Source organism: Chenopodium quinoa, unplaced genomic scaffold (genome assembly GCF_001683475.1).
Source record: "Chenopodium quinoa cultivar QQ74 unplaced genomic scaffold, ASM168347v1, whole genome shotgun sequence".
Taxonomy (NCBI): domain Eukaryota; kingdom Viridiplantae; phylum Streptophyta; class Magnoliopsida; order Caryophyllales; family Amaranthaceae; genus Chenopodium; species Chenopodium quinoa.
This window is the reverse complement of record NW_018743047.1, coordinates 1352105-1424193: the sequence shown is the minus strand read 5'-3', so window position 1 is coordinate 1424193 and position 72089 is coordinate 1352105. Positions and strand designations below refer to the sequence as shown.

Sequence of the window (72089 nt, the reverse complement as noted above, 5' to 3'; positions counted from 1 at the left end):
GATTTCTTAGCTGAAATGACTCGGCCGGAGATCAAATCTGGAAAGTGTTCGTGGATGGCAGTGCGACAGCCACTGGTTGTGGTGCAGGTGTTATATGCCAGTCACATGAGATTCCAGTTTCAAGCCTCTAATAACGAGGCCGAGTACGAAGCCCTCTTGGCCGGCCTCAGAATGTGTAAGGCGGCAAGAGCGACAAAAATTGACGTGTGCTCAGACTCCCTACTTGTAGTCGGCCAGGTGAATGGAGACTTTGAGGCGAGGGAGCCGGCCATGGTAAAATACTTGAAGATTGTAAAAGAGGAGGCTGAGATCCTAGACCATTTTACCCTGCAGCAGATCCCTCGTTCGTCCAATCATCAGGCGGACGCCCTCTCTAAGTTAGCATCCTCAGCATCATGTGATACTCCCAGGTCAGTGTTTTGGGAAGTAAAAGAGAAGAGGAGCATTAATGTTGAGCCAGTATATGCAATTGATAGAAGCTCCACTTGGATGGACGGGATTATATCTTACCTTAAGGACGGATTACTCCCGGCCGATCCTAAAGAGAGCTGGCTGATGAAAAAGAGAGCGGCTTGGTTTGAAGTTAAGCAAGGGGAGTTGTTCAAAAAGGCATTTGTAAAGCCATACCTGAAATGCATCACTCCTGAGAGAGGGTATGATGTCTTGGATGATATTCACCAAGGGCAGTGTGGTTCTCACATTGGAGGACGAGCATTGGCTGAAAAAGCTGCCCGCCTGGGTTACTACTGACCGAGCTTAAAGTCGGACGCAATGGAAATGGTGAAGAAGTGTGACAAGTGCCAGAAGTTCGCAACATTAATTCACCGACCCGCCAACAGCCTTTCGGCCATCAGTAGTCCGCTCCCCTTTGCCAAATGGGGGGTGGACATCTTAGGACCATACACACCAGCGTCCGGCCAGAGGCGGTATGTGTTTGTAGCAGTAGACTACTTCACAAAATGGGTAGAGGTCGAGGCCGTCTGAGGCATCAAATGGACAGATGTTACAGCTTTCATATGGAAGAGTATCATTACACGCTTTGGCGTTCCCCAGTCTATGGTGTTTGACAACGGACCTCAGTTCGAAACGCCTCAACTCAAAAAATGGTTGGAAGACCAAGGCACAGCTCATTGCTTTGCTTCGGTCGGCCGCCCACAAGCCAATGGCCAGGTAGAGGCGTACAACAAATTGATCTCCAATGGAATTAAGCGCAAGCTAGAAAAAGCAGGTGGCTTGTGGGCTGACGAATTGATTAATGTGCTGTGGTCCATACGAACCACGACCAAAAGTTCCACAGGAGAAACTCCCTTCTTCCTAGTCTATGATGCTGAAGCGGTCCTTCTAATTGAAATGTACGAGCCCACTCTTAGGGTGATGTTATATGATGAAGCGGCCAATTGGGAAGCCATGAAGACCGCCCTAGACTTCCTTCCCGAAGCTAGGGGCAATGCGGTGCTTAGACACGAAATCTATCGTCTTCGGATGACCAGGGCATATAATCGCCGAGTGTCAAAGCGGCCGATAAAATTGGGAGATTTGGTCCTAAGGAAGATGGAAGCGGTGGGGCGAGAAAATGAGGATGGCAAGCTGACCCCAAATTGGGAAGGGCCTTATCGAGTTAGGGAGGAGGTCAGAGATGGGACTTACCGTCTTGAAGCCATGAACGGCTGACCCATCCCGCGCACATGGAACACCGACAATCTGAAGAAATATTATGTTTAATTACTTAGCCAAAAAGCTGTGTATACAGCTAGGTCTGTTGACCGAGCAATGTAAGCCGTACGGCCACGACAATGTAATTTTGACAAATTAATGAAAGAGTCAAACATTGTTATAATTATTTTTCCATTTTATCAATGCTTATTTGTACAGTCATAACTTATTCGGATAGGCCGCGTAAAAGTTGCAAGTAGGTTACTTGCAACATAGCAACACGGTCGCAGAACAAAAATAAATTAAGTAAAGTAAGAATGGGCAGCTTGATCCCAAAATTCACATAAATGCGTCCGCCCTAAATGAATGCGAACGATAGGGGTAAGGTACCCTGTGAAACCCACATAGTGGGGCAAGGGCATACCAAGGCATTCCAGCCTAGCCGAACATGAAATTTTAAGTTGAGATCACACTTGGAATTTCCTGAGTGCGTCCGAGCGATAGTTTCAACGGACAAACTCAAACAAAGCCAATTGAGCGGCCAATATGTGTGTTGATTCGGCGTACCACCTAGTCCAAGGGCAATCATTATTATGATTTGATGAACTTGGTAAAAGTCATACCACCTAAGGTATAAATTCTACCAAGCCAATCAAATCACCCAAAGTATGGACTAGGCGAACGCCGAATAAAGGGGCATACCCCCCAATTGTACGAGGATATAAAAACAAGAAAAGTACGCGTATAAAAATGCAAAAAAAAAAAAAAAACTCGTTAAGTATGAACTATGCAAAGTGTGAAGAAGAATCATCAAACTTAAATTAATAAAAGGGCCGCTCAAAAGGCGGTAAAATATCTTACATAAAAACCGCTCAAAAAGGCGGTTGGAAAAGACAAGAAAACTATACATAAACATAGCTTAAAAGCAGAGAAAGCTGAAAGTCAGGGGGCGGCCGGGGCAGAAGCTGAGTTAAGGACTGGGATGGGATCCTGAAGAGCTGCAGGAGAGGCGTCCTCAGCTGGCACCTCTTTGCTCTCCGCTTCACCATCATTGATGTCCGCCACCTGATTTTCCTCATCCTCTGAGGTTGTTGGTGTGGCGTCCAGCTCAGGAGAAGGCTGGCCAGCCTTCTTAGCCTCTTCCCTAAGGCAGACGAAGTTGAGGCGCTTAGTGAAGCGCTCTTGAAAATAGGCGGCCTCCCCATCCTCCACCATGAGCTCGAACGCTTCGAAGAAGAAACTCTTCAGCCGATCCTCAGCGTTCTGCTCAATGCGGACGACCTCGTCTGCGCTAGCGGCCCGAGGTGTCTTCAGCTGGAGAGTCAAGTCCTCAACGGACTTCTTTAAGGTCTCCACCTCGGCCCTCAGAGTGTCCGACTCGTCCAAGGCCTCCTTCAAGTGTTTTTGGGCCAAGGCTACATCACTCTGAAGCTTTTTGGAGGCCTCGAACCCTGCCCTCCAGCATTCGCCGTCCAGCAAGGCTTGGTCCCTCTCTTGTCTCATGGCCTCCCTGGCCAAGGACTCTTGCTTTAGGGCCTCCCCCAGCTTCACCAAATCTTTCGTCTGCCGCGCAGTCTTGTCGGACAGCGCGTTGATTTAGGTCTCAAAATAGCGGCGCTGGACGGCCACCTCCCCAGTCACGGCATCCTGGGTCTTTTGAATCTGGGCCCAAGCATGCTTCAGCCGCTCGTTCTCCTTGTCCTTCCATTCCAGGAAGGCATTCAGCCGTAGGAAGAGCTGCGTACAAGGTAAATGTGTTAGCAAAATGCGCGAAAAATTGGCTAAGTCCATTTGAGGGAGAAATTTACCTCAGCGCTGCAATTGATCATAGGACCGAGGAAGCCCTCATGAATTCCCCGCAGCTTATCTCGCTACTCAGCAGGGACGACCCGGGCCATGGCCTCCCGCATCGCCTTCCTGTCCGCTCCAGTAAGGGACTGGCCGGGCAGCTTCATTTGAAGCTCCTCTGCAATGTCTGTAGGCGGACGCAAAGAGTTAAATGTAAGTAAAAAAAAAAAAGATCCAAAGTTATTGGAACTGACCATCAGAGAAGCTTGGAGGAGTTGGGAGGTCGAAAGTGAATGACGGGGGCGGCGCAGGCTCATTACTATCCTCCCCCGTCCGGCCAGGCTGATCGTCGACCGACTGATTGGCATCAAGCCAATCAGATTCATTGACTCTTTGGACGGGCGAAGTCACTTCTGGCCCGGTCGGTTTTGCCTGGGTCGACTTACCCCTATCGTTCGATTTCTCGGACCTAACATGATCCGTCATGGTGGCCGGATCTATGGACTTGGAGGCCCCGCTATCGCTCAGCCGGGGTTGTTCTCCTTTGGACTGTTTCGATATAGTCCGCGGCGTCGTCTTGGCCGCAGAAGTAGAAGTGGTCTTGGATGCGACCGTCTTCCGTTGCTTGGACGCCTTGTCGTCCTGATCCGTCTTGGACGCAGGAGACGACTACTTCCGCTTAGACTTGGGGGTTGGAGTGGCCAGCTGTAGAAACAAAAGTTAGAAAAAGAAAGCAAGATAATATAATAGGCCGAGCCTAGTCAGGAAGAAGATCTCTTCTGTAATGCATACACGGACGTAAAGAAGAAATCTAGATGGGTTTACTTACTCCTTTAGTTTGCTCGTACAGTCTCTGACGAGCCTTGTACCAAGCCAGGTCAATCTCGGACATGTTGACCTCCCCTTTTTGCTCCTTGTCCAGCATCTCGTACGCCTCAGCTGAAAGAAGAAGAAAAAGAGTTAGAAGATTTTTTAAGATCAAATATTATGTGTAAGTGTAAGAATATGTGTCCCTGCGTCCACCTTGGGGCAGGTTTCTGTATAGGACATAGGCGTACATGAAGGTGGGATCCCGCAGCCGGCTGGATAAAGGGACCCAGTTACTTGGAACGCGCTCAGTCTTGCCGTTCCTTTTCACCCGCTTGACTTTGAAATATTCAAGCTGGTGCTCCTGGCTGGGGTGGATGGGTGGCTTATCGGGCTTGAGATCCCCGCGTCCAAGTTGAATTGGCTCTGCGTTGAACCGATTCATCCGCAAGCTAAATTCGACGTCCTTAGTTTTGATGCGGTAGAATCGGTGCTTCCAGTCACGCCACTTTGAGACGCGGTCCATCACCACCATGTAATATTTAGTGGTGCTTAAGATGAGCCAGCCGTCCGTATCAGTGTCCAGCCTAGTCAGTGAGTGCATCTCACAGAAAACTGCAAAGTCTGGCTCGAAGCCCTTGCAGATGCACGTCACCAGGTACCCAAAGATGTTCAACCAGCTGTTTGGCATCAGCTGGAAGAGAGCAATATCATACTCATCCAAGATTGTGCGGACGAAAGGATGGAGGGGGAAGCGCAGTCCAACGTCTAAGGCCGCCCTGTAGACGCTGAAGGATCTTTGGCGCGACCTCTCTTCTTCCCAGGCGGCCAGAGCGCGGGACTTCCTTGGAGGTTGGATCTCAAATCCTTCCCCAAGGAGGAGGAATGCCTTGTACTCCTCAAAGTTGTGGTTTAGGTAGCCCAAGGCCGTGCTACCCACCATGCAGGCGTACGGATCCTTGAAGTTGTCAATGTTGGCAACCTCCTCCTCGGCCGCCTCTTCACCCTCTGCGGCCGCTGTTCCACCCTCGACCGCATTCTCAGCTTCGCCCTCCTCTTGTCGAGGAACGCTCCCAAACTCGGAGGACAACACTCTATCAAGGTGAGCTACCTCCGCCGAGCTGCGGCTCCTAGAACTATGGCCGCCCCGGGGGGAGATTGTGTCTTCAAGTGGCTGTTTGCCCTTATCTTTGGCAACGGCCGCCTGACTCCCGGTAGGAGGGGCTCTGCGAGGGGGCAGGTCGGACGGTTCGTTAAGAGAAATCCCCGTTCTTGGTCTGTCCGACCCGCCATATCGGAAATAGAGTTCTGAAGGAGTGGGGGCGGACGCATCAGCGTCCGCTCAAGAAGAGGAAGGAGGCCCCTCACAGAGTAGCAACTCGGCCCCATCCGTGACCGAGTTGGCATATTGGGGGAACCTCAACCCCGGAGTTTGCCCGGACGTTCCCCCATCAAAGGAGCGCCTTGAGTTCTTTGACGCTCCTCAAATGAGGAAGTTACCTTCACGGCCGAGCAGTGAGTGCCCGTGGAAGCGGTCGTAGGAGTGGTAGAAGGGGTCTCAGCATTAACTCTGTTTGGGTCATAAGGCGGCTTAGGGTTTACCAGACTTTCGTCTGGATTTCTGGCCGCGTTACGGTCGTGTGTTTGCATCGTCCGTGCCATGTTCGACTACAGGGACAGAGAAGAATGGGTGGATATGAGTTGGTACACACTAGAAATGGACCCACTCCATGAAGGAGACAACTCGTCTCCGTCCACTCTAGACTCCTCAGTCCCAGGCGAACGGCCGGCCTCATGAGGAGAAACGGACGAAGCCGAGTGTTGAGCCAGCTTTTAAATAAACAAAGAAATAAAAAGACAAGGAAAAGAAAAACAGGAGGCCTACCTCTGTACGTGTTGAAAACTTGAAGATTGATCGGAAAACTCAACCAATGTCACCAGAAAATTCAGACGTGCGGCGGAGCTCTTGAAGATTCAAAGGAAAAACACTTTCTCTCTCTAGAAGCTCTGACTTCTCTTTAGAAAATGTAAAGTTCCAAAGTGCCAAGATGAAGTCAAACCCCTTGTATATATAGGAAAAATTTGTGGGGGTAAGACAGTAAATTCAACTTTCCCGCCCAACTTAGCTAAAACAGTTACAATTTGAAAAAAGTGACCTAGAATTTGGAAGGACAAAGAGTAACTCCGTTAAACTAGACAGAAAGGACGACCTAATAAACGGCTCGCCCAAGGAAAAGCTGGCAGAACTAAGGCTCTTTCCGAAATGGCAAGACGGTCGCAAAAATCGACGGCCCAGTTTCGTCCGCGCCGCTTGAATAGACAGGTGTTCGCCCTAAAAATGTCAGGCGGACAGAAAGTTGACAAAACTCTAATACATCCGTACGCGCCAAGGCTATTAAAGGTCAGAGGAGCCGGCCTATAAGCGTACGAGCCATCCCCTCTGAGGGGCAAATGTTGAGGGTAAAAATACCCCGTATACGTGGACCAATCCCACAGTGACACGTGGCCTAATTATGGGGTGACACGTGTCACCACGGGAAGATGCCACGCAATCCAGAGTTCTTAAGATCTCAGGCCAATCCCATAGTGACATGTGGCCCAGTCATAGGGTGACACGTGTCACCACGGGAGGATGCCATGTGTCTAGGCAAAATGATCCTTCTGATGATCAGCACGCCAAAAAGCCCTAACAACGTCAGGCCCAAATCCCGAGAGATGATGCTGAAAGCCGCAAAACGGCGCCTCCAGAGGGGCACGTGGCATTCGCTGATTGCGCAGCCAATCACATCGCGCAAATCTAGGGTATAAACCCTAGAGAGGGGCACGAGTCCCACCCCTATAAATACCCCAATCATTTATGATGGGAGGGGGGATTTTTTCAGACAATTAAAGACACAGAGCATTAAATAAGCTCCAACTTCTCTCTACTTTCTCTCTCTAGCCTTTTCCGTTCTGATCACTGACTTGATCGTCGGAGGCGAATATTCCGGTGAACGGAATATTCGTGGTTTTGCAGGTGGGACCAGCGTATTGCCAGCAAAGCGTGACCAGTATCCCAGGAGATCCAAAAAAGACCCGAAACATTTGGCATCGTCTGTGGGGATACTCGTACGCTATGGCGATAGACGGTCAGACACCTAATCCAGGCGAGGATGGACATGTAGAGGATTTAATCCCTACGATCCGTACTAGCGATCCTCTAATAGCCACATTTGAAGAAGTTGATGATCCTCCTGTTACTGCAGCCTCTCTTAAGGCCGCGCTTAACAAACTCAGAAAATAGATTGAAAACGGAGCCTCTACCTCTAGGCAGCCGCCCAGGAGAGAGGAACAGAGGGATCCAAGAAAGACACACAGCAAAACAGTCCATGCAATGGACGCTGGAAATACTCCATTTCGAAGGTCGACTGGAAGGTCCCCAAGAGTACCGCGGACTAATTTCTCTGACTTGCTGGCGAAAACGCAGTCGGCTGGGGGTGAGATTTATGGGGTTGGCTGGTGGAGTTACGGGAGTGGCTAGGTGAGATTTATGGGGTGGGCTAGTTCTTTAGAGGTGGTTGGGTGGTGTATCGGGGGTGGCTGGTGGTGTTTTAGGGTGGGCATTGGTGGTGGGGTTGGTCGTGAAGTACATGGAGGTAGGTGTTTTTTTTGTTTTTTTTTAAAAAAACTTTTAGTGACGGCTTTAGGCGGTCACTAATATCCAATTTTGCAACCGCCGATTAAACCGATCGCAATTATTAATATTTGTGACCGTTCCTCTTATGGACGTTGAAAATATTAAAAACGGTCGCAAAAAATCTACGACCGTCAAACGGTCGTAATTTTTTTTTTTGCGACCAAGTAAATAACGACCACCATATTACGACCGTTGACGGTCGCAATTATTTTCAGCGACCGTTTTTGCTATTTTTAACGACTGTCAGAGATGGTCGCAATTTTGCCTAATTTTAGTAGTGTGCTACCAAAAGCTGGCCCCCATAAGGTCCTTTCAAAAAACATCCATCCAGTGAAATAAATGGCCTACAACCACTTAAAAAAAACTTTCCTTAAAGCTTCAAAGCAAATGTACAGCCTATCAAACACTTGATCATTCAACTTCAACTTCACATTGTTCCCCCTGTTACTTCTCAACATCTCTAGCTTGTGCATACCTAGGTAGCAGACCATATTGTTCCTTATACTCACCAAGTATAAGACCTTGCCCTCTCTTCCTAGCTTTAAAATCCATGTATTTAGTAATTTTGACACCCCAATCTAACCAAAATGACTCCATTATATCATGTAACCTCATGCAAGGGTTTACTTTAAACTGATTCTGGTAGGTGTTAGCAAGCCATGAAGACATTGTCTTCACCGTGTGAGTTCTACTACATGTATGTTCCCAAACATATGATTTAACAGGAAAAAATAATTCTTGTCTTTAGTCCATGAAGCCTAAATCCTCCATGGGCATCCTTTACTCTTGTGCTCACACTCAGCCCCACTCTACTCTTGTCATTCTTACTAAAAGCCATGTTCCTACCTTGAGACACACAGTAGTGCATTAGGGCCATTTTAAATGCAGCTGGGTTCACAAATTTTTGTCCAGTGTAAAAATCAGATGCACTTTGTTCATTGTGTTTGGATTTCACTCCACTGTACTTGTCATGGAACAAGATATCCACAATCAGCTTCATCATCTGATTCCACAGGGTTTTCAAGGTCGTTAAATCCCTCAAATCACTTTCAACATCAACAACACCTTTAGATGCAGCAACTTGCTTCAACATCTCTACCTCCTCTTCATAGGATTTTTCATTTCTTTTATTATGAGCAATTTCAGCCCTGACTTTCACAACTTCTTCATCCTCCTGATCAGTACCTTCTGTGTCATAGTCTATATATGGTTCACTATGCCTATAACTATGGTAACCATCACTCAATGGATCAAAATCACACTCCCCTTGAAGTAACACCATCAATCCACTCCTTTTCCCCATGTTATGAATCACAGGTCTACTGGTTTCTTGATGTTCAGTGTATATGTGTGTGAGTTTGTATTCCATGAGTAAAGCCAAGAAAGGATCACATATGTTGCTTTCAAATCCCAAATATCTGATGCCACTATTAAAATCCTTCATAGGATCCAAGAAATGGACCTTAACAATGTCATCAAACCCCAACCCAACAATTAACTCCTTCACATATATAGGCTCCATCAACATTTTCAGGTATATTATCAAACACATTAATTCTCCCACCCAAATATGAAGATTGACTACCAAGCTTCCAATACCCACCATGATGAACAACCAAACAAGCATTCAACTCCATAAACAATCTAAGATGCACACAATTATAAAACAACATTAAATGACAGTGCTCAACATAAATAATGAAAGAGATTAATTAATAACAAATTGCATTTTCATAGATATATAATAATTTTCAATCCTTACAAAATTGTTGTGATTAATATGACAATGTGTTACAACTTCCAATCACATTGTCATCTACAATCACAACCAATGCAGTTCAAAAGAGTACAAATCATTTCCTACAATGCACAAAAAACTTCCCTAATCTCCAGTGATTCATAAGGCCAGTGACCAAAAAACATCATGGCTAATATCCTCACTATTACAAAAAAACTACACCTACCCCTACCCCAACCAATACCCCAACCCCTTCTCAATAGTCTTCTTCCCCAAACAACAAGGGAAACCCATCATAGTAAGCCCACCACTTCCCATTCATCCCAAGCCAGAATTCAGAACCATCACCATCAACCAGTGACTCCTAGGCCCACTTCTTGGTGGTAGTGATGTCCTGGTTGACTGTAGAAGGATCAAGACTCACCTTGTACCACATCCTCCTCCAATCCTTACACACCAGCTTCACTTGCTTCCCAGCCCAGTTATTAAGTCTTGGAAACACATTCCTGCACATTATCTCCTCCATGGACAACATAAGGTGGGTTTCATTAAGGCCATGTCGTGCAATCCTTCTCCAACCCCTGCACACGCTAGTTATACACTCATTGTCCTTAGGGTCTCTCAGACGAGAGAACACTTCCACAACCAACACGTCAGATAAGGACAACAGTGGGTGAAGTTCATGAAGTTCGGCCATGGGTAATCCTAAGTAATAAAAACCAGGTGTGAGTGACTATACAAACAATTCAAACACCGCCTATTATTTACACAACTTAAACGGATTTTCTAGGGTTTCAATTCAACATCAAAGTCATAAATTCAATTTCATTTATATCATCTATTAACAAAACACAAACAAAACAACTTAATTATAAACCAAAATCAACATATTTGACTACTAAGAATACCCATATAATGATCATCACAATTTCAAAAAAAACAAAAGAACCACACTTAGAGACTAAGAAATGTACCTTGCAGAATACTTCAAATCCACCCCAAAATGACAATCAAAGTGCTGATTCGCCTTCTTCGAAGCTTTAAAAATGGAGTGCTTCTCTTTTGAAACAGGGGGAAAGGAGATGAAAGGGCGCCAACCTTTTTGTTGAGAAATGATTTTTTTTTTAATACTGAATTAACTATGGATAACTCATTTAGCATGCTTTCCCACGAATGTAACCTCAGTTAAACCTTACTAAGGTTAATTCTAAATCAATTTAAGTAACCTTCAGCAGCTTGTGATTGGTCCACGTGTCCCACTTACCCTTAATGTTAATTGTTTTACTGAAGCGTACAGAAGAAGCTTCCCTAATATTGATATTCTTCGCCACGTCATTGCTGTAGGTCCCTAAGGTTTCACGTTTGAAAGCCAAGTCATCAAACGTTTCCCTCATGTTTGGTGTTCAACTGCCAAATAAGCAAACGTTTCCCTCAAGTTTGGTACACTCAGCAATTGGACCATCCTTAGTCGTGGTTGAGGGACTAAATTCAACCATTTGAAACTATAGGGACTAAATCCAAACAAACCCAAACATAAAGGACTAATCTTATACTTTACTCACCGGTTTGGAATTGAAGAAAATCAACGGTTTCAAAGTTCGGATTATTCTAGAATAATTTAAAATTGGGATTATTCTAGCAAAATTTGTGAAAGTTGAGATTATTATTTTTAATTATTTCTAATTTTTACTATTTTTTGGGTTTTTCTAAGCTATACCCCTAAGGTATTCGAGTTTCTAAGGTGTACCCAAGCTTTTTCATGTTTCTAAGTTGTGCCTCTCAACTCACTACCATTACTGAATGGTACCCTCCTTGGGAATTCCACGTCACCTAAAGTTAACTATAAATTTAATAGAAAGATGATAAAAAGGTAAGGAAATGGTAGGAGAAAGAAATCTTTGCCACCGCAACCCTAATAATGAAAACTGGTGCCACGAAATCACACTCTCAAATAACTTTTATACAACTAATAAGGGTACATTTTAGTATTGATAAGGAGTTGAAGGGCACAGTTTAGAAACTTGAAAAAGCATGGGTACACCTTAGAAACTCGAATACCTTAGGGGTACAGCTTAGAAAAACCCTTTTTTTTTAAAAAGGGGGAATGTAGGAGAAAATTCTAGTTGATCTCGGTGATAAACAAGCATGGTTTATCTCGTGGCATATTTGTAATTAAATTGCATTGGTTTTTACAAAGATCCAATGAAACACGAGTTCTGGGCCCCAACTCTGTCAGCTTCCAGTAACGGTGATAAAGTCGTTTTCCCAACATTAACGTCAAAACCAAGGGCTTTAACCCATGGTATAACATTTCCATATATTGAACATTGTGACACTAGTATAGTAGTATGAATATACTATATTAGTCTAACATTTCCTCCTCAATGGAAAGAGACATGAGAGAGAAACAGAAAAGGAAAGCTCACAAAGTTCATGAAAATGGGTTGCTAGATCTGTCAAGCGGTGGTTGCGAAAACACCTTTCCCTTAATTAATGCATTTTGACATAGGGTTTTCGTTGTTTTTGGCGGCAAAATTAAGAAAACGAAGAAGATTAAGGTGTTTTGGGATCAGAGAGGGAGGAAGAAGATGAAGGTGCTAGCAGGGTCGGGAATGTGAAGGAAGGAGGAAAGGAAACCATGGATTAATCATGGAGATGGAGTGAGGAGGAAGATGATGGTGATTTTTAAATTTTTTTTTTTTCTGTAAAAGCTGAATTGAAGAATAGTCAAACTGAAGAAGAATAATGCTTACGTGTTAGTGCTCTTGGGTTTGGGAAGGTGTGAGGCTGACAACAACTAACCATGGTTAGTTATGTCCACTTAACGTCTATATAACAGTAGAAATTCATCCAAAAAATGTTGACATAAATACCCTTACTTTTACACGTAAAAAGACGAATTTACCCTTCGGAGATCAACATGGGCAAGCTCGGAATGTAGTGAAAACATTTCTGTTAAACCTTTAATTACATCCTAAATTCAAAATGCAGAAAACCAAACCAGTTTTTGAAATCAAAACCGAACCCAAAAAAGTGACCCACTAATTGCTGTTGAACAAAAAGGGAGCCAAAAAACTCCATCAGATTGTTGTTTGTTGAACAAAAATGGTGAAGGGTTTACAACAACAAAATCTATCTGCTGATGTAACCCAACTCGTCGATCAATTAGAGAGACATTGCTTAGCTTCTGATGGCTCCCTTGTCTCTAAATCTGCTTATTACGATCTTCAACTCGTAAATTTTCCCCTTTTTAATTCATCATTTCAATTAATTTTTGTTGAATTTGCTGTTTATGTTTGTGGGATTGTTGATTTAGTGTAATTATTGCAGGCTAGAGAGGAGATGTGTAGGGAAAGATTGCGGTATCTGGAAGCAATGGTATTTTTTTTTTAATTTGTTGATTTGTAAGAAATTAGGGTTATTTAATTAAGAATGTGGTTGAATCTGCTGTTTATTTTGATGGGAATTTGTTAATTTTATAGGCAATTTATTGTGAAGCAATCACTATGGTTGAAGAATATCAGCAGGCGCTATCTGTTGCTAATCCTGGTGGGATTCGTGATGTGCAGAGTCTATACCCGCAGCTTGGTCTGAAAAACTCTCCTCAGGTCGATTTTCGATTTTTCGGTTTTAATGTGTGATCTCATATATGATTGCATTTTCATTTTGTCATGCCAATTCTATGTTCTGTGCACTTTTTTGTATGAGGGGCTTATGTTAGTTATGTGCCATGAGGATGATAATTTTTAGAACTGAGAAGGTACATTGGTACTCTCTTTTAAATGTTACAGAGTATTCAGCGAGTGTGAGGGCAATTTGTGTCCTGTTCTTTTCGTAGTAAATTGATAATTATGTATAGTATTTGTTTTGTTAAGTACAGTACTTGGAAATTAGAATTATGTATAGATATTAAGATTTTTGTTTAAATAACAGGTTTATGAGACTCTGGAGCATCGACTTGTTGTTGCTGAGGCAGCTCAAAAGTTGAGACTTCCTCATATCTCCAAAGATGGTGAGATTCATGAAGAGGATATTGAGAAATGGAGTATCATGTCGAGAAGCTCTCTTGATAGTAATAGCACAAATTTGACGATGAGCTCAAGCACTACTTCAACTAATTATGCTACTAGTACCCCTAGTACAATTGCAAATGTTGCACCTTCTAATGCGACTGATACGAGTGATCCTGGTATTGGTGGAGTTCCAAATCGTTATTTGGGAATCACTTCAAATTATTTATGGCAGACTCAGCTAAACCAGGTTCCTTTATCCGTGGTATGTTGGACATTATTTCTTTGATCCACTTCTCAAATGCTTATATACGTGTGCTTTATTGTTGTCTTCTACTCTTGTTGCAATTGTAGGGTATGGCAGAGTATCAGATGTCACTCTTTCGTGAGATCGAGGCTCGTTTGACAGTCAAATGTGATCAAGTTGCTGATGCTATTGTAATGGATAATGTTGGTGAGTTTCTGATTTTCTACTTGAGTCTACTTGAGATTTACTTCGGAAATATTCATATTCCACATCTTCCTCTATTTTGTAAATTTTATATGATGGAAAATTTTCTGAAGTGACCCTTAGTTATTCTTGAACAAACTTTGGTGAACATCTGTTTAAGTAATTTAAAAAAACAAAAGGGGGTGGGGTTCAATACCTTCTCCCTCTCTCCTCCCATGGCAGCTACAAAGCTCCATTTAAACCTTTATGACTTCATTTCCTAAGTCCTACCATTCAAGTTTCCAGCATTACCAAAAATTCTTTCAACATTAAACCCACTTAAATTGCTTCCAAATTACTCCATATGTGCCCTAGCTGTTGAAGCATTTGGTCTCAATACCCTAAACTAGGAAAAAATCAAAAGAAAGGATGAGTAAGGGGCAGTGGTAAATGAGGGGGAGGAGGGTGTTGGGATTGCTATCATTATCTCCCTAGCCACCACGTGGTTATTGGCCTACAAATAGGTCTACTACCTTCGAGGCCACCCGTCACTCTCACTAACACTGCCATTGTTGTAGTATGGAATTTGGGAGGCCTTGTCCCCTCTACTTTTATTATCCCTTCTCTAATGTATTTAGAAATTTAGTATCCGATTTTGTGAAATATCAGGGGCTCACGGCTCGATTTCTTGATTTTTTTTATCAAGACCGTGAAAATTAATTTGAGCTAAATTTGGCATCTGTAGGGCGCTTGGAAGTTGGGAATGGGAGTTTGGGGATTAACGGTTGGGATAGAGATTGAAAAATGCCGGTTGTGAAGATATGAAAAGTATGCCAATACCTTGTTTAAGTAGTAGATGGGAATTTATTGGGAATAAGTATCAAATTTACAAAACCTTAACATTCCTCCTCCTTTCTTTTCATTAATTGCAAAATTGTCATTTTATATTTTTTACAATTCTTATCAATCTATACCTACCCTCCCTAGGTAATAAAATGGTGGAAATTGACCCCTTCTATTCCCAATTCCTATCCCTTATTTTTTTAAAAAAAAAATTTAATTATTTTTTTTATTTTTATTTTTATTTTTTATTTTTATTTTTTTTAATCTCATCAAACAAACAAGGGATTTAATTCAATTGGGATTAAAACTCCCAATCCCACCCTCAAGTCCTATGATGTACTAAACACCCCTTGTATTATATCCCTTGTTTTTGATTTTGGGATATTATTTGATTGTGTTAGTATTCTCTTCATGTCACATTGGTCAAAAATAGCGGACTTGGGTGTAAAAATGTTTATTACTAATATTAAATGGAAATGAGGTGCCTATGAGCGATTGTTTAAGTGCTTTGTATCAATTTTGCTGAAAAATGGGGATTTTGATAAAAAAAAAAAGTGTAGGATTAAATCCAATCGTTTCAAATGGAGAGCAACAACTAGAGTATTGTGTGATTGTAGCATACATTTAAAGTTAAGGGGAACCATTTTTTGGGCAGCTATCGCACTAGTGTTGTTGCATGGGTCAGAATCCATTCGAGAACGATCATATTAGGAAGATGAGAGTAGAAGAGATGTGTATGTTGAGTGTGTGTGTGTAGAGATTGATGTTGGGAATGCCGTAAAGAATTAGATGTAGAGATATTAGGCGGAAAATTGGAGTGTGGACATTGAGGATAAGATAAAGGAGAACCAATTATGATAGTTTGTGCATATCTTATGGAGATCAAAAGACTCACTAAGGAAAGTAGAGAGTTGGAAGGTGGTTTCAAAAGAGGTTGAGGAAGAGCAAAGATGACTTGGATGGAAAGAGTAAAGGACATGAATAATAGGGGTTTGCAAGCGCATATTACATTGACAAGTAATCTTGGTTCATATAACCGACCCTATATTTGGCATTAAGGCTTTGATTTTTTTTTTTTTTTTAACTCACTTTTTGTTTTTATTTTTGTTTTTCCTACTCCATTTTTGCATACTCCCTATACCATTATACCCCTCTTCTTACCCTCACAATATTTACACTTTCCACTCACTGTCTTACTTTATCTTTCACCCACCCATTTTTTTACATTCTCTTTTCGACGTTGTCTTATACCCACCCACGTGTTTAAACACTCTCTTACGTTTCTACTCCACTCATCCTTTTCAAAGTCTTTTTAAACTACATATCTACTGTTCGAATATGATAAAAAAAAAAAATAATAAAATAAATAAAAATCACTAAAGGTAATACATAAAATGTTATTTTAATTTATGAAATATGCCCAAGAGAGATTTAAGAGGAAAGAAAGCTGAAGGCATTAAGGCATTAAGTTGTCAACAAAATTATGTAATTCCTTAGAATTGGAAAATTGGGAAAAAGATTTTGGCATAGGATGGAAAAAGGAGCCTAAGTAGATAGATGGGAAAATACTCAAAATAGAGTGAGAAAATTTGTGGAGGGAAAAGAGAGATATTGGGGTGACTTTCTATGTATCACAAGTAAACAAAATTGGAGAAAACAATACCTGGAAGAATGCACTAGTTAAATGTTACACAAGTTCAAAGTGTCCGACTCCTATATTGATAAAATTTGGCTTTGACTTTTTTTCTTTGGACTCGAATTGGACTTTCTTCCTTGAATTGGGTTAAACTCTATTCAGATTGGATAGAATTGCCATCCCTAGTTGGCATCATCATTTTACATCTCCATGCTCTAAAACTGGATTTTACCTACTGGCATGTTTGCACCATCATTTGGTATGAAGTGTGCAAAATGAGACTTGTATTCTATTAGCAATGAATGCTTCTTATTTCACCAGACTTTTAAGTTTTAATTTACTGTTTTCCCCCGATCTCTTTTATATTCCCACTTTCCATTTAGATATGGTCTGTTTTTTATCTTCATACTTTTGCTTTTTTCCTTTTATGGATAAGAAAACTCTCACTTTATCTCCTTACCCCACCACATGGTCCACTTTATAATATTTTATAATTATAATTATATCTCTATACTCCCTCTATCCCATTATTTCGTGCCTGTATTCCTTTTTGGGTGTCCCAAAATGTTTTGTCTGTTTCTAAATATATTGCATAATCATTACTTACTTTTTATCTTTCCCATATAAAATACACATATACCCAAAAAATCATTACTTTTTCTTTTTTTTTCCATACAATATTCTCTACTTTTTATTATTCCCATACAATATTCTCTATTTTTTATCTTTCCAATAAAATATTCTCCTACTTTCACCATTCTCCTTATTACCGTGCTTTTTGAGAAATAGGCATGAAATCATGGGACGGAGGGAGTACAACTTTCTCTACCAAAAAAGTAAAAAATGTTACCCACTTTCCACTTACCCCCTGTTTTTCTTGCTACTATAATTAGAAAGATATAAAAAGAACAAGGGATTATATTCTTCTTTATACATGTAGATTTGATAAAAGCATAACATGTAGAGGCAATTAGAGGTGTCAAAACCTGACCCAATCGATCTGATATGAAACCAACCCAAAAATTATCCGGTTTAGATTTCGACTCGCATGGACACAATAATTTAACTTGACTCAAGTTTAATATAAGTCTCGACACGACTCAACTATGTTACTCGGACTCTTCAATCTATAGTATAGTACTTGTGTCAAATAGATACTTCTCACTCTAAAATGAGTGTGGAACTACTATGGACCGTTGGACTTTTATTTTGGACCAAAGTCACAGAAATGTATCATTGATTCATTGAACAGGCTAGACTAACTCTTAGACATGGGTACTTGAGTTCGAGTAACATTGCGACTCAACCTCACCGAACCCGATCCAGACATCTGAATTGACACCTTTAGAGGCAACCATTTACTTAAATTGAAATATCTAACATATGAACCCTTACTGCATTTGGTCCATTTAATAAAATGGATTAGGGCAGTGCTGCTATTTTATGCTGAATAATACCGGCTTTATTTGATTATGTGAACTTATCTTAGGTCAACCTGTGTAACCAGTTGATGGTGCGTTTTGTCTAATATGAAGATCTTGTAGCCTATCAATCTTTAATGGAATATTTAAAGTTGCATTGCTAGTTTGCTAAACTGTGTATTTATTTTGTTACTATTATTATTATAATCAATTTTGGTTCATGTAGCCGACCCCACTTATGGGATTAAGGCTTTGATTGATTGATATTAGTATTTTAATTTTCCAAATCACTGGGTACCGTATATGTCTCCTCGGATGTTTTTTATTTACGGAACAAAAATTTTCTGAGAATTTCACATGCTTTAGACAGTTTAGAAAATTTGGTACTAGTAGTCATTGAAGGCAATCTTGTGAAATTGTCCTTCTCAATCTTTTAAATCTTGACACTTAAAAAATTACAACTAGATTAGAAATGATTACCATAATTATTGATGCTCAATGATCTTACAATGTTAACATCACCAAAGCGGACTAGTATGTGCAGCGAGTAAACTACAGCAGAAATTTATGAAGATCAATGTAAGCATGAAAAAAGCATACATTTTATAGTATACTCCTTGTATGTCATTTTTGCAGATGGTTCATCAGGACATCAGAATCTGAGTTCACGACTTCCAGAAAGGTTTCTCTCTCTCTCTCTCTCTCTCTCTCTCTCTCTCTCTCTCACACACACACACACACACACACACACCTAAGTCCAAAGAGGTTAAACCGTTAAAGTGCACCATTTATACTACCCCCCCTGTTCCCTATCTGAATTTTTACTGCACCCAGAGTCTTATACTATTTACTTTTTATCAGGGTAAAGATTATTATTGAAGAGATAGAAAAAGACGAAGAAGCTTTGAAAGAGGATCTCTACTCTGCTGATAGAAAATTTGCAGAATACTACAATGTGTGTAAGCAGTTATATGTATATTGGTATTAATTATATAACCAAATATCATTATACTTGTTTTTACAAAAAAAAATCTTTTCAAATTCCCTGACATAAAATTAGATACGTAATTAAATATATTCTACTCCTCTCAGGTTTTAGAGCAAATACTTGGTGTGCTTATTAAGCTTGTCAAAGATTTGAAGTTGCTAAATCAACATAAATATGTGAGTTTCCATGTTGATATGGCTGATGGGTACTTTTGATGTGACTAAGCCCTATATTTTATATAGGCAGTGAGGCAGTTAATGATTCTGAATTTTATGTAGGATGAACTGCAGAAAACTTGGCAAATCAAGAGACATGAGGCAATGGGTGCTAAACTGAGGTAAGCCAACTGTCAAGAGTGTCAAGCATTGTTGCATACTTCTTTCTTAATTACGAAACTTAGTATAGCTTTGACTGACTCAAATGATGAAAGTGAATAAAATCACATATATATGACCGAAATGTATCTCGTGGCATGCATTAGTTTTTCTGTAACTCGAATGACTTTATGTTATAGAGTTGAATTTGAAGAAGCCAAGCTCTTTCTGACAATTAAGGCTCTTGATTCTTGGAGTGGAATATATACATTTGTGTAAGGATTAATTCTATAAAATACAGTGCATAAATCAGCAGTGTATTGCAGAAGCAACCATTGCATATTTTGTTTTAATTGTATAAGGAAGTTCAAAGTTTTTAATTTTTTTTTTCATTGAATCATTTATCAATCTTGTTGTGGATTGATTTTTCTTTAACTCCTTCATGCGTTTTACAAGTAGATTTGTTATAGATTACATACTCCCTCCGTGTTTTAATAAGTGTTACAGTTTGACCGGCACATAGTTTTAGGCAATTTAATTGACTTAAATAAAATAAGAAGTGGGGTAGTTGGAGTATTAAAGAATTGTAAAAGAAAGATAGTGGGGTTAGTATTTTATTGAAAAGTAATGAATGAGAGAGGAAGTATATCATAAAAAAAGTAGTAGTGGGTTTAGGTGGAGACCATGAAAGTGATATAATATTTAAAAGTAGTTTTTTACCAAAAAAAAAGGAAGTGTAACACTTATTAAAACACGGAAGGGAGTACACAGATTTCAATTCCAAAATACGAGTGCTGGCCCTACAATGCAAATAGGGCTTGTGACTCATAAAAAGGGTGTCATTTTCAATTATGAGCTCTATTTTTTTGTCATAAAAAAACCCTTAGACTTTGTTGCTATGTAAACATGTGGTAGGAAAGAATGGTACAAGGTTAATGAGATAAGTTCTCATGTGCTTCATAGTTCATATGCCTTCTTCTTCTTCTTTTTTTTTTTTTTTTTTTTTTTTTTACAATTTTTTTAATACTATTATTGTAAAGGTAAAGGAGAAAACATTAGGAAACCCTCCTCACAAGGGGGATTTCTAATGTATCTGAAGAAAGAATGGAAACTATACTAGAGCTATTACAACGAGTAATATCCATATTATTGCTAACTAATGACTCACATTTGCTAGGGTATTGGAGCACATTCTTCTTGTTGCAACCTATACTCAAGAAACAATACCAGCTCTCCACAAAATCAGGTGATATGTCAGTAACAATTTTTTATATGAAATTTGCCTTTTGGACTTGAATAATAAAATTGATCTTCTTTACTCAGGAATTACCTTGTTGAGGCAACAGAAGAGGCTTCAGCTGCATACAACAAAGCAGTATGTTTGCTGATACCTATCTTGTGATGTTATGCTGTTTTCAGTTTTACATTCCCTGTTGATTTATCTATTTTTCTGTGCTCTTAGCTGCGTTATTTGTATAAAATTAGAGCACAAGGATTTTCTAGACTAATGTTTCTAATGACGAGTATATTGTATCAGGTGACACGGCTTCGTGAGTACCAAGGAGTTGATCCACACTTTGATACCATAGCTAGGCAGTACCATGATATTGTTAAGGTTGCTGTATTTTTTAATCTTTGTGGAGTTTCTTGTGCTATCTCTTTGATAATTTGATTTCTAAGACCAAACCTTGTTGCAGAAACTGGAAAATATGCAATGGACGATTCACCAGGTTGAAATGGATTTGAAGTATTTGCCCGATCACTCGAGTACATAGTACAGATTTTTAAATGAATTTAGTGTAAACATATCTCATATGTGCTGTGTATGTCAGTATGTACTATGCTGTAGTGAAGATCTGGTATTTCATCTTTCTTTTGTAGATTGTAAACCAGTACGATTGTACAGAAATCCAGCAGATGAATTCATTGATTTTTATTTTGTGTCAAATTTATGCTGAATAGTATTATTACTAATGATTGGTGGATGAAACAAGCAAGAATATTGAGAAAGCTGCATATCGATTGCAGGAAATCTGTGACCACTATATAAAGATCACCTGCACTGTACAATCCTTAGATGAACTGTCCTAACAAGTCATGTAAACTGGTGGAGTGAGCAATAAAACAGTACCCAGATTGAGCAAAAGAGAATTTATAATATAGTTTAAGCTGCATCTCATCATAAACTACTAAGAACAATATGTAAGATGATTGTTCATCTTTATATAGTAGTCAACTAGTTAGGTTTTGTGTGATGCACCCAAAGTGTATTAATCTTGTATGCTATAATGTCATGGTTCAAGGATTAAATGAAAATTTGATTTTAATAATCTCAACTTTGGGTTGTTCGTTTTTAATGATCCCAACTTTGGGTTATTCTCTTTTAATAATCTCAACCTTCGATTGCTATGTAATAATCCACCTAATTATAGGTTTTATGTGATGCACTAAGTATATTAATCATGAGATCTTGATATTAAATTTAAAGCAAGACATCATTTTTATAGGTTGATGATACCTAGATGAGATTATGAGAACGATGTGCAGGAGAGGATCAAAGCCAGAAAATGATACTACGGAAATAGGTTGGACATTGTTGGACTAAATGTTACAAGGCAGCAGAGAGAGAGAGATGAGAGAGAGATGAGAGAGAGAGAGAGAGAGATGTGGACACTAAAAGCCTCCCTGAAAACGTCTACAATTCCGGTAACTAAACCTCTGTACTGACTATTCCTGTGTGAAGGTAAAGAATGAGGTCAGAGTGTAGAGGATAATGAGTATTCCTGTGTTGCGGGAGAGGGGGAGTGTTGGTTTACCAAACAAAAGCCAGATAACAGGATTATTTATGCATAATATAATCACCGAACAGTAACGAATTTACAATCTCTTCACGTACAAAATAGAGTACAACGATAATCACTGCCAGTTTAACAAAATTATTACAGAAAATTGTCCAGAAGCTTAGCTGCTTCTCAGCAAGCTCAAATTGCCACGAAAAGAAGGATAGAGCTGCCCGCCTAACCCAGAGAGAGTTCTGAAAAAAAGCAGCACAAAAAATGTAAGAAGAAGCATATAAACAAGAAGCCATTTCAAAAATTTGTAAAAGAACTTAGATATTCCTGCTTCTTGTTCTCCTTCAACCCTCACATCAAAAAAGGTTATTTGTCTGAAGTTGTTAAAAAAATAAAAAATAAATGCATTGGGAAGAATGAGTGTAGATCCTTTTGACAATTGTGGGCTTATACTCATTGCCAATTTTACATTACCAAGGCCCCTTTCTAGAGTAACAGTCAGGTTAACTGTTCAATTCCACTCTCCTCTTCTCTGTGTTTCTTTCACGAAATTTCTGTTATCACTTGGAACCTCCATTATTCTCTCCTCGTCTTTACTTTATCTTTCTCCTTCTTCCTTCCATGAAAGTATGAAACTACAATCCTTCATGACTTTTGTAATCAGATATAGTTTGTGCTTTAGTTTTTTATTTTCAATATTTTATGGACACTAGATTTTTTGTTTGATTCTCCAAATATTCCAGTTCTTGCTTGGATTATTTTCTTTGATGTCGGATTATTACTATTATCGTAGAAAATATTTATTTTTAAAATTATAAAGTAATAATCAAATTAAAAAAAAAAAAAACAAAAAGATTATTACATTGTCCAAACACAAGGGATAAAAAAGACTCAATGTCTACATATTGAGTTATTGACTCCGCTATTAGTTATCCAGATTTGCCTTGAGAGTTGCACAATAAAGCTTATACTATGCTAAGCCAAACCTAGTTTTAAGGATTTTACTTCCTATACTAGTCCCCTAGTAATAATTCCCCCCATAACCCTCCCCCTCTCTATATTCACTAATCCCGATCCAAACAAGGCCAAAGAGAACCTAGAGTAGCAACAAAGTAGAAAGTAAATACTATTTTAAACAAGGTAGCCCCTCATGCTTCAATAAATTCGGGATTGCTCTCCAAGCAAGGAATGCTTGTGTGTTTAGGATACTGTTTTCTTTGCTATTTTATGGGAATTAGATTTTGAACCAGTTTCAACTTTAATGTATATCAGCATAAGGCACAATTGGAAACAATTTCTAGCCTCTGCATCAGAATGGGCCAAAATAGTTCAACTATTTTCAATTTCAGACATGTTAAAAACTACTCCATTCATCACAAAGTAGTAGGCTCATTATCTTTATTCATCATCCCATACTAATTAGTTTGCCCATTTCTGAAAATGCCAATGGCCCACAATTTTTTACTACATATTATTACCTTTATCTTCTCATTACTAAAAGTTGAAAAGTGGAGAGTCTCACACCCACTATTATTCAATAACAGAATAGAGTTTAATCAGTTGGAGAGTCTCACACCCACTCTTGGAGGAATAATCCATAGATCTTAGTGAGCAAGAATAGGGTTTAATCTGTTGGCTATTAGATGATTCTAATTGAAAAAAAAAAAAAAATCCTCTTCCAATTTAATCCTCAAGTTTCAATAATCCAAGATTAATCCAAGGACAGATTCTATTTCCCAATTGAAACTAAAAATGCTTCACTAACACAAATAAAAATTATCCAAAGAACAAACAAACTGCAAACTTAAGTACATGGATCCTAGAGTCCTAAACCCAATCAGTTCAATTTACTCAGCTGATTAGCTGATAATCTGATATTGGGTATTAAGAGTTTAAGACTCACAAAAAAATTTGCACAACATGGCATAAACACACACCCCTTTACGAATCTATAGCAGCAAAGCAAAATGCAAGCTACTTTGGGATTTTAAAGCAAGTCATTGTGTTTCCTTAGCTTTGTTATAGTTATAAAAAATGTCAACATCAATGCCCATGACAGCATATAGAGTATACTACACAGCAATCTTGACATGGTGTGCAAAAGAAAAAGAATGGTGAAACAATTTCACAACAAAATGCCTCTAACTTTGGGAGGGGAAAGGGGGGAAGCAAAGCTCAAATGATGAAAGCTAAATGTCAAAAACTTTAGAGACAAGGGAGGATTGCCAAAGTTGCAGAATTGGGGAAAAAAAAAAGAAAAGAAGATCCTTTGAAGAGATATAATCAATCTCCCAATTCAAGATTAAAAAAGAACCCCAAGATTAAGCCTTCACAAATATCCTCGTGGCTAATAAATACTTGATAGGTATGACCAACAACTAAAAGAATCAGCACATCCTTAAGCTTCCATAAATTAAGTGATTGGTTAGGCAATACTCAAAGAGAATCTTCTAATAGACCCTAGCACTCGCAATCTATGTTCATAAATCACCAACTAAAGAAATTATTCTCAGTTAGGGAGCACTTTGAAATTTATCATGGTAAATACAATCATCAAACCTCAAATCATGCTACCTGAACAAATATAGGCATAATCCTATCAAACATTAAGTATTTAACCTCAAATGACACTACTCCAACAAGTATAGGAGGAACCCTATTGTAAAAACAAGTATTAAACCTTAAATCACACCATCTAAACAAGTCTTGGCAAAATTTAAGATAAAATTTGAACCTCAATCCTATCAAAATATAAATATAGGAGGAGCACTACAGTAAAAACAAGTATGAAACCTCAAATCACACTATCTAGAGAAGTAAAGGCAAAATTCATGATAAAATTGAACCTCAAACAATTCTCCCCAAACAATTATACGAGAAATCCTACTGTAAAAAACAAGTATTGAACCTCAAATTGCGTCATAGAAACCACTCAAAAATACAATTGTAAGACTAAAAACTAAAAACTTAAGGGGTTGTTTGGCATCAGTTTTGGTTTCCAGTTTTCTGTTTTTTTTAAAACCAAAAACCAAAAACCAAAAACCAAAAACAAGAAACAAGAAAAAGGTGTTTCCACTTTTCTGTTGTCAGTTTTCAAAATTATCATAATTTTAATAAGTTTATATAATTTTTGATTCATTATGGGACTCATATCATATACTTTTAGAAAACAAAAAACCAAAAAACAGAAAACCACAACAATGCCAAACGAAAGCAATTAACCTCAAATCGCGCTATTGGAACAAGTGTAGGCAGAATCCTATATACTATCAATGTATCATCGTAACAAACAATCAATTACTTGCTCATTCATATACCAAAGATTAGATTCTAGTAGTCAACCTCAAATCATGTTATCAGAACAAGTATATGCAGAATGGCAATGCAGTATTGTACCACACAATCAATTACTTGTTACTTGCTTATTCATAAATAAACCAAAGATTAAACTTTAAATCAACCCAAAAACAAAACAAATCAATTCAAAAAATCCTAAATCCAAAATTCACAAAAGAATCAAAAGATTAGATTCTAGTAGTCAACCTCAAATTGCATTATCAGAACAAGTATATGCAGAATTGCAATGCAGTATTGCACCAAGCAATCAATTACTTGCTGACAAACAAACAAATCAAAAATTAAACTTTCAATCAACCCACAACACCAATCAAATCAATTCAAGAAACCCTAAATCCAAAATTCACAAAAGAGGCAAAAGATTAGATTCTAGTAGTCAACCTCAAATCGCGCTATCTGAACAAGTATATGCAGAATGACAATGCAGTATAGTACCAAACAATCAATCACTTGCTTATTCATAAACCGACCAAAGATTAAACTTTCAATCAACCCACAACACCAAACAAATCAATTAAAAACCCTAAATCCAAAATTCACAAAAGAGAGAGAAAGAGAACAATACCTATTTCTGGTAACCACCACCATGAGTATTCATATCTTCTTCAATAATTTTAGTCAAATAAGGAATAGGAAAATCAGAAGGCTGGAAACTCTTTTCCGCCATTGTTTTCTGAACATCAGCCTTCGTGAGGATGGTGCGACGAATGGCGGGGCGATTGCGACGCTGGTCTCGAGGAAAGTACTTGATGTCGAAGACGGTTTCAGGGTTGGCGGAAGGAACGATGGCTTGTTGAGGGATGGTGGCGGGGCAGAAGAGACGATACTCCGACGCTTTTGGAACGGCGGATTTATACTCGGGTGATGCGCAAGGTCCTGTGATCTGCCATGGTGCCTTTATGTAGCGTCGAAGGGATGATAGCCATGATTTTGCGGCGTTTGTTGACGACATTTTTGTGGTGGCGGTGGTGGTAGATGCACTTGGTTGTGTGTTTGACGTTAAAATGCCAAGGCGAGTGTTCAGCATTTATTTTCCAAATAAAGGGGTCAAAAAGCACATCCGACCTGATTCGAAGCTGATCTACTATCTCTGTTTCACATTTTTTGTATGGTTTGGAATTAGAGCTAGAATTAGAGCTAGAGATCTGGCTAGGCTAAGGCTAAGCTGTTTAGGGGCTCAAAAGCCTCTATGTATTTTTTATTTTTGCTGATTAAATAAAAATTGCCTTTTCTAAAAAAAAAATGATATATCAGCTAACAAAAGATACATATAAGCCAACAGAAGGAACCTATCGGCCAACAAATGAAGCGTATCAACCAACAAATGAGTGTATCAGCAAACAAAAGCAACAGGTAAGCCAACAAAATAAACCAACGATTAAAATATACATATCAGCTTACAAAATAAATATATTAGCCAACTAAAAAAATATATAAACCAAATTATGTCTGATATCAGCCAACAAATATATATATATATACACATATAACTAAAGAAACATATAAGCCAAATAGGAACTAAGAACCAATCAAGACCGCTAGATCAGAAACAAGAGGCGTGTGATCTAATGGCCGAAATTGATTCAGACAAATTAAATGTAGCACGCAAATTAAGGCGCAATTTCTCTCTCCTCTCTCTCTCTCTCTACTCCGTCATTTTCGCTCTCCTCTCTCTCTACTCTTCTTCGCCATTTTCAACTGCTCCAAGCTTCGAAAACCACCATAACCATCCATAAATCTGCTCAATTTAGCTACATAATCACAATAATAACTTCTACTGTCTACATATTTCATTTTCGGAACAAAAAATTTTGAAAATAGGCAAAAATTGACGAATATTAGGTATTATATTAAACCTTCGAAGTTCATACTCTTTTTTGCTATTTTTGTTGCAATTTTTACTTATATTTGTCTTTTTTTTTTTGCTTGATTATGTTAAATTTGAAGTACTAGAAGTTGAATCAGAGTACTTCGAAGTTCAATTTGGGTATTTTTAAGTTTGATTTCTTCTAAACCAGGTATTTTCACAATTTAGTTTGTTTTTGTTCAAATTATGTTTAATTTAATTATTATTTTGGTTTAAATTTGTTGTAATTTAGGTTTCAATTTGTTGTAATTTAGGTTTCAATTGGTACTAATTTAAAATAGTTTTGATTAATTTAGGAGTAATTGTTGATAATAGTTAATTAATGAGTAATTATTTAGTGCATTATTGTTGCTTTGGTACTTCTGCTTTGCTATTTGCTATTGAAAATGTTGCTACGTAGTAATCAAATGACTTTAGTTGATTTATGAGTAATTTTTTAGTGCATTATTGTTGCTTTGGTACTTCTGCTCTACTATTTTCTATTGAAAATGTTGCTACGGAGTAATCAAGTGACTTTGGTTAATTTATGAGAAATTTCATAGTGCATTATTGTTACTATTTGCTAAAAGTAAATAGAAATTTGTTAAAAGTAGATATAAATTAATTAAAAGTAACTTAAAAGTAGTTGTTTTGAGTTTCTATAGTTTTGAGCGCATAATTTTTTAAAAGTAGGCAGAAATTTGCTAAAAGTAGACAAAAATTGCCTAAAAGTAAAATGATGTGCCTAAAAGTAGATAACATTTTTACAAGTAACTAGAAATATACTAAAAGTAACTTTAAATTGATTAAATGTTACTGAATTACTATGAGATCTATAGCTATTGTGGTTTGTGTATAAATCAATAAATTGATGTGACTTTTGTATTATAGCTTGTGTATAACATATCAAAAAAGAGAAAATCCTTGCTAATTACATTACCCTATACATTATCCTTGGTCATCTAATTTTTGTTTTGAATTGCAGACAGATTAAAATGGCCAAAACTACAAAGAAAAAACCTCCAACACAACCAGATCTAGCAAAGGAAATTCCTGCAGCAAAGAAGGTTATTGCAAGTAAAAAAATTACTGTTGGCAAGAAATCTCCTGCAGCTAAGAAATCTCCTGCAACCAAAATAACTCCTGCAGTCAAGAAAGTGTAGGAGTTTATAGGTACTACGCAGCGGAAATAACATGAATCATATTCAATCAAGTACCAATCCAGAATCGCATGCATAACACACAAGACACATAATCATACCTTTGACGCGTGAATTCCACGTAGCTATTTGACAGGCAAATCAGGGAGAGAATAGAGCCCCAAGCGTTGCTCCTCTATGGACAACCTACCACCGCACGAACCGCCACCACCACTTAGTCCACGAGATTCGAACGAGCCGTCCACCAATACTAGATTGGTCGAGTGATTGAGGGAAACCGCGATCACCACCTTTATGGACAACCTACCACCGCACGAACCGCCACCACCACCAGGAACCACCACCGGCGTGAGGAGGAGGAAAGAGCCATGAGAGAGAGGGCTTTGAGAGGGGTTGGGTTTCGTGTTTGCTAATTAGGGTTTGATCACATTGATCAGTTAATTGCTTCTTTTTCTTGCAAACCTAGGCATCTAGTCTATTTATAATCCCATTATAATTAGACTAAGGCATGAAGCCCAAACCACTTCTAATCCCCATATGGCCGGCCACCTAGAGTGATGAGGCCCATTATGGGCCTCGTCCTCTAATGCTCGATCTAGCCCCTTTGGGTGACCTTATAGGATCCGTCCTATTGGGCTTTGGGCTATTTTACTAGTCCAAAGATCGTTAGTACCTCTAGCTATGGCAAAACGACGACACAAATGTACGAACTTAATTATCTCCATAATTTGATACATTTATATATCTAGTAATTGCACACGACGAAGACATAACTCCTTCAATCTCCCACTTGTCTGAGACAAGGGTGCAATATTCAAATTCCTTAAGTCAATATATGTGTCGATTTGATAATATGATTGCATCACATGTCGAGATCATATTAATCTACAAATCATTTATTGAAATTTGAGTTAGAATTACAAAACCAAATGATTACTGTGTAATGCATTTGAACGCGGCCACGTATTTTCTGAATTCTCCCTCTTCAAGCGGCCATGACACATTTCCTAATTTAATAGGTAGACTCTATCCAATCTTGTGGTAACATGACTCCTACTCAACTTCTGAAATAACCGGGAAACACCCTTTATAATCTCCAGTTACGGCTAGACGTTTGAGTGTACCACAGTCACAACATCCATTGAATTAAATCAATGTTCCACTCATGTCAAAGGAATCCACTAATATATACGGAAGCTCTATACTTTAACTTCAAAGTAGGTCAATAGTTCAATCATGCATCATTCATGCATATCCAAGTGATTGACCGAGCATCACCATGCCCCTATAGCCCATGAAACTACGCTATCCAATCAATCTTACATGCTAGTTCATTTATTGAAATCATTTATGTCCACTTTAATGATCTCGAACTAGGAACTTTAAATAATATATGAATTTTGTTCACCTGTGGGGTTTCAATTCACCAGGTCATCAACCTGATGAGCCCATCAATTCATTATTTTGGACATTTTATTTAATTTCCAAAACCATAATTAAATAAGAGAAATAATAATTACTATTTTAAACATAATTCTGCAAATTAATGCATTTCTCATGTAATATGTTTTCTCAAAACATATACAACTTAAATTACATAACTTGCTTCAATCGTAAGACTTTAATATGACTCTCATACCTTAGTCCATGGAAGGGGTTTAGTGATTTCTCACTCATAATAAAACTTTGCAGAACATAACCTTCCGCTGGTCAATGATCTCATAATTGAGGTGATATCTCATATCCTTTTGTTTGGATTTGTGATGTGACTCTGGCTCCTTTGTTCTTGGGCAAAGGTGGCCTGTTAGTCATATGACATTTTAATCCAAACTTCCTCTGTAACTATCTTACTATAGTTTATTACATATATTCTGACATTGAGTATGCAACAGTGCTCTGCTTTGAACTCTTCAAGCTCACTATCCTTCTCCATCCAGACACAAATATGCATTTAGATCACCATCTAGAATCATCTTGCCTGTTTGGAAAACTTGTATTTGTGTAACCTTTTGACAACTTGCTTAAATTACCATTTAACACAATAGCTAGAAGAATTCCTCTTAGTTCTTCTCAAGTACTCAAGGATCTGTTCTTGGTAATTCTCTGTATGCTTATTCTGAATTTGCTTGAAACCTGCTACACATGCACAAGTCATATGCAACATCTTGCTTTGTACATTTCATGGCACATGTAATGAACCCTTTTGCAAAAGCATGAGGTACATTATCCATACAACTCAACTCTATTAGCTTTTGAAGCACTGAGTTTTATTGAGTGTAATACCATGAGACATGGGAAGACATCCTCTCTTAGAGTCTTGCTTCATGAACTTGTCAAGATCCTTATCAACATAAGTCTCTCTATTCATTCCAATCATCCTTCAAGATTCACTTCATGGATCTTAATTCTCAATATGTACTCAACATCTCCTAAGTCTCTCATATAGAAACAATCTTTCTAATCACTGCTTGACTTATTCAAGCATTGATATATCATTTCATATGAACTGTATGTCAACTACATACTAGACTAAGAAGACCAATTTCTCCCACTAATCTTCTTGTCCCTACAAGATTCCCTTTTCGTTCTACTAAAGAAATCAAACTGTTTGATTGCCTAATCAAAACGAATGTTCCAACTCCTTAATGCTTACTTCAATCCATAAATGAATTTCTGAAGTTTGCAAAACTTTATAGGATTTCTGGATTTCAAAACCCTTAGGTTGTATCATATATATACATGTTCACCACCAAGAACGTTTCATGAAGGTGATTTTGATATCCATAACTAGAATAATCCGAATAGGCTCACCCAACTAATAGGTTTGACCCTATTTGTAAGACTATTATGGACTAACACATTTTTATAAACATGGAGTCCATACTGGATTTTATGGCTTTAAGCCATTTCCTGAGTTGGCACTTATCCAAAGCTTGCTTGTAGGGCATGGATTCTAACCGTTCTAACAAGAAAATTTTAGAATCCACCTTTTCTCAGAATTTCAACAAACTGTTTGTTTTGATCCCAAGAAACCTACAATAGGTATGAGCGACAATAGAATTATTCTCTTCAACTCTTTGAAGCTTTTCATTTAAGTGGGACGATAGAAGCGTCGCTAGTGGAATTTGCTTGCTTCGACACATGGTTTATCAAATTAGCTGATTTTATATGCCTTCGTCTCTGATGTAGTGTTATTCACATCCATTTGTTGCTCGTCTCGAATCTCATCGAGATCTAACTTTACTCCCACTTGGCTTTGTAGGAAGACATTTCTTTCTATAAAGACACTATCGCAAGCAACAAACACTTTGTTTCTACGCGATTGTAGGAATAATACCTCTTACTTTCATGAGAAAACTAATGAAGAACTATTTTTCTGATTTAGGGTGTGTTATGTCATCTTTATAAACATTTTACATTGATTTCATAACCCTTAATCCTTTTTAGAAAAGATAACTTTTGGAACATTTCCAAATCATAACTCTTATGACATCTTTTCTACTGCTTTGGTTAAGTTTCCTGTTTAGTGTATTCACAATTGTTGTTGTAATGTATATCCTCAAAATGATATTTGTAAATCATTAAATCTTAGATCGAACAATGGCAAGCAAAGTTTGATTCATTCTTCATAAACATACACTTTGATTGTAATGTTTCTGGATTGTGAATTAATTCAACAATTCCCTTTAGATGATCATTCCTTTTGAGTTAAATATTTATCACAACAATCATATTGTGGTGATAATTTTTTTGTCTCAAACTGATTTTACATTTCATTTTGGAATTTTGAACATTTCAATGTTTCCAAGGTTTACTTCATTAAGTAATTAACGATATATTTACTTAAATCGTTAATAAAAGCAATGAAATAGTTAAATCTCTGTGCTAATTTTGAACTTATTGGTTCATATACATCATATGTGTAAGTTCCAAAAGGTCATTTTAGCTTCATTTACCCTTTCTACTAAAAGGCAACTTGGTCATCCTAACTTATCAAGCATGACTTCTAATTCTCAAGTGATTCATAATCAAATAAGAATAAGAGTCCATCCATAACTTTGGATGTGAAAATGGTTAATGTGACCTAACCTTACTTTGTTATAAGTAAGTGTATTTTGAATCATCTAAATCTTACTTTTGTGATCTACTTATATCAATGCCATAAACAAAACTAACTCGCATGTCTAGCAAAATGAAAACAATTTATTACCTTGGTCATGGATCAACACTTGTCCAAGCCAAATAAACCAAATTCAGTATTCAAAACAAGAAAACCGAAATATTGTCTCATCAAAACTGGAAATTGTTCTAAACTCATGATAAACTAATCAAAATTTAAAACTATGAATCTATCTCTGGTCACTCAAATACTCTTAGTGCACCTTCAAGCTCCATTTCCTTGCTAGCTTCACTTGTTTGCAGTTCCTGTGCAACATCACTATGTTAAGCACTGCAACTTGGTATCTCATACCTAAGTGAAAGTTAAAATGTTTATAACATTATACCTGAGGTTGATGCTCCATTCTTCTTGAGGAAGTCAAGGTATTTCTGGCAATTGCGCTTCTAATGCCCTTTCTTCTTGTAGTAAAAGCATTCACTTTCACTTGCAGCCTTGGGTTTTGGATTCTCCTTAGGCTTTTCAGGAGCCTTGGCAACTTGCTTGCCCTTGCTCTTAGCACTAGCCTTTTACCCCTTCTTCTTGAACCCCTTTCCCTTTTGAATCATAAGAACTTCCTTCTTAGGTTCCTTAGGGATTTGTTTTTCAGCACTAACAAACATTGCATGCAATTGATTCATAGTCTTTGCAGTGGCAGTCATGTTAAAATTCATAATAAACTGGTTGAAACTTTCTGGTAGTGAATGGAGAATGATGTCTGTTGCCAAATCATCACTATATGGGTGCCCCCAGTTTCTCCATACTTTGAATTAGGCCGATCATTTTGAAAACATGATCATGAACTGTGGCGCCCTTCTCCATCATACACTCCAGAATCTCACGATGGAGCTCATACCTTTCAACTCTAGCTTGTTTCTTAAACAATGCTTTGAGTTCTTGCATAATTGAGTAGGCATCCTGGTCCTCAAAATGCTTTTGAAGACTAGGCTCCATGGTAGCAATCATTAAGCAAGTGATAGGTATATCTCTGTCATGAGCTTCCTTGTGCTTCTTGATCTCTGCCGCAGTTGGATTTTCTGGCAGAGGTCCTGGCAATGGGGTGTCAATGACATCCTCTCTGCCTTCAGATTTCAGAACAAGCCTTAGAATTCTTTCCCAGTTGGAAAAGTTATCCCCTGTCAACCTATCCTTCTCAAGGAATGGTCGAAGGTTGTAAACGTTGTTGTCATTGTGATTAAGGCTACCCATCTATGTCAAAATAAGGCAAAGTTTAATAATTATGTTTAATTTAAATTAAAGTACCATAAACGCATTCATTTGGTATCTTTAAAACACTTTATTCAATAATTATTTGATCCCAATTGAATTTTAAGTGATTCCAAGATCCTTTATTTGTGCAATAATTGACCGGACTGAGGCCCTACCATCAACCATTACATTTTCAAGGTGAGTAAACTCTTTACTGATTACAACTCTTGTAACTCTTGGTTGAATAATTAATCATCACATGTTTAATTATTACCCTTAGCTTTAAGGTTCTAAACCCTTTAGGTAACCTTGTTGAGTATAACCAATTAAAAGTGTAAAACGTGATTTACTGATGAGTGACATTTATGTCACTCTTAGGGAGTAGTTTTAGAGTCATTTTCGTGTTTATTTTATCTTATTTTCCCTTATTTTCCTTTTATTCTCTTGTTTTCTCTTTAATAAAGTTTCTAGTTTATTTTTGTAATTTTGGAGCATTTTATTTTATTTTCTTTATTTTATTAATTTTAGTTTATTTTCGCATTTTATTTTACTTTATTTGCTTGTATAGTTTTTTGTTTTATTTTTATTAGTTTAGTTTTATGTCTCTTATTTTCTATTTCATTTTATTTATTTCCTTTTTTTTTTGGTAATTAAGAGGTTTTATTGCCAAAAAAGATCGATTTACAACCAAGTTCCAAAGAGGAACAGAACTAGACTAGGAGGAACCTAGTAAACAAACAAAAGCTACACAAGCTTATCTATCCACTCCCTATTCTCCTTTGCTATCTTTCTTGTGTTCATATTCCTAAGTCTAGTTATAATATCAAATTTAATGCTCTTTACAACAGTATGTATACAAAAAATCTTCTGCTCCCACAAAGCAGTGTTTCTTGACTTCCAGATCTGATATATACAAAGCCAGTATACACATATGCAAGACCCTTCTGCAGAAATCTTTCTTAACTCTTCTTATGACACGTCTAGCACTAGCCAGATTAACTAGTTTGATCCCAGTATCCAGCCAATTACTGATTTCCTTCCAAATCATCTGACTGTACTTACATTTGAAAAACAAATGTTCATGATCCTCCTACACATCACCACAGAGTAAACAACTAGCATCTGTAAGAGTACCAAACCTCAGCAATCTGTCCCTGGTCATCAATCTGTTATGCCAAGCAATCCAGCCAATGAACTTATGCTTTGGAGCAGCCCATTTTTCCCAGACCAACTTATCCCAATTGCAGCCAGTCAGATAAGGTCTCAGGACCTTATACATCCTGCTAATGTTGTACATACCCTGCCCTATTTTATTTATTTCTATTTTATTTATTTTATTTTATTTGTCTTGGTTTTGTTTTATTTCGTCCTTTTTTTATTTTCATTTTATTTTATTCTTTTTTTCTTTGTCCCAATCCTTTCTCGGTTTTGTGTGTAGGTGTTCGGGTTTCGTGCTAAGTGAGTTCGGGTTTCAATTTGAGTCAAATGCCCAAGCCCCATTTCACTAACAACCACCAGCTCCACCAACAAGTTCCACCACACAGCCACACAGCAGCCGTAACAACCACCACGCAGCCACCTCCTGTCATCCACCACTCACCTCCATTTCCCCTGCTCCAATTCGCACCAACAACCACCTGACCACCAATTGCAGAGACCAGCCACGCAACTCCCTTGCTGCCTCCTTCCACTCACACGCACATCACCACCATCACCCACCAATATCACACACCATTTCCCCTGCTCCCTCGTGCACAATCAGCCCACCAATCACACGCACATCACCACCAGCACCCACCAATTCCACCCCAACTGCCACTGCGAACAGCCATGCACCTAACCCACAATCAACCACCAAACTCCAATACAATTACCAACCTTTCAGCCGCACCTGCACCATCGTCAACAACTAGCAACAATTAAGCAACCAATCGAACCAAATTCGCACGAGCAAAATGCAATTCCAATTGGGTTCGAGCAAAGCGTTGAGAGTTCGGTCGAAGTACGAGTCAGAGACTTTCAAGTTTTGTAAATTGAAGAGGTGTGGTCGAACACACCCATGGTTCGACCGAACCAACCCCGTAGTTCGGCCGCACCAACCCATGGTTCGACCGAACCACTTCACGAGCCTCGCACATGATATTTAATGAGATCAAACAATTGAAGCTTGGTGATGGCCATTGATCTTCGATTTGTGATGACGATGTGCGGTGATGATGGTGTGTACGTAGTGGTGATGAAGTTCAAGAAGCCAAGAAATGTCGAAGAAGAAGATGGGGGTCTGTTGGTTTTGTGACAATTAGGATTTGTGGGTTTATTTTATTCTATTTTCTTTTCTTCTTATTTTTATTTCTTTGTTTTCTTTTCCCTTTTTCTTATTTCTTTCTTTTATTTTTATGTCTAGTTTTCTTATTTTATTTTTCCTTTTTATTTTATTTTCTTTTATTTTTCTATTTTTCCTAGCTTAGTATATATACCCATTTTTGGGGTAATTAGGAACATTATTGAATTACCATATATTCTACTCTCTAATTAGTTTTAGGAGAGCTTCTCTCTCTAGGTTTAGGTTAGAATTAGGTTAGTTTAGAGAGAGAAAGTAAGGGTTTCACCATTGATGAACTTGGATATTGAAGAAGAAATTGATCATCTTTCTATAGACTTTCATCTTCAATTAATGAGTAATCTCTTACTCTTTCTCTTTACCTTTGTTTTTTATTTTGCTTATTTGCTTTGATTTTCCTTCTTTGCTTATTGATCATGTTGATGCTTGTTGATTTGATGATTGATATTGTCTTCAATATGATTTGTGAGTAGTCACTTAGCCAAGGGTGTGGGGATGGTGTAGTTGCTAATTGTTCATGCTTATAATGTTGGGGTTATGTTAATGGTGATTAAAGTATTTGCATGCTTGATATTCTTTGATCTTCTTGCAAGTGCACATTATTAGTTGATTAAAGGTGAATCTTTGCTAACAAGGAACGAAAGTTGACTTAGTTGAGATTCATTACTATTGATAGTTCTTTGATTGCACCTTCTAATATATGGTTCTAGCTAGTGTGGAAACATAGAGGCTATGTTAGGAGAAATCGATTAACCCCGGAAGGCGGTTAGATTGGGCCTTACTTCGATATTCATGCATGTTTAGTTTACCATTGATTTGCTACTTTGTTATTGCATGATCAAGCGGTATCTATATCTACCCATTTCCCTTGGTGCTTAGTTATATTAATTTTAATCCATTTCGTTCTTAGTTTGATCTCTTAGTTATTCACACTTCTTATTCCGGACTAGCTTAATTGTCGATGACATTTGGTGGTGTTTATCCGTTCTCTGTGGTTTGTCCCCTATGCTTGCCTTATACTCGTATTAGGTTTGTTTAGGTTGTATAAATTGTATTTGATCTAGGGATAGACAATTGACGACGTGTTTATTCCCTTGTCATTTACCCCAACTCCCCAAAGATATAATATGACACCCAGCTGAGGCATGACCCATCATAAAACATCAAAGGTTTCATCAGGTTTTTTATTGGAAAAGCTACCTCAATATTACCGGGACCTAGATTTATTATGTTGTGATTATTTAGTGAACTCTAGCGCATCATCAATCAACATAAATAAAATCTAACATGCATAATCTACTAATGCAATAATATAAAACATGACATAGTATGACCCCTTAGTCCTAAGAAAACTAGAAATGAGAAAGCTCCCACTTGAATCATCATGGATCTCCATCCACCTTGCTCCTTTGGGCCTTCACTTCATGGGCTTCTTTGGACTAACACTATTTAAATAGCTATTCTATTTACTTTAAATAAAAGTTACAAAAATACTTAACGGTACGCAGACCGTATTTAGATTACAAAAATACATCACGATGCGCAGATCGTATTTAAGAATCTATGGGCCACACTAGTCTATATACAGCAACATAATATCAAATATTATAAAAGTGCCATATTATAAATCACTCAACATGCTTGTCTAAACTACAACATCGAATGTTCATAATAAAGTCAACACATTTCCTAAAATATCTTATATTTTGATCATAATTAGATAATATCATATATTATTCATGACTGTTTATAAAATATCATATATTTAATTTAGTCCTGAGATAGAATCAAATCATATTTTAATCTAGAAAGATAAATCATATTTAATCTTCCATGATTATCCTAACAAAGTTAGGAGATTCTATCCTAATTACTAGCCAATCAAATAATTTTAAAATCAATTATATCCTAATCTAATTATGGGATAATCACATTATTTAAATCAATTTTTATCCTTTTGGAATATGCTTAGAATATCCTAATCAATTTTATCCAAAATTAACCACTTTAATTAGGATAAATACCAATTTAACAACTTTAAATATGGATAATATCAAATATAACAACTTTTGAATATTTGATTTATCCTAAAATAAAAGATTTTATCCAAATAAAACCAATTTTATCTTTTAAAATAAAAGATCATATTTTCAAAATATTTTAACTTATCCAAAATAAAATTGATTTTATCCCAAAATAATTCATAATTATCTTGAAATAATTTTCAAAATAGATTTTTTTTGAAATACCGCCAGCCACCATCGCCGGCCACCGTGGTTGGCTAGCCGAAGCTAGCCACAATGGCTGGCTGCCACAACAGCAAGGCAGCAGCTCTGGCAGCCGTGGCAGTAGCCGTGCAACGCTTGCACGCTGCTGCCCACAGCCACCCCCGACCGCCTGCCCTCCCTCCCTCTCGGACTGCCACCTGGTCTACAGCCGCCGTGGCTGCGCCACCCAGCTGCGGTTGCCGACCAAAATAATAATTTTTTTTGTGTTTTTTTAATTTAATTAAAATAACATTTATTAAAATTAAATTAAATCAGTCCAAAAATTTAAAATTAAATCAATATTCAATCTTAAAATTAGGGTTCTTCATAAAATTAATCCCAATTTAATTCTAACTTTTAAAATTAAATTGATGATCATACGCAAAACACTTTTATGCATAAATCAATCCAATTAAAATTATGAATCATAAAATAAATCGAATAAATCAAAATCAAGCACAAAAATCATATTTTAGAGGATTTTCGAAAAATTTGAAAATTTAGGGTTAAGGGGTTCGAAAATTTCGAACAATTTAGGGCTAAAATTCGGTCATCTTCATGGCTATTTTGAGCATAATTAAATCACATTTAATCGACTCCAAAAGTTTAATCACATTAAATATAATAATTGAACCATAATTAAATTAATTTCTCCCTCTTAATTGATTATAAAATTAACATGGACATCAAATAATCGTATTATTATGATCAAGTGCGTTCATGCAAGAGGCTAATTGATACCACTGTAGGAGTTTATAGGTACTACGCAGCGGAAATAACATGAATCATATTCAATCAAGTACCAATCCAGAATCGCATGCATAACACACAAGACACATAATCATACCTTTGACGCGTGAATTCCACGTAGATATTTGACAGGCAAATCAGGGAGAGAATAGAGCCCCAAGCGTTGCTCCTCTACTTAGTCCACGAGATTCGAACAAGCCGTCCACCAATACTAGATTGGTCGAGTGATTGAGGAAAACCGCGATCACCACCTTTATGGACAACCGACCACCGCACGAACCACCACCACCACCAGGAACCACCACCGGCGTGAGGAGGAGGAAAGAGCCGTGAGAGAGAGGGCTTTGAGAGGGGTTGAGTTTCGTGTTTTCTAATTAGGGTTTTATCACACTGATCAGTTAATTGCTTCTTTTTCTTGCAAACCTAGGCACCTAGTCTATTTATAATCCTATTATAATTAGACTAGGGCACGAAGCCCAAAACCTCTTCTAATCCCCATATGGCCGGCCACCTATGAGGCCTATTATGGGCCTCGTCCTCTAATGCTCGATCTAGCCCCTTTGTGTGACCTTATAGGATCCGTCCTATTGGGCTTTGGGCTATTTTACTAGTCCAAAGATCGTTAGTACCTCTAGCTATGGAAAAACGACGACCCAAATGTACGAACTTAATTATCTCCATAGTTTGATCCATTTATATATCTAGTAATTGCACACGACGAAGACATAACTCCTTCAGAAAGTTCCTACAAATTCAAAGCAATCTCCAATTAAAGGTATATAATATTGAAATACAATAATTATTTGATAAAGTAAATAGAAACACTTATAAAGTAAATCATTTTATCTGTATAAGTCTATGTTACAAATTTAAAGATGCATACTATTACATAATTGAATATAAAAGTAAATGGTTAGTTTAGTAAAGTAAATAGAAAAGCTTATAAAGTAAATATATATGTTTTAAAAGTTCTTTTACATGTTTATACTTATAAATTAATTATGCAAACTAAATGTATTAGGTGCTAAGCTCCAAAGGATTTTAAAAAAGCAAATATTGATAAAGAGAAGGATTAAGGAACAATTGATGTGTCTATTTTATATGCACTTGTGGTTTGCTCTATTTGACAATTGTTAGGGAAGATTTGTGATTAGATGGATTTGATTGGTTGATTTTGAAGCATGTTTATTTGATTTACCCTGGATCGTTTGTGCTTGATTTTTACTTTTGGGGTGAAGCATATTTATTTGATTCATTGATGAGATCTTTGCTTAGGGACAAGCAAAGGTTTGGCTTGGGGGAGTTTGATGTGTCTATTTTATATAGTATTTTACCCCCGTCCCTTGTTCATAATTAGTAGTGTTTTTGGCTCTTTAGAGCAGCTTTTATTACTAATTGGTGTTTTCTAGTGTTTTCGTAGATTTGGTTGACTTTTGCAGGGATTTACACTTTTGGAGTATTTTCCCGAGATATTTTGGAGCAATCACGAACATTGGAGAAGCACGACCAGATTTTATAGCCCAGGGCCGGTTAGAGCCATCGAACCGGTGATTAACGGCTTGGTATGTGTGATACCGGGGCATTTGGACCGAGTATTCAAGACCCGAAGAGGAAACTCAGATTAGCCCGGAGAATTGGAGCCCAATCGTAGTCCAAATAGTGGCCCAAGAGAGCCGCCCGGCCAAAAAGGCTGGCGCCCGGAGGCGCGCCCGGCCGGGCGGGAGAAGCTATGGTTGGCGCCCGGTGATGCGCCCGACCGGGCGCGAGATTAGTATTATGAGCAAAAAGGCGCGCCCGATCGGGCGCATGTATTTATTAGTTGACGATTAGCGTCGTTTTAGTTTGTTTTAGTTTAGGATTTGTACGGTGTATAAATACTCCTCCGTAATACGATTTTAGGATTTATCTCTTTCCTTCTCTTTTTCTATTACTCTTTCTTTACTCTCCTAATTGTTCTCTTAGATTTCTTTCTCTTAAACCTTTGTTCTTAATTCTATTCTTAATTCCAGCTTTATTTTGGTAACGATTTCTCTTCTCTTAATCTTAGTTGTTTATTTTATTTCTTTCATCATGACTTATTTTATTGCTTTGATTAGTTTAGTTTTTAATATGTGTAAGTAGTTTTAATTCTAGGGTTTAAGGGGATCCATAAATAATATGAAAGGGTAATTTATTGTTGTTAATTATCAATGCTAGATTAATTTCCTATTGATTGATTTAATGCTCTGTGACTAGATTAGGCCTGATCTTTTATGCATGAGTTTGACAATATTGATTCGAGATTCGACAGATGAGAATTAATGTTTAGGTCTAGTTTCAATAGGCAGGTTAATTTATAAATGGTTAAGTCGAGATTCGAGAGATGAGATTTAATACCGGTAGATTAATTATGTGATTGTAATACGTAGCGAAAGCCCTTTACAATCTGGTTAATTGATGCATTGATGATTGACTATTATTGATTATTGGCATTGCATGATAATTTCTTATTGAATTGTTTTAACGCTTTACAATTGCGGCTTGTAAAAGTATAGCAATATTGAATTAATGAATCGAGCAGATGTTAATTTGATATTAAAGGCTATTTTCAATAGGAACTTAGATCTAGTAAATTGCGAGAGCCTGTTAGATCTATGTTGGTTAATAAATTGCGAGAGCCTGTTAATCATGTTATTTATGCAATGTCAATGATTGATTATTATGTTTTACCCTGGAGTATTATTTATTGGTGAACCTATGCCCTAGATCCTTTTATATATTGTTTTCTCCCTATTCTCAATCTTAGTAGTTTAGTTTCTTATTCAAATATAAATATTGGTTACATCATAATCTAGATTATTTTAGTTAATTAGGAATAGAAAGATCCGTTTCTCTGTGGATTCGACCCTACTTCCCTATCTACATTAGTTAGAGGATTTAGGTATTACTTTTGATTTGGGGATACGACTTTACCCTGTCAAAATTTGGCGCCATTGCCGTTGAAACGGTTTTATTTTTATTTCTGATTAATTTTGTAGTCTAGGTTATTTTCTTTGTGTCTCAGAGAGCATTAGTTCTCTGAGGCAAATCTCATATTTTCTTCTAGTTTTTGTTTATGCCCAGGTGTTCTAGATCAGGTTACATCCCATTCGATCCTGAGTTCGAACGTTCCTTCCATAGACAGAAAAATCTCTACAAGCAAATCCTGGCGGATTCTGGTGATAATAATAATCACCGCGATCCTCCAACTGGTTCTAGCGATTCAGAGGTATCATCAGACGCAGAATCAGAGATGACGGCTCCAAAGAAGCTTAGTGATTACTCACAACCCAAGCTTACAGATTTTCCACATCTCACCCCTACTCCGGCTCTTGATGGGGTTCAATTCGAAATTAAGCCTCAATTTATAACGATGATAGAGAGGAAGCAATTCAGTAGAGCCAAGGGTGAAGACCCGAATCTTCACATTGCCGACTATTGTCAATATTGCAACACCATCAGGCAAGCTAGGGTCACTCAAGACCAAATCAGGGAGATTCTCTTTCCCTTCTCTTTAACTGGAAAAGCTAAATTGTGGTTTAATTGCTTAAATAGAACTACACTTGGTATAACTGACTGGGAAACTCTTGTTTTGAATTTCTATAACAAGTATTATCCTGCAGAGAGAACAACCGTACTACAGAGTGCGATTCAGAACTTTGCCCAAGAAGCCGATGAATCTTTATATGAGGCTTGGGAGAGGTTCAAGGACTTACAAAGAGAATGCCCTCACCATAATTTAGCGCAATGATGGTTAATCCAAGCCTTTTATAATGGCAATGGAAATTCCTCTAGAATAATTTTAGATTCTGCAGCTAGTGGAAGATTTATGAATCTTAATGTTGATGATGCAGGTCAGGTTATTGAAGATATGGCGATACACAATTCCCAATATGGGAATCCTAGAGGATTTGCTAACAAGGGGAAACATAGTGTTGACTCTGTATCCTTTTTGCAAACTCAACTGACCTCTATTTGCCAAAAATTAGATAATCTGAGCTCTGCTAATGTAGCTAATGTTTCTGCGATTAATAATAATAATTCTAATGAGGATTTCTGTGAAAATTGTGGTATTGTAGGTCATTGGGAGCACGATTACAGGAGTTCCGTAGAGCAAGTTAATGCCTTTCAAGCCTATAGGCAGAATAACCCATACTCCAACACCTACAATCCTGGGTATCGGAATCATCCATACCTTTCCTACCGGAGCACTAATGTTCAAAATCCACCACCACAAGAACCACAGGCACCACAGCAACAACAACAGAAATATTATCATCCCAATGCTAGCCAGAAGAACCAACCACAACAACCCTTCTCATCTTCTGACCCTTCTCTGGTGGAAATTAGAGCAATGTTGGTAAATATGCAAAAGCACATGGAGAGTAGAGATGCGACAATTGATCAAATTCTAGCGCATAATAAAATTGTAGATAATCAAATTGCGCAACTTTCCGCTACTCTACAAGCCCGCCAACAGGGAGCCCTGCCGGCACAGCCGACCAGGCCTACGGATCAAGCATTTGCAATTACTCTAAGGAGTGGTTCAAACTATGAAGGGCCCTCTATGCCCGGAGTTGATGAACCTGTTTTATTAAATAATGCTAATCATGATTCCGTTAAACCAAACGATGTAGTTGATAGCCCCGCAGGGCTAAAGGATAGTACTAACACATCTAATTTTACATTGCAGGGTACAACTCCAGAGAAGATGGCCATTCCAGATAAGAGCAATAATGCTCCAAAGCCAATTATCAAACTTCCATTCCCCAATTGTCAATTGAAGACAAACTTGGATAAGCAGTTTGGTAAGTTCATGGAGGTGGTAAAAGATTTGAAGGTAACAGTTCCCTTTACTGAATTAATCACACAAATCCCCTCGTATGCAAAATTTATGAAAGAAATATTGACGAGGAAAAGGTCTATTAGTGAGGTAGAGACAGTAGCTTTCACTGCAGAGTGTAGTTCCGTACTTCAAAATAAGTCTCCACCTAAATTAAAAGATCCAGGTAGCTTTTCTATCCCTTGTCATATTGGCAATCTCCTGATTGATAATGCATTATGTGATTTGGGTGCAAGTGTTAGCGTCATGCCATTATCTGTGTGTTCTAAGTTTATAACTCTACAAATGGCCGACCGTTCTTTCAAATACCCTTTAGGTGTTTTAGAGGATGTCCCCGTTAGAGTAGGTAAATTTTACATACCTGTAGATTTTGTCGTTCTTGATATGGCCGAGGATATGCAAACCCCAATTATTTTGGGTAGACCATTCCTTAACACTGCAGGAGCAATCATAGATGTAAGAAGTGGTAAGTTAACACTATCAGTAGGGGATGATAAAGTTGTTTTTAATCTGAATAATGCCCCTAAAAGCTCCATGACTGAGGAGAAATGCTTCAGTGTAAATGTGGTTGAAAATTATTCTAACAAGCCCCAAGCTCTTGAAAAAGATCCCTTGGAGGCGGTATCTTGTGTTGCATCCTTTTCAGATGAGATAGACAAATGGAAGAAGGAAGTCGATGCAATAGAAAGAGCACTCTACAATGTTAGTCTTGGTTTTGAGGTTGAAAAGGTGGAACCGATCAAGCAAGTTGTGCGATTTGAGCCTACGGTAAGTGTTCCGCCAGATCGAGTTGCAAGTGTTGCATGCAAGGAAAATTTGAAGCAATCCTCGATCAAAGAAGGATCTTTAGTGCGTAGCATTGAAGATCCACCATTCCAAGTCAAGGAGGATCCACCAGATAAGGTGATTTGGCGTCCCACAGGGTATGTCAGGAAGCCACATCGTAGCCTAAACACCGCTAGACCGGGTGAGAAACCACTTGACCAAGCATTAGGCCAAGGGTCCTAGTTATTGTATGTGGTAAGAAGGTCGTGCGGGACCAAGATAAACCAGCGCTTTGCGGAAGGCAACCCGTATTTTTAATGCTTTTTAGACTAGTTTTTCTTTCCTTTTTCTTATGAGAGGAGAGATGAGGGAATTTAACAAGTTTTATGAGTGTTTGTACAGGTTTGAAGGAAAAGAGTTAGCCAAATTTTGGAGAAAAGAAGAAAAATAATATTTCGCCGATTTAGTCTCGGGCCCGACCGGGCGAAGCTCGCCCGATCGGGCGCGAGAGCAAGGGTCCAAAAATTAAGTATTTTCGCCCGATCGGGCGAAGCTCGCCCGACCGGGCGCAAAACTCGTCGTATACGGACTTAATTGTCCGCCCGATCGGGCGACTCTCGCCCGACTGGGCGCGAGAAGAGGCAAAAATTTGAACATTAGATCGCCCGACCGGGCGATGGGAGCCTGACCGGGCGATGGGAGCCCGACCGGGCGATGGGAGCCCGACCGGGCGATGGGCGCCCGACCGGGCGCGTGAGTTGGACAAATTCGGACCGATAGATCGCCCGATCAGGCGAAAGGCGCCCGACCGGGCGCGAGAGCTTAGCAAAATTTAAATATCAGATCGCCCGACCGGGCGACCCACCGCCCGACCGGGCGCGAGCGGCGTCCGCCCCTTTCTTCTTCTTTCTTTTCTTCTTTCTTCCTCCATTTCTTCTTTCCTCCATTACTTTCTCTCTCTAAAACTCGAATTCTCTCTACCTTCTCTCTAAGATTTCTCCTCCAATTCTCACCCAAATTCCAAACTCATTACACATTTGTGATCCTCTCTTCATCCTCTATATTCCCATATAAAAAAATTTCAGATTTAATTCAATAAATTTTCAAACGCATTTCCTAACATGGCTTCAAAGAGGGCTAGGTCCATTTTCAGTAGGAGCTCCAGCTCGAGGGAGGAATACGACCCAGACTTGCAACTTCCATACTGGCCGACGATCCAGATTGCGTGTCGAGAGCAAAAGGAGCGGCTAGAGCACTTAATCGGTCGTGAGCTCTTCTGGTGCAGGTGGTGCAGGTGGCAGTGGAGGTGCAGGTTTTGGCTCGATGGATGAGGATGATCAGGACTAGCTATGCTGGGCTAGTTTCCCGAGCCAATGAGGACATTGTCTGATTCTGGCTTGGGGGAGATTTTGGTTTTGGTATCTTTCTTTTTCTCTTTTCTTTTATTTTTGGTGTGTTTTCTTAGGTTAGATTTCTTGCTTTCTAGGTTAGTTTTATTGCTTTCTTATAAATGAAAAAATACAAAAAAAATTAAAAAATAAAAAAGTCCAAAAATACGTACCAATGAATTGTAAATTATGCTTCCCTGTGCATTGTGGATTAGTTGATCATGATTTGATGTTTGATTGCCCTGAAACCTTGACATGCGTCAATTTTGTCCAACTACTTGTGAATATAGTGCTTGACTAGTTGATTTGGTAAGGAATGTGTGATAGTTCCTGGTATGTCAAGGAATTTGAGTATTGGTTTGCAACTATTAGTAATGTTTATATGATTCATTATTATGCACATTGAGGAGGACGAAGGCATTTTTTCTTTTAGGTAGCCTCCAGATATTGTAGATACATTTGTTCCCTTCTTGCTACCCATGTTGTTGCCTTGAATTTTTGTTGTTTATCAGCCGCATTACAAGCCTATTTTGCCCCATTGGTTACTAGTCCCAAGCTTGCCTTGGGGGAGCTATTAGTGAGTGAGGTGAGGGAGTTTGTAGTGTGCTTATTATTTGCACAGCTTGGGTCAGCTTTTGAGAAGTTGTTTTGTTTTGATCATGTTTATTTTTAATGAGTTTGAGAGTTATATTTTCTTGAAAAAATAAAGTATGATGTTATGAAGAAAAAAAGAGAAGTTCAAGAAAAAAAAATGTGAAAAAAATAAGTGAACTTCGAAAGAAAAAAAATGTTCAAATGTTCTAATTGGAGGTTGATCAAAAGAAAAATAACAGAGCTTCAATGAAAAAATATTCAAGTTTGGAAAATAAAGTTTGTTTATTCACTCTACTTCTTCATTATTATATTTTTATGAGTGAAATTGTAAGAGTTGGTTATGTAGGAGATGTATGATCATTATTTATTTTGATCATGGGTTTTATTAGGGTATGGCTCCTTTAATCATAGCTTTTCTCTCACTTATTCCCAAATTTATCCTACCCTTTACCCTAACCTTACATTACAAGCTTTAAAGACCTTCCGACCTTTGTGCATAGAATTGTATGAATGTGAAAGTGTTGTTTATCAATGCAAGTTATGATTTGACATATTTCGAGTCGACTAGTAGGTTGAGCATTCATTGTTTTATACACACGAGGGTGTGAGTTGGGAGGGCATTGTTCACATAAAGGGGTTGGATGGAGAGCGATCGAGTACATCTTTTACTCGCCACAAAAATGAGAGTTGAGTGTGTGAGCACTAGACTTGAATTCTATATGCTCTTGTGGTTTGCTCTGTTTGACAATTGTTAGGGAAGATTTGTGATTAGATGGATTTGATTGGTTGATTTTGAAGCATGTTTATTTGATTTACCCTGGATCGTTTGTGCTTGATTTTTACTTTTGGGGTGAAGCATATTTATTTGATTCATTGATGAGATCTTTGCTTAGGGACAAGCAAAGGTTTGGCTTGGGGGAGTTTGATGTGTCTATTTTATATAGTATTTTACCCCCGTCCCTTGTTCATAATTAGTAGTGTTTTTGTCTCTTTAGAGCCACTTTTATTACTAATTGGTGTTTTCTAGTGTTTTCGTAGATTTGGTTGACTTTTGCAGGGATTTACACTTTTGGAGTATTTTCCCGAGATATTTTGGAGCAATCACGAACATTGGAGAAGCACGAACATATTTTATAGCCCAGGGCCGGTTAGAGCCATCGAATCGGTGATTAAGGGCTTGGTATGTGTGATACCGGGGCATTTGGACCGAGTATTCAAGACCCGAAGAGGAAACCCAGATTGGCCCGAAGAATTGGAGCTCAATCGTAGTCCAAATAATGGCCCAAGAGAGCCGCCCGGCTAAAAAGGCTGGCGCCCGGAGGCGCGCCTGGCCGGGCGAGAGAAGCTATGGTTGGCGCCCGGTGACGCGCCCGGCCGGGCGCAAGATTAGTATCATGAGAAAAAAGGCGCGCCCGATCGAGCGATGCCTCGCCCGATCGGGCGCGTGTATTTATTATTTGACGATTAGCGTCGTTTTAGTTTGTTTTAGTTTAGGATTTGTACAAAGTATAAATACTCCTCCGTAATACGATTTTAGGATCTATCTCTTTCCTTCTCTTTTTCTTTTACTCTTTCTTTACTCTCCTAATTGTTCTCTTAGATTTCTTTCTCTTAAACCTTTGTTCTTAATTCTACTCTTAATTCCAGCTTTATTTTGGTAACGATTTCTCTTCTCTTAATCTTAGTTGTTTATTTTATTCCTTTCATCATGACTTACTTTATTGCTTTGATTAGTTTAGTTTTTAATATGTGTAAGTAGTTTTAATTATAGGGTTTAATGGGATCCATAAATAATATGAAGGGGTAATTTATTGTTGTTAATTATCAATGCTAGATTAATTTCCTATTGATTGATTTAATGCTCTGTGACTAGATTAGGCCTGATCTTTTATGAATGAGTTTGACAATATTGATTCGAGATTCGACAGATGAGAATTAATGTTTAGGTCTAGTTTCAATAGGCAGGTTAATTTATAAATGGTTAAGTCGAGATTCGAGAGATGAGATTTAATACCGGTAGATTAATTATGTGATTGTAATACGTAGCGAAAGCCCTTTACAATCTGGTTAATTGATGCATTGATGATTGACTATTATTGATTATTGGCATTGCATGATAATTTCTTATTGAATTGTTTTAACGCTTTACAATTGCGGCTTGTAAAAGTATAGCAATATTGAATTAATGAATCGAGCAGATGTTAATTTGATATTAAAGGCTATTTTCAATAGGAACTTAGATCTAGTAAATTGCGAGAGCCTGTTAGATCTATGTTGGTTAATAAATTGCGAGAGCCTGTTAATCATGTTATTTATGCAATGTCAATGATTGATTATTATGTTTTACCCTGGAGTATTATTTATTGGTGAACCTATGCCCTAGATCCTTTTATATATTGTTTTCTCCCTATTCTCAATCTTAGTAGTTTAGTTTCTTATTCAAATATAAATATTGGTTACATCATAATCTAGATTATTTTAGTTAATTAGGAATAGAAAGATCCGTTTCTCTGTGGATTCGACCCTACTTCCCTATCTACATTAGTTAGAGGATTTAGGTATTACTTTTGATTTGGGGATACGACTTTACCCTGTCAAAATTTGGCGCCATTGCCGTTGAAACGGTTTTATTTTTATTTCTGATTAATTTTGTAGTCTAGGTTATTTTCTTTGTGTCTCAGAGAGCATTAGTTCTCTGAGGCAAATCTCATATTTTCTTCTAGTTTTTGTTTATGCCCAGGTGTTCTAGATCAGGTTACATCCCATTCGATCCTGAGTTCGAACGTTCCTTCCATAGACAGAAAAATCTCTACAAGCAAATCCTGGCGGATTCTGGTGATAATAATAATCACCGCGATCCTCCAACTGGTTCTAGCGATTCAGAGGTATCATCAGACGCAGAATCAGAGATGACGGCTCCAAAGAAGCTTAGTGATTACTCACAACCCAAGCTTACAGATTTTCCACATCTCACCCCTACTCCGGCTCTTGATGGGGTTCAATTCGAAATTAAGCCTCAATTTATAACGATGATAGAGAGGAAGCAATTCAGTAGAGCCAAGGGTGAAGACCCGAATCTTCACATTGCCGACTATTGTCAATATTGCAACACCATCAGGCAAGCTAGGGTCACTCAAGACCAAATCAGGGAGATTCTCTTTCCCTTCTCTTTAACTGGAAAAGCTAAATTGTGGTTTAATTGCTTAAATAGAACTACACTTGGTATAACTGACTGGGAAACTCTTGTTTTGAATTTCTATAACAAGTATTATCCTGCAGAGAGAACAACCGTACTACAGAGTGCGATTCAGAACTTTGCCCAAGAAGCCGATGAATCTTTATATGAGGCTTGGGAGAGGTTCAAGGACTTACAAAGAGAATGCCCTCACCATAATTTAGCGCAATGATGGTTAATCCAAGCCTTTTATAATGGCAATGGAAATTCCTCTAGAATAATTTTAGATTCTGCAGCTAGTGGAAGATTTATGAATCTTAATGTTGATGATGCAGGTCAGGTTATTGAAGATATGGCGATACACAATTCCCAATATGGGAATCCTAGAGGATTTGCTAACAAGGGGAAACATAGTGTTGACTCTGTATCCTTTATGCAAACTCAACTGACCTCTATTTGCCAAAAATTAGATAATCTGAGCTCTGCTAATGTAGCTAATGTTTCTGCGATTAATAATAATAATTCTAATGAGGATTTCTGTGAAAATTGTGGTATTGTAGGTCATTGGGAGCACGATTACAGGAGTTCCGTAGAGCAAGTTAATGCCTTTCAAGCCTATAGGCAGAATAACCCATACTCCAACACCTACAATCCTGGGTATCGGAATCATCCATACCTTTCCTACCGGAGCACTAATGTTCAAAATCCACCACCACAAGAACCACAGGCACCACAGCAACAACAGCAGAAATATTATCATCCCAATGCTAGCCAGAAGAACCAACCACAACAACCCTTCTCATCTTCTGACCCTTCTCTGGTGGAAATTAGAGCAATGTTGGTAAATATGCAAAAGCACATGGAGAGTAGAGATGCGACAATTGATCAAATTCTAGCGCATAATAAAATTGTAGATAATCAAATTGCGCAACTTTCCGCTACTCTACAAGCCCGCCAACAGGGAGCCCTGCCGGCACAGCCGACCAGGCCTACGGATCAAGCATTTGCAATTACTCTAAGGAGTGGTTCAAACTATGAAGGGCCCTCTATGCCCGGAGTTGATGAACCTGTTTTATTAAATAATGCTAATCATGATTCCGTTAAACCAAACGATGTAGTTGATAGCCCCGCAGGGCTAAAGGATAGTACTAACACATCTAATTTTACATTGCAGGGTACAACTCCAGAGAAGATGGCCATTCCAGATAAGAGCAATAATGCTCCAAAGCCAATTATCAAACTTCCATTCCCCAATTGTCAATTGAAGACAAACTTGGATAAGCAGTTTGGTAAGTTCATGGAGGTGGTAAAAGATTTGAAGGTAACAGTTCCCTTTACTGAATTAATCACACAAATCCCCTCGTATGCAAAATTTATGAAAGAAATATTGACGAGGAAAAGGTCTATTAGTGAGGTAGAGACAGTAGCTTTCACTGCAGAGTGTAGTGCCGTACTTCAAAATAAGTCTCCACCTAAATTAAAAGATCCAGGTAGCTTTTCTATCCCTTGTCATATTGGCAATCTCCTGATTGATAATGCATTATGTGATTTGGGTGCAAGTGTTAGCGTCATGCCATTATCTGTGTGTTCTAAGTTTATAACTCTACAAATGGCCGACCGTTCTTTCAAATACCCTTTAGGTGTTTTAGAGGATGTCCCCGTTAGAGTAGGTAAATTTTACATACCTGTAGATTTTGTCGTTCTTGATATGGCCGAGGATATGCAAACCCCAATTATTTTGGGTAGACCATTCCTTAACACTGCAGGAGCAATCATAGATGTAAGAAGTGGTAAGTTAACACTATCAGTAGGGGATGATAAAGTTGTTTTTAATCTGAATAATGCCCCTAAAAGCTCCATGACTGAGGAGAAATGCTTCAGTGTAAATGTGGTTGAAAATTATTCTAACAAGCCCCAAGCTCTTGAAAAAGATCCCTTGGAGGCGGTATCTTGTGTTGCATCCTTTTCAGATGAGATAGACAAATGGAAGAAGGAAGTCGATGCAATAGAAAGAGCACTCTACAATGTTAGTCTTGGTTTTGAGGTTGAAAAGGTGGAACCGATCAAGCAAGTTGTGCGATTTGAGCCTACGGTAAGTGTTCCGCCAGATCGAGTTGCAAGTGTTGCATGCAAGGAAAATTTGAAGCAATCCTCGATCAAAGAAGGATCTTTAGTGCGTAGCATTGAAGATCCACCATTCCAAGTCAAGGAGGATCCACCAGATAAGGTGATTTGGCGTCCCACAGGGTATGTCAGGAAGCCACATCGTAGCCTAAACACCGCTAGACCGGGTGAGAAACCACTTGACCAAGCATTAGGCCAAGGGTCCTAGTTATTGTATGTGGTAAGAAGGTCGTGCGGGACCAAGATAAACCAGCGCTTTGCGGAAGGCAACCCGTATTTTTAATGCTTTTTAGACTAGTTTTTCTTTCCTTTTTCTTATGAGAGGAGAGATGAGGGAATTTAACAAGTTTTATGAGTGTTTGTACAGGTTTGAAGGAAAAGAGTTAGCCAAATTTTGGAGAAAAGAAGAAAAATAATATTTCGCCGATTTAGTCTCGGGCCCGACCGGGCGAAGCTCGCCCGATCGGGCGCGAGAGCAAGGGTCCAAAAATTAAGTATTTTCGCCCGATCGGGCGAAGCTCGCCCGACCGGGCGCAAAACTCGTCGTATACGGACTTAATTGTCCGCCCGATCGGGCGACTCTCGCCCGACTGGGCGCGAGAAGAGGCAAAAATTTGAACATTAGATCGCCCGACCGGGCGATGGGAGCCTGACCGGGCGATGGGAGCCCGACCGGGCGATGGGAGCCCGACCGGGCGATGGGCGCCCGACCGGGCGCGTGAGTTGGACAAATTCGGACCGATAGATCGCCCGATCAGGCGAAAGGCGCCCGACCGGGCGCGAGAGCTTAGCAAAATTTAAATATCAGATCGCCCGACCGGGCGACCCACCGCCCGACCGGGCGCGAGCGGCGTCCGCCCCTTTCTTCTTCTTTCTTTTCTTCTTTCTTCCTCCATTTCTTCTTTCCTCCATTACTTTCTCTCTCTAAAACTCGAATTCTCTCTACCTTCTCTCTAAGATTTCTCCTCCAATTCTCACCCAAATTCCAAACTCATTACACATTTGTGATCCTCTCTTCATCCTCTATATTCCCATATAAAAAAATTTCAGATTTAATTCAATAAATTTTCAAACGCATTTCCTAACATGGCTTCAAAGAGGGCTAGGTCCATTTTCAGTAGGAGCTCCAGCTCGAGGGAGGAATACGACCCAGACTTGCAACTTCCATACTGGCCGACGATCCAGATTGCGTGTCGAGAGCAAAAGGAGCGGCTAGAGCACTTAATCGGTCGTGAGCTCTTCTGGTGCAGGTGGTGCAGGTGGCAGTGGAGGTGCAGGTTTTGGCTCGATGGATGAGGATGATCAGGACTAGCTATGCTGGGCTAGTTTCCCGAGCCAATGAGGACATTGTCTGATTCTGGCTTGGGGGAGATTTTGGTTTTGGTATCTTTCTTTTTCTCTTTTCTTTTATTTTTGGTGTGTTTTCTTAGGTTAGATTTCTTGCTTTCTAGGTTAGTTTTATTGCTTTCTTATAAATGAAAAAATACAAAAAAAATTAAAAAATAAAAAAGTCCAAAAATACGTACCAATGAATTGTAAATTATGCTTCCCTGTGCATTGTGGATTAGTTGATCATGATTTGATGTTTGATTGCCCTGAAACCTTGACATGCGTCAATTTTGTCCAACTACTTGTGAATATAGTGCTTGACTAGTTGATTTGGTAAGGAATGTGTGATAGTTCCTGGTATGTCAAGGAATTTGAGTATTGGTTTGCAACTATTAGTAATGTTTATATGATTCATTATTATGCACATTGAGGAGGACGAAGGCATTTTTTCTTTTAGGTAGCCTCCAGATATTGTAGATACATTTGTTCCCTTCTTGCTACCCATGTTGTTGCCTTGAATTTTTGTTGTTTATCAGCCGCATTACAAGCCTATTTTGCCCCATTGGTTACTAGTCCCAAGCTTGCCTTGGGGGAGCTATTAGTGAGTGAGGTGAGGGAGTTTGTAGTGTGCTTATTATTTGCACAGCTTGGGTCAGCTTTTGAGAAGTTGTTTTGTTTTGATCATGTTTATTTTTAATGAGTTTGAGAGTTATATTTTCTTGAAAAAATAAAGTATGATGTTATGAAGAAAAAAAGAGAAGTTCAAGAAAAAAAAATGTGAAAAAAATAAGTGAACTTCGAAAGAAAAAAAATGTTCAAATGTTCTAATTGGAGGTTGATCAAAAGAAAAATAACAGAGCTTCAATGAAAAAATATTCAAGTTTGGAAAATAAAGTTTGTTTATTCACTCTACTTCTTCATTATTATATTTTTATGAGTGAAATTGTAAGAGTTGGTTATGTAGGAGATGTATGATCATTATTTATTTTGATCATGGGTTTTATTAGGGTATGGCTCCTTTAATCATAGCTTTTCTCTCACTTATTCCCAAATTTATCCTACCCTTTACCCTAACCTTACATTACAAGCTTTAAAGACCTTCCGACCTTTGTGCATAGAATTGTATGAATGTGAAAGTGTTGTTTATCAATGCAAGTTATGATTTGACATATTTCGAGTCGACTAGTAGGTTGAGCATTCATTGTTTTATACACACGAGGGTGTGAGTTGGGAGGGCATTGTTCACATAAAGGGGTTGGATGGAGAGCGATCGAGTACATCTTTTACTCGCCACAAAAATGAGAGTTGAGTGTGTGAGCACTAGACTTGAATTCTATATGCTCTTGTGGTTTGCTCTGTTTGACAATTGTTAGGGAAGATTTGTGATTAGATGGATTTGATTGGTTGATTTTGAAGCATGTTTATTTGATTTACCCTGGATCGTTTGTGCTTGATTTTTACTTTTGGGGTGAAGCATATTTATTTGATTCATTGATGAGATCTTTGCTTAGGGACAAGCAAAGGTTTGGCTTGGGGGAGTTTGATGTGTCTATTTTATATAGTATTTTACCCCCGTCCCTTGTTCATAATTAGTAGTGTTTTTGTCTCTTTAGAGCCACTTTTATTACTAATTGGTGTTTTCTAGTGTTTTCGTAGATTTGGTTGACTTTTGCAGGGATTTACACTTTTGGAGTATTTTCCCGAGATATTTTGGAGCAATCACGAACATTGGAGAAGCACGAACATATTTTATAGCCCAGGGCCGGTTAGAGCCATCGAATCGGTGATTAAGGGCTTGGTATGTGTGATACCGGGGCATTTGGACCGAGTATTCAAGACCCGAAGAGGAAACCCAGATTGGCCCGAAGAATTGGAGCTCAATCGTAGTCCAAATAATGGCCCAAGAGAGCCGCCCGGCTAAAAAGGCTGGCGCCCGGAGGCGCGCCTGGCCGGGCGAGAGAAGCTATGGTTGGCGCCCGGTGACGCGCCCGGCCGGGCGCAAGATTAGTATCATGAGAAAAAAGGCGCGCCCGATCGAGCGATGCCTCGCCCGATCGGGCGCGTGTATTTATTATTTGACGATTAGCGTCGTTTTAGTTTGTTTTAGTTTAGGATTTGTACAAAGTATAAATACTCCTCCGTAATACGATTTTAGGATCTATCTCTTTCCTTCTCTTTTTCTTTTACTCTTTCTTTACTCTCCTAATTGTTCTCTTAGATTTCTTTCTCTTAAACCTTTGTTCTTAATTCTACTCTTAATTCCAGCTTTATTTTGGTAACGATTTCTCTTCTCTTAATCTTAGTTGTTTATTTTATTCCTTTCATCATGACTTACTTTATTGCTTTGATTAGTTTAGTTTTTAATATGTGTAAGTAGTTTTAATTATAGGGTTTAATGGGATCCATAAATAATATGAAGGGGTAATTTATTGTTGTTAATTATCAATGCTAGATTAATTTCCTATTGATTGATTTAATGCTCTGTGACTAGATTAGGCCTGATCTTTTATGAATGAGTTTGACAATATTGATTCGAGATTCGACAGATGAGAATTAATGTTTAGGTCTAGTTTCAATAGGCAGGTTAATTTATAAATGGTTAAGTCGAGATTCGAGAGATGAGATTTAATACCGGTAGATTAATTATGTGATTGTAATACGTAGCGAAAGCCCTTTACAATCTGGTTAATTGATGCATTGATGATTGACTATTATTGATTATTGGCATTGCATGATAATTTCTTATTGAATTGTTTTAACGCTTTACAATTGCGGCTTGTAAAAGTATAGCAATATTGAATTAATGAATCGAGCAGATGTTAATTTGATATTAAAGGCTATTTTCAATAGGAACTTAGATCTAGTAAATTGCGAGAGCCTGTTAGATCTATGTTGGTTAATAAATTGCGAGAGCCTGTTAATCATGTTATTTATGCAATGTCAATGATTGATTATTATGTTTTACCCTGGAGTATTATTTATTGGTGAACCTATGCCCTAGATCCTTTTATATATTGTTTTCTCCCTATTCTCAATCTTAGTAGTTTAGTTTCTTATTCAAATATAAATATTGGTTACATCATAATCTAGATTATTTTAGTTAATTAGGAATAGAAAGATCCGTTTCTCTGTGGATTCGACCCTACTTCCCTATCTACATTAGTTAGAGGATTTAGGTATTACTTTTGATTTGGGGATACGACTTTACCCTGTCAACTATAAGCATCAAAAGAATCATAAAAGTTTATTAAATTAAATTCATATGTTATGTATTAAATTTATATAGTAAAGAAACTATTACTCCAAGGTACTAATCTGTTATTGTAGACACCTAAAAATGTCTCCCCAAAACCAAACCCGATGATAAATAACCTTTCACCGCCTCTATTGGTCGGGTTTAGTATTTAATCCCGAGAGTGCTTAAAAATCGTATTTTATTAAATTCATACCTTTGAAAGGTCCATGGATTAGTCTTGATGTTTGGTAAAAGCATAGTTTTAATTTTAGCCCAAGCTTATTAATTAATTTTAAGCCCAAACCTTTTTATTTTATTATTTTATTATTTATTTTTGGCCCAAACATTTTATTTATTTTATTTTATTATTTTCTTATTTTAGCCCGAATAATAAAAGTCAGAAAAAAGCCCGAAATTATCAATCGGCACTTAAAAAGCCGAAAGAAATTAGGGTTAAAAATGAATTTAGACGGAAAAATAGACTGGAAGTGACCGTGTCACGGTACAGTCTGACCGTGTCACGAGAACCCTTCCCGTCTGACGGTGGGGCTTCCCGTGACACGGGAGATCTGCCGTGACACGGGACGTTCCGTGTCCTTTCCGCGTAAACCCTTAACGCGTTTTTTATTCCGTTTTATGAAAATTTCCCGCGTCACTCCAAAACTGTACCGTGTCACGGGGAAGTGTACCGTCTAACGGTACAGTTTGACCGTGTCACGGGATACTTTTTTAGGGTTTTTATCATTTAGGGTTCCGTGTGCTCCCTCAGCACATTTTCCCTATAAATACCCCCTCATTTCTGATGTACGGGGCACCGAGTAATTCTTTTATTTTATTCTCTCTCTTCTATGCTTTAGCCTAAACACTAGCCTACCCTTTTCACTTCAAAATTCCTTCTTCAAGCACTCAAAGGAGTCCATATTTTACTCGAGGTTCTGTCCTTAAGCCAAGGCGTGAAAGGTAGAACTGTTTGAGGGTTTGGCCCCAAAATCAATTTTATTTCATTTAATTTAATTTAGTTATTGTTTATTTATTTCCTTGAAGTTACTAACTCGTTTTTTTATTTTGTAGTTGCAAGCAAACAGATTCAAAGTAAGGATCATGCTCTTGTTATTATTATTTTTCTAACGATTTTTATGTTGTTGGAATTGTGATTAAATTGGTTTTAATATTAATGTTGATTTTATTTTATTGATCACTATATTGCATGTTTAAAGGGAATATGTAATTGAAAATCACGCCTAATAAGATAATTTGGACAACCGGTTTAGGATCCTTTTAATCTTATTATTAATTGAAGTGATCACCAAATTTTTAGAATTATGTGTTGCTTTAATATTCAACCAATTTAGTTAAATAATAGTTTGGAGCGAATTGAATTATTGTTTGTATGTCTTTGGGATCACAGGAATGCTTTTCAATATAAGAATCGAGTAGAGGCCAATACGGGCGAATGTGACTCCATGACTCACTTCGTACCATCATCCCCGATCCTCCTTTCGTGGTTCCGAACCATATGGAGTTAGTAATCTCATGGATTATGAATGGGGTGTAACCTTCACGGGTCAATCGTTGTTGCCTATCGTTGTCCCTTATCGTGGTTGCCTTTTTATGATCCGCGAACGGTTTACAAGTTCCTTAAAAACTTGTTGGCGGCTCCTTACTTTATTTGTCCCTAATCGTATATGTCAATTCCCACTTCCTATGAGTGCCAAGCATATTCACCACATGCTTTTTACGTAGGCGCACTTCGAGCGACGCCTACAGTTATAAAGTAAATGGAGACTGTTATAAGGTAAATAGAAATTGTTATAAAGTAAATAGAAACTCTTATAAAGTAAATAGAAATTATTATAAAGTAAATAGAAACTCTGATAAAGTAAATAGAAACTGTTATAAAGTAAATAGTTATAAAGTAAAATATTTACTATTATATGTCTATGAAGTCTATTGATAAGTTTAATAAAGTTAATCAAATTGCTTATAAAGTAAATATAAATGTTTTCAAAGTTAGTTAACATGTTTTAACAAATTAAAGGAACAAAAGAAAGGATAAAATCTGAAGTGAAAGATAGCAATTATGAACCAGAAGAAGATAAGAATGAGGATTCTGATGGATCATCAGAAGAAGACAGAAAAAGGGAAAAGCTCATTTGAAGAAAAAAATGAAGCTTGACAATTCTGACCTTGATGTACATGAAGTTATTGATGGTAATGATGATGATGATGGTAATCTAGAAATCCAGAAAACACACTGCAGACCCAATGCAGTTGTTGATTTGATCAAGGATTTCAGTGAGCAGCAAAAAAAAAAGATGTCATTAGTATTGGTTTTGGAGGGCTGCTTGAACTAAAGTTAAGAAGAATTTCAACAAAGATGCTTCCATGGCTTTGTCACCATTTCAATGAAAGCAGCTGCATGTTCAAGATTGACAAGCTGAAGGAATTTTCAGTTAGTTCCTATGATGTTGAAGATATATTCTTGCTTCCACATGTAACTGAGAACAAGGTCAGTTTTCAGTTAAGGAAGCAAACTCTATCAAACTTGTTGATTCAAAAAGAATGGAAGAAGAAGCTAGGAATTCCAGAAGATGATGAGATAATTGTGAATAATTTGGAGAACAAATTAAAGACTCTTAAGGAAGGAGGGGAGGATTTTAAAAGATTTTTTGTGATGTATGTTTGCAGCACATTCTTGGCCCCTGTTGCAAATAGAGTGATTGATTACAAGATAATCAACTATGCAGACAATGTGAAACAGATACATAACCTAGATTGGTGTGGTTATGTGATGAATAACTTGTGCAAAGCTGTGGGGAGCTTCAAGAACAACAAAAACAAGGAATCAAGATCAGGAATCAGTGGATGTGTCCTGATTCTTCAACTTGTCTACTTTCATCATCTGGCATTTAGAGGGCAGCCTGAACCTACAACGCTGCCATTGATCAAACATTGGTCAGATGAGAAACTGAAAGAAAGAATTGCAAATGAGGCAAAGGCATCTTTTGGTCAAGGAGAACTCCAAAAAGATGACTATCCATTTTGTAGAAGAAAAGGAAAGCAAACATTCTTGGGAGATGTAATTGAGAATGCTTATAGAAACTTTGCTGATAGAAAGAGAAGATTGGTTTCATTCAATCTACCAGAAGGTGTCATGACAGATAGTGAAATACATGATGCTGCAAAAGATGTGAGTAATGTTTTTATAAGTTACAATGATTTCTTGTATTTACTTTAAAATGAAATGTGTTTACTTTTATCACATATTTGTTTACTTTTATTATTTTGAATTGCTCTGCTTCTAGTACTAATAATGTATAGTAAATGATAAACATAAAGTAAATAATGTAGACTTAAAAGTAAACAAATTAGCTTAAAAATTAAATAGTATTTATGTTCAAAAATAATGTATTAATAAATTGTTGTTATTTATTTTGAAAGAAATTGAAGAAGAACTGAATTTGTTAACTAGGGATTCAAAACTCTTTCCAATGATACATGATGAGCATATAGCTACCTTAGGAGATAAGATGAAACATCAACAAATGAATGTGTCTACATCAAATTCTCAATAGGTTCTTGAATCATAAAGGCTGATGGAAGATCTTAGAGTACAAAGGGCTATGGACGAAATAGTCAGGCTTTATGATGATTTAAGAGATGTATCTAGTGTGATTTTGTCAACATGGGAGGAGCAACACAAAAATTCTGAAACGGATCCTAAAACTAATCAAGAAGATGCAGTTGATCCTCAATCTGTCAATTTGGATGATGATAATGAAGATATGAAAATAGAGGATCTAAATTATGAAAAAAAGAGGAGCATGACAAAAAAGAGGAGGAGGAAGAAGAGAAGGAGGAGGAAGAAGGGGAGGATGACAAAAAAGAGGAGGAGGAAGAAGAGGAGGAGGAGGAAGAAGAGGAGAAAAAGGAGGAGGAAGAAAATGAGAAAAAGAAGGATGAGGAAGAAAAGCAGGAGAATGACAACAAAGAAATGGACGAGGAGAACAAGGAATAAGACAAAAAGGAGAACAAGGAAGAAGACAAAAAGGAGGATGAGAAACAACTGAATGAACCAGAGAAGGAACAAGAGAAAAGGAGGATGAGAAGCAGAAAAAGAACACTGAAAAGAAAGAAGAGAAGAATGAAGAGAGAGAAGAAAAGGATGATGATAACCAGACAGTTGATGCTGATATTATTAGTGTAGTACACTCAGTCACTGAGAGTCTACTAAATCAGCCAACACAAAAAACAATTGAAAGTATGTTTTTAACTTTAGTAAATATTTAATCAATCCATAGTCAATAGTGTATAATTGTTTTGAAACTATATCTACTATTTTATTTCAGGTGATGCTGAAAAACAACTTCAGGCAGAAACAAACATTGAACTAAAGGACATTCACCGGGAGATAGTTTCAAAGGTTAAAATCAATTTAGATTGTGGAGAAAAAGATGTTGAAATTGATTTTGTTTCAAAGACAATGAAAGGAAACAAATCAAGAATATAATGCATGAAATGCCAGAGCTTTATCAAGTAGTGGCTGATTACTGCTTTGTGAAGTACAACCCATTCAAACAGTAAGTAATGTATTATTTAATTTCAAACATATTATATCTACTTTAGATAATATTTAGTTTACTTTAAATAATATTTTATTTACTATAAATATTTAATTTTGCACAATGAAGAGATTAGGAAATTTGAAAGTCTTCTCATGATAACAAGAGATGACACAACATCCCTAGCCCCAACAGCCCCTACTCAAATGATAAAATCTAATATATTTCAATGTCGGTCATTTCTTATGAATGATTCTCGATTGAAAGAAGATCCTTCATGCTTCTTTTTTGGCATTGACCACAATGTAAGAGTTAAATAAAATGTTAAGCTAAATCATAATTAAACATGTATGATCTCATTAAGTAATATGTTTTTTGTGCTCATTAATACACAGAGACCTCTAGAGCTGTCTCTCAGGTCACAAGATACTTCCCAACAAACAGATAAAGCACATGTGAAGTCTTCTTCAATACACTCACAAGAATTGAATCACTAGTGGAAAATTTTCATTCGTAACAGGCTATTTGTAACGGGCAAAGTTATGCTCGTTACAATAAAAATATTCGCAACGGTCAAAATAACAATCCGTTACAAATACATATTATTCGTAATGGGCACCATATTGCCCGTTACGAATACTTATTTATTCGTAACGGACAAGATAGTGCCCGTTACAAATGTTTGAATTTGGCCCAACTGATGAGAAAAGCCCACTTATAGTTATAACTAGGACTCCTTACTTTCACTCTTCTCAAGCCGTCTTTCCTCTCTCCTCTTTCCTCGGCTCTCTCCTCTATCATTTCACTCAATCTCTCTCTTCTCCTCACTAAATCTCCTCCATTTTTATCTCCTCTATGTGGATATATGAACAACGGAACAAGCACACGATAGTGTCATAACTTCTACGACTAAAGATGCTTCGATGGTGGTTCCGGGTCCTGTTGGTAATTTACTCGCAAAGATTCGGTAGATTGAAGCTGGTTTGATTGAAGAAGAAGAAGGTATTAATAATCCAGGCGTTATTGCAAAATGTGCTGAGATTCAGAATGCTATAAGGTGAACTAATTTCTCTTTTTTTTTTTGTTTCTGGGTTCATTTTGATTTTTTTTTATTTATGGGTTTGTTTGATCTAATTTGTGTGACTTGATTTGGATGATTTATGGGTTTGTGTTAATTTTGCTGGATATTTTGTTATATACAATAAGGGAATTGAAATTTTGTGTGTGTTTGATTTTTTTTTTTTTTTTTGGTGGAATGTGTCAAAGATTAATTCATTTTTGGCTGTGTATAATTATGTGTGTGTTTGATTCGTTGGTAAGCCTTAATCTTAGCAGTAATCTCATTTGGGGTACTATCCCAGAATAGATTTCTCAGAGCTGTTGGTATCCCCTCCTTTCGAAGTATATGCATTTGTTTGATTCTCTGAGCTTCCAGATGATCTTATAAAGCTGATTTCGAAGTATACATTTGTTTGATCTCTGGTATTTTCGAGATAAAGCTGCTGGTATCCCCTCCTTTTGTCGTTCCTATTGTCTTTTTAAGCTTAAATGAATTGAAATCTTGGTATTAGTTGAACTGATATTTGTCAAACTGCTTTTGCTTATGAAGCATGTATATATGATTTCTTCACTATAGCTACTTAGATAAGAACTAAACATGTGCTTATTTTTGCCGCTGTTATAATACTCGAGTCTTGACACTCCTTGCTTATTGGATTTGTCTCTCTACTTGCTGTTAATGTCCATGATCATTAGTAGCAGGGTAACCATTGAAGGGCCCTGGTGTAATTACTATAATGTTTTTTTCCTTCGCTGCTAATTTCTCATGTCGTACTCCAGTAAACTGATAAATTTGTGACGAACTTGATTGAATAAGAGGTTGCAAATGAGTCATTTGGATTAGCTAGTGTGAGTCCATAACAAGTAGGAAGTCTAGGGACACATATGTGGGACTTTCTTACTGATTTTAAGGCTATACATGATCTTTGATTTTTGTCATGATCTTTGATTTTTGTCATTATAAATTTCTATAAATGTAAATTTCATCATCATTAGATTCATTTTAATAATTTAATTTGTAGGCAAATGCCAACTGTCATCAATCATCATGCCTGGTTGTTAGCTCTAAGTTATAAATATGATTGTCGATAGCTGTCCTTGTCATGAGTAAATGACCACCTTCCTCATATCCAATGTAATTGCGATTTAGTCTTCTTTCTCTAAAGTACAAATTAACAACTTTTAAAACTTGATCCGGATGCCCAAATATCATCATTAAATACCTGCAATGATTTTAATCGATTATGTTTGAGTTTACAATAGGGTAAAATATGAATTTTAGACTTTTAGTCTTTTAAATAGATATAAGAACTCTAACACCCATATAACATCATTAAATGCCTGTATATCTAGCTATGTTCAATTATTTATAACTATGTACTCAATTGGTTCATTTTCATTCTAGTCCTTTGCGTAAGAACTCTTAGACCCAGATACCATTGATAAATACTTGTATTTAGTGGTGGTGTTGGTTTTTACATTAGGGTTCAATAGGAATAATATTCAATTGCAGCGCTAAAAGTGTTAAGTGACGCTGAAAGTAACATTAATTCCAGAATAGAGGGAGTGTTTGAAAGTTAAATTTCTAAAGTAATAACTTTCACAAAGTGACCATCAAATACATGCTTTCTGATGACACTACGTTTTCGTATGAAAAGTATCACTATTTCAGCATTGATGAAAAGTATCACTATTTCAGCATTGAAAATTGTTGGAGGATGATTATTTTGGGAGGACTAGAAGCTGCCGACATGGGGTAAATCAGCCCTTCAGTTCTAATATAATGAACATTATGAATACGCTTATGATATATCTTGTTGTGGTGCCTAATTAATATACACTGGTATACTATCTCAGGCAGTGTTTTGTTTCTTACACCCTTTACGAGCAGGAACAAAAATGAAACATAATGCTGGGCTTTTAGCTCAACTATTGTCTTGCTCGAATAAGTTCCATGTTGTTGATGTTGAATGTTGTTCTATTCTTATTTTTTTGCATGAGTTAGGCAAGGGTGGTACTTTCATACTTGAATGATTGGCTGGTGGTATTTGTTGGAATTCATGCTCCAAAAGAGAAGATGTTCTGATGTAGTGATATTTAAAGATATTTAAATAAGTTCATCAATAAAATTTAGAAGTTTTTAAGATTTGTTTAGACTTGGAAATTAACCATGGGAACTAAGAATATTTCATGGGCCATATGTATTTGCATTAGTATAACATATCAATTTGTACTCTGATGCATCTATCAAACTGAATGTTTAATTTTACTGCAAAAACTTTGTTGGCCATAGTTATCGGGCATTAAATTTTGAAGTTGCAGAAATCTTAAGCAGCAAAGAGAGATTATATTTTAGTGATAAGCTTGGTATGAAACTCTTTCTATCTCACATAAAGCTGCTTTATCAAATTTGTCACAACTTAGATTAAACTGTATGCATGTCCTTTTCTTGCAGCTCCCTAATAGGAGAAGTGCTCAGGTGATTGCATATTTAGTACTCGAAGAAAAACCTTGGGATTATGTCGGTATGTAATCCTTTTAACCCTCAAGAAAAAGGAAAAAAAAAAAAATTAAATAAAGAGAGCAGAGAGCAGAGAGGGATGTGGTTAATATGGTTAACTTGTGCATTTCATACCTGACTGATATTGACTTGAAAATATCTGTCCTCTTTTTTTTTGATATTTCAGAGAGACTCCCTAGCTACTTGGTGTTGAATGTCACTAGCTCAATTCTGATATTTTAGAGAGACAATCTGTACACTTGTTAACTAAGTAATGCACATTTCACACCTACATCTTCTCTGTATAGTCTTAAACAAGGCAATCGACTCCTGGTAGCAGTGAGAAGATTGATATGCTCTTGATTGCTGCTGTTACTACTGGCCTGCTACTGTTTGTGCTCCATTGTTTACTAAATTTTGTAATCAATAGCGTTTTGGACTTCTCAATAGGAGAGTTTATAATTAGCATACAAAATTGGATTTGGTGTATATATTATGTTCGATAATATGTTTGTGGCATGAAATATTTGAATTTGTTATAAATTATTATAATAATTTGGGTGGTAAATAGAAAGAAGAATAGGGGTATTTGTAACTAGCACCTGGAATGCTTGTTACAAATGCCCCTAATTTTTTTTCTTATTCGGAGATTATTCGTAACGGACATTATAAGTGCCCGTTACGAATAACATTGCCATCCGTAACGACCGCATACGTAACGGTCATTGCCCGTTACGGATAGTCTATTTTTGTCCGTTACGAATAGACATTTTTCCACTAGTGAATCAGACATGGTATGATTGGATGTGCCTATGTGATGCAAAGGAGAAAATTTTGACAGCTCAGTTGGTATGTCTTATTATTTATGTCTATTAAACTACATTGAAGGGCATTATAATTTTGAATTTGTAGACTAATAACTGTAATTTTAATGACAGATTTTTGTTCCAATCTGTCTGAGTAACCACTATAGTTTAATAGCGATTAACTTTATGAATCAAACAATTCAATACTTGGATAACAGGGAGTATGATGACATGCATAAGCCTTTCTACAGAATTCTTGGATCTATTGTGGTAAGATTTTTTGGCTTTATAAAAAGTAAATTATTAAAGTAAATAAGACTACTATTAAAGTAAATGAATATGTATTAAAAGTATACATTATAATGTCTGTAAAAAAAATAAGATAAAATATAAAATAAAACATGTTCTGATTAAAGTAAATAATATTCTTATTAAAATAAAAGAATATCTATTAAAAGTATACATTATATTACTTGTAAAAAAAAATATAAAATATGAAGTAAAAGATGTTCTGATTAAAGTAAATCATATGTTTATTAAAGTAATTTATACTATAAATTTGTATTACTTATATATTTCTTTACAAATGTTATAGGTGGAGGAAATGTCAAACTTTTTGAAGAGAATTAATAATGAAAAAGCTGATGAAATACTAGAATATGAGTTTGATGAAGTAAATTTTAAGTGGAAGACACCAAGATATACTCTTGATTGTGGTGTTTTTGCAATGATACATGTGCTGTGTTTTTCTGGAGACACTTTTGATTCTGACCTTGATTTAGCAAGTAGGAGAAAGGTGTATTGCGCAAAAATGTGTGCTGCTCTTGCTTTGGCAAACATAAACACCAAAAGAAAAAACTTATGGAAAAAATTTCAAGTTTCAGGGTAGTTAGGAAACTAGAGAAGGAGAAAGGGGTGGAAGATATGATATGTGTTTCTGATTTCTTGAAGAAACACAAGGAAGTAATGGATAACATGAGTTTGACATGTCACCAAGTGATTGACTACTTAGCAATCAATGATGATGAAAACTTTCCAAACAAGAAAGTATGTTTTATACTTACTAAAAAACAAATACTCATATTGCATTATATATAACATTGTTTGCCATAAGTATAACTTTAATTTTAATTCAAAATTACAGCGAAGTAGTTGGATGGTTTATAGATTCAATTGAAATAGTAAGGAAAGATTGTAACGCTTTGCCTAATGAATGGAAAGTTTCAAGTAATATGATCAGTACTTGGTCAAACCACCTCAATAACATTGAAATGCAAAAAGACAGATCTGAAAATGACTTGGTCAGATTCTTCTTTGGATTCGAGTTCATGGTAAGTTTTTCCGATTTAATTTTATAATTGAAAATTATGCATTAAATAAATATTAGAAATAATCTTTGGATTTTTTTTTGAAGGATGATTTAACAATGTTTTTTTATTTGAAAATACAAAAATATTTTGTTATTTGGTTGAAAAAGAATAAGCTTGGGGGAGGAGTTGCTTTGTAATCTATTGCTAATTTTTTATTTGAAAGTTGGTAGTTTATTGAGTTTGAATTGAGGAATGATCTACCTTGCTTCACTTCTAAGTTTACCACCAATTTCCAAATTTATTTCCATACCCTTTACCCTAGCCTAAACGTTTCAACCCTTTTAAAACCTTTTGACCTTAGTGAGGTTTAGTTACTACCGGTTGAGGGTAATTAAGCCAAGCCTATTGAGCGAGCTATCGATTCCAAGATGTCGGGTAGCCTAAATGTTTTTCTTTGTTTATTTCTTCCAGTTCCTTCGAGGAATCTCGATATATCACCTTAAAAGTGGATGCAAAACTAGTGAGGACGCAAAAGTTTGGTTGGAGATAAGGAGGAGTGTAAGTCCCTCTAAGTTCTCTACCCTTTGCATGCTTTATGTGTGTACCAACCTTAGTTATTATTTTTCTTGGCTACCTTTAATGTCTAGAAAGGATTGTATTCTTGTGCACTTAGCCCGTTGTTTGTGTTTGGTTTGAAATGTCAAAACTCGAGTTTTCTTGATTTCACCTTTGCCTTGAATGTTATGTATTGCCAAGAGTTGTGGGTTAAACCTCACGAGAGCTTACTCGTCCTCTTTGGCGACATGGGGGTTTAAAGGGCTTGATGTATACGCTAAATGCATCCGTGATTCCTACGATAGTGAGTTAGTGTACATTCTTTCTCTTTGTTTTTATTTTGTTTCTTTTGCTTTCACTAATTCCATCTTGTTCTCTTTTTCCTTAGCTTTTCTCGAGGACGAGCAAAGTTTTAGCTTGGGGGAATTTGATGAGTGACATTTATGTCACTCTTAAAGAGTAGTTTTAGAGTTATTTTCATGTTTATTTTCCCTTATTTTCGCTTTTATTCTCTTGTTTTCTTTTAATAAAATTTCTAGTTTATATCTTAGTTTAAGTATGTTTTAATTTAATTTCTTTATTTAATTGGTTTCTAGTTTATTTTCGTATTTTATTTGCTTTCGATTTATTTTATTTCGTTCCTTTTCTTTGTTACTTTCATAGTTTTTATTAGTTTTAAGTTTATTTTGTTATTTATTTGATTTTATTTACTTGTGTAGTTTTATTTAATTTTTATTAGTTTAGTGTTATTTCTCTTTTTCTATTTTACTATATTTATTCCTAATTTATTTATTTCTTTTTTATTTGTCTTGATTTCTCCTCGGTTTTGTGTTTAGGGTCCCGGGTTTCATGTAAAGTGAGTTCGGAGTTCGGGGACGAGTAAAAGTGTGTGCAATTCTTTGCTAAGTTGCTGACTGTTGCCCACATTAACCTTCACCCCACCATCTCCTATCCTCCACCACACCAATAACACCAACTGCAACAGCAACATCAACAAACACAACAACACCAGCACCTCAATTCCACTCACCCTCACCAACACGAGCTGCAACCTAATCCAAACCATAGCAACCACATCAATTAACCGCACCTGAACCACCATTACCCACCGATTCCACTCCATCTCCAACGCAACTGCACCACCGCAACAATCAACCAACACCCCGCAACACCAAGCTCCCCTGCTCTAACCCCCTAGCAAACATAACAGCTACAAACCGCAGCCACCAACCTTTCCCTTACTCCCTCACTCAACCAACCAACCACCGGCCCGCATCTTCACCTTTAGCCATCCCGCAACATCCCTCACACCAACCATCCCGCAACAGCTACACCAGTATAGCAGCTGCACTAGCCACCGCTGCTGCCACCAATCAACCACCTTCAGCCACTCAAATCGGCGCACAGAGCAGCTCTCCTCTCCACGCAAACCCACCTTTCGCCAGCAACAGCAATTGCACCTAAGTCAACCCCATCAATTCGCACAAGCATCACCCAAATTCTGAGCAATTCAAGTTCATTCGGGTTCGAGCAAACCGCATAGGAGTTCGGTCGAAGTGCGAGTCAGAAACTTTTGAAGTTTTGTAATTTGAAGAGGTGCGGTCGAACACACCCATGGTTCGACCGAACCAACCCCGTAGTTCGGCCACACCAACCCATGGTTCGACCGAACCATTTCACGAGCTTCGTGCGTGATAATTAATGAGATCAAACTGTGAAGCTTGGTGATTACCGTTGATCTTCAATTTGGGATGATGATGTCCGTTGATGATGGTGTGATGCGGTGGTGATGATGATCATAGTGCAGCCAAAATATCGAAGAAGAGGGGGAAAAGGGTCTGATATGTTTTGGGGATTTTGGGGGTTTATTTTTCTTTTTCTTTTAATTATATTTCTTTTCCTTCCCCCCTTTTTTTTATTTCTTTCTTTCATTTTTTTATAATTAGTTTCGTTCTTTATTTTTCCTTTTTTATTTTATTTTCTTTTCTATTATTTGCTTAGTTTTATTAGCTTTGTATATATACCCATTTTGGGGTAATTAAAAGAAGGAAAAACAATTAACATTTATTCTATTCTCTAATTAGTTTTAGGAGAGCTTCTCTCTCTAGGTTTAGGTTAGGATTAGAGTAGTTTAGAAAGAGAAAGTGAGGATTTCACCATTGTTGAGTTTGGATTTTGAAGAAGAAGATTGATCATCTTGTTTGTAGACTTTCATCTTCAATCAATGACAATCTCTAACTCTCTCTCCTCTATTTTATTTGCTTTCTTTTGATTATTATTTTTATTGTTGGTGTTGCTTATTAATCATGTTTATTCTTGATTATTTGTTAATTAACCTTGTTATTAGCATGATTAGTGAGTAATTCCCTCATTAAGGGGATGGTTGTGGTGTAGTTGGATCTTGAGCATGTTCTAGGGTTTAGAATTGATTTATTTGTGATCAAACTCTTTATATGCTTGATATTCTTTAATTTTCTTGTAAGTTCACATTGTTGGTTGATTAAAGGTGAATCTTTGCTAACAAGAAACGGAAGTTGACTTAGTTAAGGTTCATTACTATCGATTGTTCTTTGATTGCACCTCTCAATATATGGTTCTAGTATGGAAACATAGAGGCTATGTTAGCAGCTTCCATTACCGTTGTGTTATCTTATTGAGACTAGTCCATTGTATATAATTTTCATTCTATTTGTTGGTTTTTATTTGTGTTGCTTTATTTGAAAAAATGGCTTATATTTCTATTCCTCAATTTGATAATGAACCGTTTTGGGTGTATTTCAATAGACTTGAGGATTTCCTAGATGGTGTTAAAGGTTTTACCAAGGGTGATTATTGTGAAATCATTAATTTGAGATTAAATGAGCATTTTAGAGTAGTAGTTAACAATATGTTAAATGGTAGATTTCAAGACATGTCTTCGGATGAAGCTTGGGATTTCTATTCATGGTTAGCTAGGGATAATTATGATTGGGAGAGGGCCAATCATGAGACTTATGTTCGGGATTCTCTTGCTTTTAATGTTGATGCTAATTGCCATGATTTGTCTAATATGAATTCCCATGATGTGCTTGATGCTCCCCATAGTAACCATGTAACGCATGATTTCAACTCCCCTCCCTCTATAGCTCAATGTAATGAGGTACATTCTAATGATGATGAAGTGCATGTTCTTTCTCATATTGCATCTGATTTTTGCATGAATTCTAAAGGTGTGCCCCATAGTCACCTAGATGATTCCAATGAGCAAGCTTTTGACTCGTCTATCCATGATGATTTGGACTCATTTGAGATTATGGCCCAAATATTTCTTGAGTTTCAAACGGTAGCCCATAACCTTATGAGTGAGTTCATTGATAAGGCTTCATTAGAAAGAGATGAGTTTGAAAGAAATTTTCCCCTATTCACTCTTAATTTTGAGATGGTAGGCCTTGAGAAATTTAAGGGAGATGTTGTTCAAGGTTGTGAAGAGGAGGTTTAGGTTGAATCATTTGGAGTTTTTGAGCTTGAGGGAGATGTAGAACGTGAGGGTTCTTCATTTGAGGATTCCATGATTGACTTTCATTTCCTCATTAGTGATGTGAGATCTTGTGATGAGGGAGTAGCTACCCCTTTTTCCCTATCTCATACACCTTTCTCCCAAAGGTTTAACCATATCTCCTACTATCCTATGTTCCTCCCTTGTTTTCTCAAAAAACCTCTTAGGGATCCTCTTCCTATCCATGCTTTCGAAGCCCCCAACTCTTTCGTTGTTGATGAGGAAAAGAGTTATAAGGCCAACCAAAAAGATTTTTGTGAGGAGAGTTTGCCTCCCTATTTTCCTTTTTTGTTCTTATACTTTTTCTTCCTATTTACTTGATTTTTCTTTTGATTCTTTTACTTTTTCTTTTCTCCCTTCTCTCAAGCATAAAGTCTCCTTGTACTTTATGTTTGTTTGTCATATGAGCATCACATATCCTCTATTTCTTGATATGTTTGCCGGTGCATATGACAAGCTTTTGCGTTCTTTGTCGGGTTATTTACTAGATTGGTCATGCTTGGACGTTAAGCAAGCCTTTCTCGGGAAGTAACCCGTGTTTTATTGCTTTTTTTTTTCTTTCTTTTACGTTTCTCATTTTTGTTTACTCTCTTGTCTATGTGTATAGGTACTTGATGCATATACTCATGTGCAAGGATTTTGGATAGAGATCCTTGAGAAGAAGCACACCAATGATTGCTTGCATTTGGAAAAGCAACAAAGACGAGGAATTAGATGAAAATGTGGACAATGAGCTCAATTGCGGGTTCCAACACCCACCTCACATTTAGTTTACTATTTCCTTCTTCCCTCATCTTGGATTTGATTTCTTATATGCATTTGGATTGAATGAATATGATTTGTTGTGTGGATATGGTTTCTTTCTTCCCCTCCCCCCCTTTGTGCCTTTATTTTGAGCATTGAGGACAATGCTCCATTCTAGCTTGGGGGAGTAGCTATTCGCTAGCGTGGGGGGTTATCTATATCTCTTGGTAGTTTCTTAATCCATAGTCTCTTGATTGCTTGATTGATTTCTCCCATACTTGCCAAAGTCTATTATTGAGATTGGTTTTCTATGTTTGGATGGCCATGAGCTCCTTATTGAGTTGACTTTTGGTCTATGTAGTTTT

The 72089-nt window shown here is 37.3% G+C and overlaps 4 protein-coding genes and 1 long non-coding RNA gene across 5 annotated transcripts in view; 4 read left to right on the top strand and 1 right to left on the bottom strand.

Moving 5' to 3' along the window:
- The window catches only part of LOC110730723, a 1317-nt gene extending 567 nt beyond the window's left edge, over positions 1-750 (top strand). Inside the window, exon 1 of the mRNA XM_021910546.1 lies at positions 1-750. This exon is cut by the window's left edge and continues 567 nt beyond it. Within this exon, the coding sequence (XP_021766238.1) occupies positions 1-750 (750 nt within the window).
- A 306-nt stretch (positions 751-1056) lies between these two features.
- Positions 1057-1671, top strand: LOC110730722. The gene has a single exon (XM_021910544.1). The coding sequence runs from the start codon at positions 1057-1059 to the stop codon at positions 1669-1671; it is 615 nt and encodes a 204-aa protein (XP_021766236.1).
- Positions 1672-12620: 10949 nt separating this feature from the next.
- On the top strand, positions 12621-21252 carry LOC110730680 (AUGMIN subunit 4-like). The gene is made up of 13 exons (XM_021910499.1): positions 12621-12896; positions 12993-13040; positions 13145-13270; positions 13596-13937; positions 14027-14126; positions 18639-18684; positions 18864-18957; positions 19095-19166; positions 19269-19327; positions 20482-20550; positions 20628-20679; positions 20842-20919; positions 21002-21252. Exons 1-13 carry the CDS (start codon positions 12768-12770, stop codon positions 21077-21079), a joined length of 1293 nt encoding a protein of 430 aa, XP_021766191.1. The 5' UTR covers positions 12621-12767; the 3' UTR covers positions 21080-21252.
- An 877-nt stretch (positions 21253-22129) lies between these two features.
- Positions 22130-26480, bottom strand: LOC110730679. The gene is made up of 2 exons (XM_021910498.1): positions 26019-26480; positions 22130-22338 (listed from the first exon to the last, which is right to left on the bottom strand). Exon 1 carries the CDS (start codon positions 26478-26480, stop codon positions 26019-26021), a length of 462 nt encoding a protein of 153 aa, XP_021766190.1. The 3' UTR covers positions 22130-22338.
- A 35504-nt stretch (positions 26481-61984) lies between these two features.
- On the top strand, positions 61985-65329 carry LOC110730678. Its single transcript, XR_002513123.1, has 4 exons — positions 61985-62272; positions 63974-64641; positions 64730-64799; positions 64964-65329. It is a non-coding gene; the product is annotated as an uncharacterized LOC110730678 (long non-coding RNA).
- The last annotated feature ends 6760 nt before the right edge of the window (positions 65330-72089 follow it).

Excerpts from the sequence above, each read along its gene's own strand:
- LOC110730722 (XM_021910544.1), top strand. The coding sequence starts at position 1,057 with ATGGTGTTTGACAACGGACCTCAGTTCGAAACGCCTCAACTCAAAAAA.
- LOC110730680 (XM_021910499.1), top strand. The coding sequence starts at position 12,768 with ATGGTGAAGGGTTTACAACAACAAAATCTATCTGCTGATGTAACCCAA. Across the intron at positions 18,685-18,863 it reads AGTTCACGACTTCCAGAAAG|GGTAAAGATTATTATTGAAG; the intron begins GTTTCTCTCTCT and ends ACTTTTTATCAG. Across the intron at positions 20,920-21,001 it reads AGTACCATGATATTGTTAAG|AAACTGGAAAATATGCAATG; the intron begins GTTGCTGTATTT and ends ACCTTGTTGCAG.
- LOC110730679 (XM_021910498.1), bottom strand. The coding sequence starts at position 26,480 with ATGCTGAACACTCGCCTTGGCATTTTAACGTCAAACACACAACCAAGT.